Source organism: Cinclus cinclus, chromosome 11, assembly GCF_963662255.1.
Source record: "Cinclus cinclus chromosome 11, bCinCin1.1, whole genome shotgun sequence".
Lineage (NCBI taxonomy): Eukaryota > Metazoa > Chordata > Aves > Passeriformes > Cinclidae > Cinclus > Cinclus cinclus.
The window spans coordinates 9,153,177-9,214,124 of NC_085056.1; the positions used below are offsets into that span (position 1 = coordinate 9,153,177).

General features: G+C 39.1%; 1 protein-coding gene across 3 annotated transcripts; it reads left to right on the top strand.

The window, feature by feature from the left end:
• The first annotated feature begins 14,132 nt into the window (after positions 1-14,132).
• ESRP2 (epithelial splicing regulatory protein 2) lies at positions 14,133-54,972 on the top strand. Of its 3 annotated transcripts, none has more exons than XM_062499972.1 (15): positions 14,133-14,994; positions 15,925-16,053; positions 34,136-34,249; positions 35,294-35,408; positions 36,131-36,229; positions 36,348-36,402; positions 37,178-37,288; positions 38,129-38,261; positions 38,445-38,487; positions 38,954-39,255; positions 40,323-40,544; positions 41,827-42,025; positions 43,229-43,424; positions 44,429-44,606; positions 54,814-54,972. In XM_062499972.1, exons 1-15 carry the CDS (start codon positions 14,860-14,862, stop codon positions 54,970-54,972), a joined length of 2,190 nt encoding a protein of 729 aa, XP_062355956.1. In that variant the 5' UTR covers positions 14,133-14,859. The 3 variants fall into 3 exon arrangements, with proteins under 3 accessions (XP_062355956.1, XP_062355957.1, XP_062355958.1); XM_062499973.1 differs by lacking the exon at positions 54,814-54,972 and adding an exon at positions 51,904-51,993; XM_062499974.1 differs by lacking the exon at positions 54,814-54,972 and adding an exon at positions 51,904-51,993 and having other exon boundaries at positions 41,827-42,013.
• The last annotated feature ends 5,976 nt before the right edge of the window (positions 54,973-60,948 follow it).

Sequence of the window (60,948 nt, forward strand, 5' to 3'; positions counted from 1 at the left end):
CTGAAAAGGCATGTGTCAAATTTCAGATTTTTCTGAACAGAGTTTAAGTTCTGAATTCAACTCAAATTACCTGAACATGAGCTTGTTGTCTTTTAGCTATTAAAATCAACCATTACATTTTTAGACTTAGGTACTATCTCAACACTAAAGTTTTAGAAATTTCCCTTGGTTTAACAATGCAATGAAATGAAACATAAAGAGACTTAAACACCCTCAGCCAGTTTTGCAGCCATCTTATCATGCCCACTTCTTAGTGGAAAGTGGCAGAGCAGTGCATCTGTTCAGTAGGAATTTAGCAGTTTCATAAATGCTAGTCCAGCATTCTCTGAGCAGTGCTGCTGAGACCACAACATTAAATATATTGTCACATGTGACCTGTTGATCTATACTGGGTGTGGAAACGTTTTCTTTACTCTGAGGCTTAATAGGTCTTTGCCAGGCCAGCTATTCAAACCAACTTCTGTGTTAGCTAGTTGCAAGGCACACAAAATATGAAAAGTTGTAAGCTTTAGGCCACATGAGAGCTGAATTGTGTTTTCCTTATGGATATCTTGACTACATGATCTATATAATAAAAAATGTTCAAGCAGAGGATGCTCTATTACTCAGTTGTGAGGGTTAAAAGTAATGATGTAAGATACATTGAACAAATAAATAAACATTTACCATTTAACATACAAGATGTAGTGGTTTTATTAACAGATACTGCTACTACTGAATGTTCTTACGGACTGTAAATTTTCCTCTATTCTGGGTTTTTTTTGAGCTGTAATTAATGTAAAATATTAATATATTTTTCTTTTCTAACAAATTAAAATATTCTTTTGTTCCACCTGCCTCATTGAGACAAACTGTACAGTGGTGCAGGAGTATGTTTGTCCTCTTGCCTTGGGTTTATTGTGCAGTCACTGCCCATGAACATTTTCAATGGAGACCTAGTTCTGGGTGGGCTGTAAAGAAAAATGCCTGTTTACGAAGGGAGAGGGAAAGGGGAAGAATATCCAAGGGCTCTTTGAGGCTTTTCTCTACCACCTCTATATTATGAAAGTCTTGTATCAGATTCCCACATGTCATTATTATATGTATATAAACATACATATTTTATACTTAAAATTGGATGAGTTTATTATCCTGTGGTTTTCTTTGTAGTGCAAAAGAAGTGTGAGACTTATTACTGTTTGAACATGCCTACTGTAAGTTTCAGATACATCTACTTGTTTTGATATTCCTCTCCGGGGTAAAAAATACAAATTGGCCCAGAGAACACACAAATCTTGAGGGAAAGGGAAAAGTCTAATCACTGGGTAAAATTTGACTGTCATCTTCCCAGGACATTAAGGAGAATTATGAGAATTAAGTTGAAGGAAACAAAGAGAAAGAGGAGGCAAAAGATGTTGTGCAACTCTGAGCAGAGATTTCTTTATAACAATTTGTAAAACAAAAGCTAGAATCTCATCACATGAAATTCATCATATAAGATTCACTTTGCAAGTCTGAATGCTGTTAGATCAGCTCAGTGATCCAACCATAAAAATAGTTGAGGACAGCTTAATGTTACTTCTACTATTTCTTGAACAATGTACAAATTAGGATTATTTTTTGAATGAGTACAGAGGAGAAAATTCAGTATGAGATATTGATTTGGTTGATAACACTTTTTGATTTGAGGGTAAGGCAGTAACTGCAGACCACTGCTCTGGGACACAGTCTCACTCCCATCTGCTAGAGCATCTGATGTAAGAGGTTCATAGTTACATGCCTGAACAGAAATGCAGCTCTCTAGAGCATATTTGACTGCAGCCCTGAGCAGTATGCAGCCTTCCAGAGACTAAATGACAGATATATTCCTTTAACATAATTCTACCCTTTAGCAGTGGGCAAAGGACACAGTTTTGGAAAGTTCAAAATGAATATTAAGATAAATGCAACAAATGTCCTTAAAACCTGCAATCATTGCATAGCTTTCTGTGGTGGAATAAAATGCATCTAAATATTGTAAAGGAATAGGTTACATTGAATATGGCACTAGCAATGCATTCTTTATTTAAAATGGATCCAGGGTCCAGGAAGTGTAAGATGGCTAATTGATACAAAAAAGTAATGACAATAAAATTTTTGCTTTAACTTTCTACAGGAATTTACCCATGTTCTGCTCATGACTAGTAAATGAATTTTTACAAGGCTCAGGAGAGTCTTTTATTTGCTGACTTCTATTAAGTCTGGTTAACAGGAAACATCGTTGAACTTGAATGCAACAAGTTAGCTCTGTGCTGAATGCTGCCTTCACATCTGATACCTGTCATGTACCAGTGGAACTTATTGAGAAACTGTGCAAATACTAGAGAAATACCAAATCTTTTGCAGGAATGCAATTTGCATCACATTTGGAATTTTTGCATACCCTAGGAAAAATTCAGTCACGATCCAGCTTTGGACTAAAGCTTGTTGCTGAAGTTGGCTTGATATGCACAGAATTGGTTTCTGTGTTCTTTATCAATGGTAGTATATCCTCATCCCTTTCCAAAAGCCTTGTTGAGAAGATGTCTTCTGATTTATGGCTAAAATATAATTTCGTGCTCTTGTCAAGAGGGAGCAGATATCCTGAGTCCTGAATACTCTGAAAGTCTTCTGCCAGTGATGCCTTTTATTATATCAAGGATATCAAACTGAGGCACATGGACTACAACAGTGCCCATATGTTGGAAGGAGTAATGAGGAGAAAAAGACAAGAGCTCTTACACCCCTCCTGTGCAGTACTTGTTATTCATAACCAACATATGAAAAAATTGCATTGAGTCAAGCAGTTCAGAAGTAATCCTTGCTGTTCTGACATGAACTTCATTTTATTAGGTGTTTAAGGTGTAGCCTTATGCAGAGTGTATGGCAACAGCATTATCCAGATGGAAAGGAGTTATTAAGGGCTACACAATGAACAAGAGTTGCATAGCTGTAGTAACTTCAGAGAGAAGCTGCTTAAACATGAAGGCACTGCTGGGAGGGGTGGAGGAAAGGTATCATAAAGAATCACTTATGTGAAAGAAGCATGTTTCTCCTATGCAGTCATTTCTAAAAAAGGTCATATCTACTGCTGGTAGGAAAATGATAGAGTCACACTCAAATCAAATGTGAAATTAAGTATAAATGGCCTTTTAGCAGATGTAAATTTCACACTACTGAGGCAGATTTTCTTTGAACTGCTGCTTCCTTTCACTGGAGAGCAGGGGGAGACAGTAATAACTATGTTGTGAATGAAGTGTGAAATATATATTCAATTTATACCTGTAATACTATTGTGGGAAGCCTGTGATCTCTACAGACATTTGATTATTCTGCATTGCTATATACTCAGCTAATGTTCTGCATTTTCAGATACTTGAGAGAAAGATAGAAAAATATGAACTAAAAGAAGATTAAAGAAGTCAGAAATGCTAATCAAGAACAGATGATTCTTTGGCCCAAACTTGAAAAATCTGAGGGAGCAGAAAGGTGAGGAATGAAAATGAATTTGTTACAAAGGAGCTATGTATATGTGCATGTTGATATACACCCGTATTTGTCTGTAATATGGGATCATGCATTTTGATGAGCTGCTATCCAAATGTTAATGTTGCCTTGTTTGAAAGATGTTTTTTTTCTTTAGGAAATAGATTAGGAAACTGATCTCTAATATTTTGATTCTTTGAAATTTGATGTTGAAGCCATTGAAGCAGTTCAAGCAGTCTATGTCTTGATTCTCTAAAGGGCTAAAGAAACAAATAGATCCCCGAGCTCTGATTTTCCTTCATGTACAAACAATGCTCTTGAAATTACTGTCTTTTGTCTCAGTCAAGGACAGTAGATCAAATAAACTCCTCAGTGTTTCATGCCCATACTAATTTTTCTTGACACATTACAAGATCTTGATACATACATTTTCTTTTTTCATATTAAAAATAAAGGTAACAACTGTGGTTTTATGAGTTTAAGAGCATTCCAGTGCCCATCCTTTCCCTCAGTATTCCTAAACCATTGTACAAACCATCATGCCCAATGCCAGACCAAGTTCCCTGTTGAAATGTGACAAATGCTTTTTGTGTCTAGCCTTGATTGTGTCATGGAAAGGCACGTGAAGACTGAAGAGAGCCCATTTTATATTAAATAGCAGCCCTTAACAACGAATATTTGTTGCCCAAGAACCCGGAACTGTAGGCCTGGTTTGCAGAACTGTTGGCTTAATAATCCCTTTTCCCGAAAGGGACTTAACAGTTTTTGTCTACAGTTGTCATACATTGTTTTTATTCAGCTGAGACTGTGTAATCCTGCCTGTTTAATTCCCATATTACCAGTCCCTTATCCTTTATGATTTTTTCTAAGGAAGGGGTGTTTTCTCTTTTACATATGACAAAAAACAAGTCTTTCTGATGCAGCATATTGTCCACACAACAATGAAGTTGTTGCTGTATCACTCTGAAGAAGGGTATATAGTGGTTTGGTAAATCCCTTTGAGCCTTGTCTTGAGTAAGGCAACTAATCCCAGCAAGAGGGTATTGCTTCACATGAAATCCTTGCAGAGCTGTGGAATCCTTTCCTCCACACCAGCTGTCCAGGCTGTTTGCCTACTGGGGCTTTGCTTGCTACCATAGATAAACTGTGCAAATAAATGAAACTGGCAGTTACTTTACACCCACTAGTTTCATTTCATTATGTCTATGCTCATAACCTCCTTCTCTGCCCCCAGTAATACATTTGGACTGTTATGGAGACTGCTGTTCCTTTGAAGCAATGAAGCTGCATCCTCAAATGCATTGTCTAGTCTCTGTAGAGCTTTTGGGCCTGTGCAACAAGTTCTAAGTCTTCAAGTGAAAATCCTTTCCCACTGCATTTGGGTCTGCATCACTCCTATGTGCACTGCAGATTTCATTCTCAGAAAAAAAAAATAGCAATAAAGTAACTTAAATTCCAAATTTTTAATTTCCCATTGTTTTGTGTATCTTCCTCTGTATAGAAATCCTAAAGGAAACTTGCACTAAGATGCTGTTGATTTTCTGTCCTTTCTTAGAAATACTGAGAATACAAAACACTTTCATGCTCACGAACCAGAGGATTCTGATTAAGTTCCCACAGAATGCAATTACTCACACCTACTCCACCTCACTGCTCTGCCAGTAACCTTATCTTATTAATCATCCCTGCTATCCACCCAAGTCTTAGAAACTGCTATCGTTTGTAACATCAGGAAAACTGCAAGAAATATTAAGAGGGGGTCTGAAGTGCCATTTGCAGTATGCAGTGAGGATAAAACAAAGGGTAGTTTTATACTCTGCATGAGAGGGAAGAATAAAGAGGGAAATCTATCAAACTGTGGGACTAATTAATCTGTAAGAAGGTTTCTGATATGAATGTTCTGTGTGATTTAGGCATTTTTAGACAGCTTAATTTTCAGCAATGAGTCCTGTGCTTTGATTTGTTTTATACTACTGAATGTATATGTATTTAGAAGTTGTTTCTTTAAGTAAACTATGATAAAAGCCCCAAACAAACAGCAAACACAACTTCCTGAGATTGATGTAAATACTGAGCATCAACAGGACTGACAAATCCTTCTGTATAATAATTTAAATTACAGATGAAGCAGAAAAAGGAGGATGCAAGTAGTCTAGTAATTATGCCATGGTGCTGCCTGAGAACACTGAGAGGGTTGTTTACATATATTATGAGTAATGAACCCTTACCCTGTGTGCTGGAGCTACCAGTCAGCCTGCAGCATCTGTACCAGCCCAGAGGGTTTTCAGAGGAACTCACCAATTCATTTTCTTCTAGTCACAAAGCAGCCACCAATGGAAGTTCTGGATTCAAACAGATGAAAGGGTAAGAAACATATTATCACCATCCCAAACATCGAATTCTTCTGAAAAATACATCTCATGGTAAACACTTCCCCAAGAACTTGTGTGAACTATTTAACAAGAGCATAAAGTCAGGTGGCTTTGCCAGCCAGGCAAGATCTTAAGATGTACATGTTTATGTTTTTTTAACCTCCAGTTATCTCTCTGGAGTAGAGGAGACTGCTTTTAAGGCTGCACAGAGCAAGAAGAGCTAAGTATATTCATAAAGGTGTGGCTTAGCTCCCTAGCAATTCCTTGGCAACGGGGACTGCTAGCCTTAAGTAAAACAAACAGGCTTTGTGGAAATCAAAAGTTGAGAATGCAAGCTGTTCGCATCTCCTTGATTAATGCCTCCAATCTTTGATTGAAGGTGGTGGGCTCCACTTTGTTCCACCAAACCAAACAGATTCACAAGATTTGGACAGACTAGTCTTGTGCTTTTGATAACAGTGCAAAATAGAAAATGTTTTTAAAGTGAGTTTTGCAAGAGGTGTTGTGAGAAAAGGAGAAATTTACACATTAATTTATCAAAAAGCAATGTTTTATACATCCTCTGATAGGGGTTCCTGCATAGATAGAATGTAATCCTGAGTTCTGAAGACACGGGAAGATCTCACAATCTTACATCTTGTGTCTATATAAAGTAGGTGTAAAATGCTGCCATCGTGACTAATGTGTAGCAATGACAGCTGGCCTGACTGCCCTTAGTGAGACTGCAGGTGCTCAGGGTACCTGGCCCTAGGAAAGCTCCATGTGCCCTAAAGCCATGGATTAATGCAGAAGTGCCCCCTCGTTTGCCCATTCCCATGAGTCACTGTCGTTTTTGCCAGGATAACTGAACCGATTGAGGGAATGGCTCCACTTTAGAGAGCAGAGGAGCAGATGGGACTCCTCGGTCTCGCTCCTCACACGGAGCAGGGCACTGGAGTGGGGAAAGGAGAGGAGTAGCTCAGTGAGTTGTGTCCTTGCCATCTACTGCACCCAGAGCCAGAGCGTTATGGGTGCATTCCCCCAGGTCACTGCAGAGCCACTCGCAGAATGCCCAGGTAACTTCCTCTCAGGTACCCCAGGGCTCTTTCCCTTTTCCTCACCACCACGCATTTCAGTGTAGAAAAGGCAAAATCTTAATGTATGTTAACTGTGTCACCCGGTGACTGAAATAATTACTTGAGGAAAACAAGGAATGACTGAACACAAGGTGACATTTCCTGTCAAACAAGGGTGTGCCGCATTAGCAGAGGGTTGTGGAAAGGAGGTGGGGTAGAACAGGCAGTTATGAAACAGCTCTGTCAGGGTATATTATCACAACTCCAGCTTGCTGGGAAGGGAATTGCAGCTGCTTGCATGTGCTTAGTTATTATCTGTGCTTATAAAGCAATCCTATAGCTGTGAAGTGATAAAATGTACTGAATTGCATCATATGGCGCCTTAAACTTAAAATTTTTACAGCATGCCAAAAGCAATAATCTAGGTATACCTGTCTTCTCTCTGTCTGAATATATTTACTGACTGTGCAATATGTTTCCTCGAAAATATTTCTTCTCAGGAAACCATATCACTCTCCTGTATCAGCTAGCTGTATCTAGAAGGACACAATTCTATCTTACTTCCACAGGTTGTAACATCCAGCATCAGGCCAAAGATTCTTGTTTAATCATGATCAGAGGTAAAAGTGACAAGCGCATTTGTTGAATAGAACAAGGAAATTTATTTGAGTGAGGATCTGATGACTCTACTGACATGATTGTAACTATATAATACATTTCAATGTGAATTACAAACAATTGCATTGTGAGGTGCTGTAGAAAAAATCAGATTATTTTGTAAAACCTGTAGTTGTCTTATCAAGCTGCAAATGGTAGAGTAGAAAATAAACTCATTTAATCTTCCTAGAAACTGGCATTAGTCCTGATAGAGGCTAGTAGTCATGAGTCAGACAAGACTTTTTAAAGAACCTGTGCTTTCAAGACAGGACAGTGAAAACAGAAATAAAAAGAAATAATAATAAAAAAAAGCAGAGGTCTGCTTCTTCTTTGGGGAAATTATGCCATCCTTTTGTTGGATAGAATAGGACACAGGATGTGTTTGAAATCCCTTTGTCAGACCCCAGGTATGTAACAATTGCTGGTAGAAGTGAAGTGGAGCAAAATAACCATAATCAAGACGAAAGATCAGGAAATCATTGAATGATAGGTCCTATCATGTCTATTTTGGATGCACATAATTGCATTAATCAGTTTATTATACAAAATGCTCCAATGAAATGCTTTTAAAGCCCAAGTACTTCAACAGGTGGTTAAGTTTTGCTTGTGTTTTGCATTTATATTTTACTTCTGTTTATACTGTGGTGAGAAGAAGAAGTGTATTAGCATATCTCTATGTGGAATAAGGTTAGTTAAATTCTAATGGAGAAACAGGTTAAATATCAGAGCAGTTAAATGAAATGAGAATGAAATATTATGGGAACACACCTTCCTTTTTTATCAAGGTTTTTATGTCAGCTGAGAGCTTTTGGTACAGTCTGAATAAACAGACAGAGATTAGTAATTTCTGCCAAAATAATCTCATGAAAGAGACCAGTATCAACCAGTTTTCAGTAAAGCTTGAGAAGATGCAACCTGCATAAATTCATTATTAATTGTGTAAACTTTACAGCTGTTTTTCATTTAATTACTTGGAGTTCCAGTATACCATTCTTTGTATTTGATGATCAGTTCTTTCATCTGCTACACTGCAGCACTGATTATCAACTCTAAGTAAGTGAGAGCAGTGTGGAGCATGCACATCTTCTGATGTAGATAATGGCCTTTACATTTCTTATGTTGTCTATTTTTTTTTTTTGTGTGATTACATGCAAAGGTGACTGGAAATGGATGACTGGAATCCAATGTTCCAGATGGCTGTGGCCACTTCTCTGAAACACCAGTGATTTTGTAGTTTAGTGAACTTCTGAGAACTTTCTTGCTGTACAGTGTGAATACATTTATGTATGGGAATATGACGGGCTGAATATCATTGATTCAATGATGGAGTGCTACAAACATTTTCTATAAGGGCAAAGCACTACTGAATTTCCTGTCTTGATACTGCTACAACTGGAAGTCTCTGAGTTGGTCTGTTAAATACAGAGTACAAAATGGTCCAAATTGAATGTTTTATGTAGACATTAGGTCATTCTCATTCACTCGTATGAGGAGCTAAACTCTTGATCTTTTCCCAAGAGGTTGCAAGTTTATCCTGTTGAACCATAAATGTGTAATTTTATATTTGATTGTTTATAAATTCAGAAGATGATTCTATTTAATTGCATGTAAATACGAATGAATAACAGAGACCATTTTGGCTTTTAGCTATTGCAGTGGATAATGTTATCAATTTATATTTTTACTCATTTCACTATGGTAATAGTGATGGTAGCAAGAACGTTGGTAATGGAATTTCTTTCCTTTATATCTTATGTAACAAATAACTCACTAGATTAACTTTATCGTTAAAAACCATTTTTTTTTTTACTGTTGGATATTCTGCCACACTGACAGATGTGTAAACTGCTATATCCTGTCAGTGAGCAAAGAGAGAATGGTTCATATATAGAAGTGTTGTGATCTAAGACTGAACATCAGTCTTGCTTAAAAACCTGCCACAAAAAAAGGATATTTGCCTTTGAATTTTATTTCTCATATTATACTATACCTGAGACTAGTAAAAAATAAACAATTGCAAGGAAAATTTATTTAGGCTGGTTGTAAAGGCAATAAGGCTTTGCAAAAAGTCAATTTTGAGTCAGAGGTAAGGTAGATTGAAAGGGTAAGGAAGCACTTGCATCTCATTAGGTAGCAGGAATTGTATCACATGGCTTGTCTAACCTCAGCTTGAAGATCCTGCCTCAGCGAGTTGCAGTGGATTATTTAAAAATTTAGCAGTGAGATCAGACTGGCGACCAGGAGAAAGTTCCTCATCAGCAATGCAGTTTATTTGTTATAAAGTGTTAATTTTGATGTAAATCTATAATCATATTTATGAAAGACACTACTATGCCTGAACATTTGATATGTCCACAAGTTTGGTGGAAAAGTAAATGCTTAGCTTTTTAAAAGCCTGCTAAGTGTAACCTGGAGAAAGTTGGCTAAACAGCTCACACCAATACTCCAACAGGAACTGAGCACATGTAAAATATTTGTAGGATTAAACCACTGCATTGATTGTTATCCCATAAAGAAGAGAAGCTATGTAAAATAATAGGGGAAGTAATTTCATTTTTATTTATGTTGTCTAGTCACCAGTTTTATGTTTTAACTTACCTTTAAGTAATGGAAATAAATTCCAGCTGACACAGGATTCTAAGTGAATGCTTCCAGTGTGGCTTGATGGTGCTGGTATCTGCAGGGTAACAATCCATCAGAACCATAGTTCTGAAGCTCTTCTGCAGAGCTTTTGTGGATGTCTCAATGGAAACTATTTCAAGGCTTCTACAGTGCATTGTAATCATGGCACTTACCTGGCAGACCAAAAAACCAGATCTCTCCAAACATCTGGGCAGCACTCGAAGAACACTGCTAAGCACTTGTTCCCATGCCTTTTCCCACTCATTTGCTGCTTTAGAAAGGATGCTAGAAAATTCTTTACATATGGGTTTATGTTTCAGGAGTTACAGTAAGCTCCTCCTTCAGCAAATATTACTGCAGTAATAATCCAGGAGCCAAGGACTGAATGGGACTGAAATCTAAATGTCTTCTCACATTTGCTCACACATCACTTACAGGTCTTTTATTTCCAGTGCCAGTTCAGTTTGGAGATGCTGAGGCATGCAGAAAATTTACTACTATCCCTGTTGTGCAGAGAAACACCAAGGCTCCATATTTATTCAATTTAAGATCTCTGTTTCTCAAAATCATAGAAAATAAATAGCTAGAAGAGACCTCTGAACATTTTTTGGTGCACATCCTTGCCTTGCCACTGTTGCCAAATTTTAAATTAGACCCAACTTCAAAGTTAATTCACTTTTTTTCAGGATATTTCAAACTATTTTACAGGGTTAAATATCATCATCATTTTCCTCCTTTTAACAGATGAGTAAAATATTCATGAGGACAAATAATTTCTCAATATCATACTAGTTTGGAACAAAAGATCAACTTCCATGTTCCCTGAAGGGTTACTGAGATATTTCTGTAGATCTAAATCCAGCCAGGATATTACTATAGGTCTCATGTCTCAACATTTTGTCCTTCATTAGGCTTTAACAAAAGGACTTCAGTCATCAGGACATTCAGTTCATAGGAATTTTTAATAATGTAAAATAGATGTTTTCACCCTTCCCTTCCCTTCCCTTCCCTTCCCTTCCCTTCCCTTCCCTTCCCTTCCCTTCCCTTCCCTTCCCTTCCCTTCCCTTCCCTTCCCTTCCCTTCCCTTCCCTTCCCTTCCCTTCCCTTCCCTTCCCTTCCCTTCCCTTCCCTTCCCTTCCCTTCCCTTCCCTTCCCTTCCCTTCCCTTCCCTTCCCTTCCCTTCCCTTCCCTTCGAGTGAAAATGCCCTAGAGATTTACCTATTGCAAGCACAATGGTTTTAATGAATCTGTTCAGTGTTCTCATGTGTTCTAACTGTAAAACTGATCTACTTTACAGTTTTAATTACTTGATTAACAAGAAACAGAATAATCACAGTACTGAGCTAGTATAACAATGAATGTCCATCTTTAAAACTTCTTCTCCACCCTGTTACATTTATGAGATATTATGCTAGTATGGAGCCTACAAAGAAGTACCTCTATAAATATGCCTGCCAGATTAAAGCTAAAGGTGAGCAATAACTCTTTATTTCAGCAAGATCTTGGTTACAAATTAACTTTTTTTATGCTCAGTGTGCAAAGGCTTGTCCCATGTGTTTTTCAGGAACTGGATCCTGTTGCTGTTCTGTTGAGACATACCATGTCATTCCTTTAGATTTTTTAGATCAATAAATTGCCAGTATATTTCAGGGAAGAGAATGGGAGGGTTGTAGATAGAAGATCAATGAAAAGCCAGTAGCATAATCTGAAAACTTTGAAATGTGTGATATTGCAGGAAGGTCAGCATTTAAGTTTTTTTAAAGTCATTTTAGAATATGTTTTCATTTCATTTAGCTGGAATGGTTCAGAAAATTAGTAGTAAAAGTAGAATTATATGAGTCAAGATAGTCTAAAAGTAGAAACCAGATGGGCTTTCTGTGAAGAGAAGATACATTTTATGAGATGAGCTTATATAATTGTAAAAAGCACAGAAGCTTTTGAGCTCACCAGCCTTTGCTACCATGTGTGTAGATTTCAAATAAGTTCTCAAGGGCCTTTGTCATTGATTTGAGGAGGACTTCTTTAATCTGAAATGTTGCTCTAAGTGAATTACAATCCTTTTTCTACAACTACATATGTATTGACATACTCTGAGCCAGTTCACTGGAGCCTGTGAGCATACATACCAACCCGGCCAATAATTTATCACGTATATGATCTCCTATAGAAATCTGCTGATTAAAATCCCATTATGTATGAAGGAATCACATATTAGGGTTACAAAATTACATCCTCATGAAGGCAGCTAAATTGAAACAGCCTGGTATTTTTTTTTTCTGTGAACATAGCTACAGTTAAAATCTGTATTTACATTTAATCTGTGTTTACACTTATGTGTGCAAACACTGCCTTTCTCCAAACACCCCCATCCATAGATATGTGTGACTTTGGGAGCGGGGAAACAGGTTGGGAAAAGAGGAACAGTTCTCACACTTGCAGTCAATGCATTTTTATGGTCCTTATTGCAGACTTCAGGGATAAGAATCATCCCATGCTCAATAGCAGTCTGTTACACTGTTTCATTACCACTACATCCAAAGGATGTAACTGACCAAAAGGAATAGAAATGGGGTTTTATTCTACCAAAGGCTTCTAGAAATGCATTGGCAGAGGAAAATATAGCTGTGGCATAAATTCAGCAATGCTAGAAAATACAATGCTGAAAACATTTTGAATATATAAATATATACATGTTACAAATTAAAGTTTTCACCTCTGTTCAGGAATTTGCCCTTTCTGTAACAGTGTATTGTCAGGATTGCTTCTCATAAAGCTGCATGAGCTGCAGAGACAACAATTGAGAGGTGTTCGACTGCCTTGTGATGTTCAGAGAGATGCATCTGTGCAAGGTTTCCTGCATGGCCTCTGTCAGGTAAATACTTGTAACACATGAATTCTAAGATACTTCACACTGGAAAGCATCCTTGAACTGTACTTTATTTTCACTGAAATGAATGGAATTAGTCTTGCTGGTGGTGGTAGCATGGGGAATCAGTGTTTGCCAGAAGGCTATAATTAATAACTGCTATAATTAATCAATTATAAATTTGGAATGTTAAAAGAAGATGAGAAAATGTGATTTAATAATTTAAGCCATCAGATATTCACATTTAGATGCCCAGCTCTGTATTTTCACAGGATAGACATCAGTAGCTAATAGCAACACCAATTTTCATTCAGTAAAAACTTTATTTCAATACAACACTAATATTAAAGTATAAACTGAAGACTTAATTAAACAAAAGAAAAATTTTGACTAGTCTAAAGTCTAATAATTTGCATCATTTGGTCTTTAAAAATCATTAGTAACTCATCAGTGGTGACAGTAGGAAAAACAACTTTTAAGAGTTAAGAAGCCTTTTGATGTTTTTTTCTGCTTTAAAATAAAAATTGAGTTTTACAATATCTGAAAATTTTCTCAGTCCCCGATGTTACAAACACTGTTGCTGCTGCTGTTGAGGAGTGTTTTCACAGCAGCTAAACTAGGTGGTGGTTTCCCATTAGTCTCCCCAGTGAAACAGGAGATTGGAGCGGAGAAAAGCAGCACATCTGAGTGCAGTTAATGCCCAGGAGACAGCTCCTTATTCAGCAGCTGTACGGTAGAAAATGCAGGCCTTTATACCGTGTTTTTGCAAAACTTCCTAGATACATCATTCTCAAAACAACAACAACAACAAAAATTGTTTTACTAATACCCATCTTTACAAACTATATGAAGGGTAGGGCCTAAACTGCGAAGTACTGTCTGCCTGCGATATCCCTTAAAAATCCCCGTGGAATACTACACTTTCGTTACACATTAACCTCGGCGTCGGTAGCCGGGAACACCCACGGCAGCGTGCACAAAAAGCAGTTCCTTAGAAGCAGGTAAAGGCTTTTCTTTCGTGGAATTCAATGCTGAGCCATGACCTGTGTTTTAGCAGCCGTGCTCGTACCTTGCCCCGATTGCCCCAGACGGGCGCAGCTGTGAGCGCTCGGAGCCCCGCACGCCGGCCGGGGTCCCGCGGAGCTGAGAGCAGGTACAGGCACTTCCTGCAGGCAGAATTGAAGAGAGAAAGGGAGGTTGCCTCTGCTCTCCTTCAAAAACCAATCAGGCCGGATCAGCCAGGCGTTGATTCTCCCTCCGTCCCTCCTACACCTTTTCCAGAGGCCCAATGGCCTTGTCCCTTTGGGAGACTGACTAGAGTCACATGAGCTGCACCAAGGGCAGGTAACTCAGGAGAGGGGAAGAGGGGGGAAAAAAAAAAAGAAGAAGAGAGAGAGGAAAAAAAAAAAGCTCAAGCCCAGACTGAGCTTCTGCCATGATGTCAGAGGGAAAGAAACACACAGCTTGCTAATTTCAAGTCCCAATCGGCCCCGGGAAGGAGATCACCGGGAACAGGTAGAGATGGGAGCTTTCTTTCTCCATGTTGGTTTTTTGATTGTTTGTTTTTTTTTTTTTTTCTCAAACACCCAACCTCCTAAACAGCTCTTTCTCTTCTCTTTATACTGTGACTCCTCGTTCGCTCCCTTTCCCTTTGATTACTTGGAGGTAGGGGGTGAGCCTCGTGGGATTTTTTGGTTTTATTTTTTTTTTTCTTGTTTGTTACTGTGTCTTTCTTTTTGCATTTTTTCCTCTCTCTCTCTTTTTTGACCTCTGCTTTTGATTGTAGTTGTTTCCCCCTGTGGTCATGACGGCTTCGCACAGTGACTCTTTGGTGGTGTTGTTTGGGGCAACAGCTGGTGCATATGGGGCTAAACTGGGTTCGGATGAGAGGGAACTAATTCTCTTGGTGTGGCAAGTTGTGGATCTACACAGCAAGAAGGTATGGCTTCGATATCCGGGGCGAGGGCGCGTTGCCCGGCGCGGGGCGAGCGGGCTCTGCCGGGCACTCGCCGCCTGCCCGGAGCCGTCTGCTCATTTCACAAATGCACCGAGGGAAGGGAAGGGAAGGGAGAGAAGGGAAGGGAAGGGAGGGAGGGGAGAGCAGGGCAGGGGAGAGCTCGGGACCCGCGCCCGGGGGTCATTCCCTGCCCGGGGCGCTGGCTTGGGAAGCTCCTTTTTGTTCCGTCTTGAGGGAAGAAGTAACTTTTAAAGAAAGTTCGGCCGCTTCCACATCCCACTGTCCCGTCCGCTTTAAATCACATGCGGCTTCGAGGAGGTGTATGGACTTTTGAAGCTTTAAAACCAAAAGCTGCCCCGGGTGGCTCCGAGCGTGCTCGCTTCCCTGGGAGCCGGCTCTCGGTCACCCCTGGACCCTCTGGGCCTGCTTTTTGTTTGTTTAACTAATGTTTGTATAACCTTTACAATACTATTGACTTCTTTGAATTTTTAGGCCAACCTAAAAGTCGTATCTAATATTTTTCCTCTACAAAAGCCTTATCATAAATAACCTCCTAAAGATGAAGGGCTTTGATTAAAAAAAACAGGATTATCAGTTTTATTACTGGATTCGTGAAATCGCCTTAATATTAATTTGCACTTAACAACTCCCGCAAAAGTCTTAACTGCAAAAGGCCTGCCCTGAAAATGGGCTCGGATGCTCCGGAGCAGAGAGCGTGGCTCTCCGGGGTGGGAGGGAGCGAAGCCGCGGCCAAAGGTTTCGATTTGTGAAATAGACAAATGCGTTTTCTCCTGGCGTTTATCGGGAGCTAATACTGCACCTTTCTGATTTTTCTGCAGTCTCAACACATTGCTATAAAGAGCTAATTTGATTGTTCCTCACATTTGTCCATAATTTCTTAAATGTTTTTAGGTAGGGACACTACACAAATCCCTGGTGAAAGCAGACAACTTGGACTTAAGTGACCAGTGTCGCGAAGTCAGTGGCTTAACACCAGAGGGACTGGGCAAAGCTGAACCACTGGACCGGGTTCTTCAGCAGGTGAGGTGCTGTTTTTGGGAGCAGGGGCTCCTCAGGATGAAGCCTGTAAACGAGATTCAATGGATTTGAAAAAGGAAATAGACGTCAGTTTTGTCTTTCACTTTGAAATCACTAGCAAATTTTCATGCTTGTTTATAAACTAACCCAAAAGAGACCTGAACCATTTGAAATGGGAACTCCATAATTCTGAAACAGTTATGTATGATACCAGAGTATTTGGGCTGATACTACAAGTCCTTGGAAGATCTGACTTCTGATTGTGTTGATGGGTCTACTTTTATTCCAAGTTTCTCTTAAAGAATAGGCCAGTAAGAATACTACTTAATAAAACAGGGCTAATCAAACTTTCAGACTTCACATGGTAGGTCCATGGAGGTTCACTGCTCTGATCTGTATTAAAAAACCTTTCCTCATTTGTTTTTCTTATAACATTTGTTATTCTTAAAATCAGCTGAAATCTTCTAAACCTTTCATATACCATCAAATATGCTTGTTGTGTATCACCCTTCTAGATGAGCCTAATGACTGGATTATAAAGTGATTTGGCTTGATTTTTTTTCTGATTTCCATAGTTTGGCTCATTTACTATCACACTGAGATAGTGAATCTAAAATTTTTATGATACTGCTCAAGAGGACTTAAGTTACTTCAAAAAATTCAGTGGAAATAATGCAGTTCCTAAGAGTTTGCTTGCTTTGACTGTAGTTTCTACCCACAAAATGTGCTTGAATGGAAAAATACAATAGTGCATTTTTGTGTAACATATAAACCTGGCTTTCCACACCTAGTCTGAATCATTCGTAGGTGTGTTTCAGCAAGAAACTTGCTCAGGCAGTAGAGCAGGTTTATGTTGCTGTAACTTCTGGTGACACAGATAACTTGGCAGACTTGGTCCTAACCCTCTTTGATACTTGCATGGTTAACACTACACTCTGGAGTGTCTTTGAACACGTAATTCTTGTGTGGGTTAAAATCTGCATTGACTGCAGTGGCATTTGTTCTACTGGCATTTGTTTTTGGCTGGACCAAGAGGTGATTTTTCTTTCTTCTTCTTTTTTTTTTTTTTTTTTTTTTTAGCTCTATTATAACCCCTGAGAAAATGTGCAGCTGCAGGTTTGATCTTGTCCCAGATCTTGCACTAAAGACATCTGGAACAGCTTAGCCTAGTACACTCTGTTTACCTTTATAACAGACACACTTTAATTATACTCAATACTTTATGAGAGATTGTATCTTATTGCCGTAAATTGCACTGTAGGTGGGTCTGCTTTAGCAAATAAAAGGAAATACTACCTTTGTGTGTAGGTGGGTAGAGACTCTTGAAAAACAACAATTTTTTTTCCTTTTTGTTTGCATATCTATGCAACTAAATAATGAGTTTGCTGTTAATTGTTGGATTCTAGTTGTGATGTGGCCAGTTCCATCATAAGTCTTCTGGAAGACACCTTACCTAAACTCTTCTCCCTTCCCCTCTGTGTCCTGACTCCTGTGGGAATTAGGAGAGAGTTAATTTAACTTCCCACTTGCATTGGTAGCAAAGAGTAAAACTCCATTTTCTCTAATAGTAGATTCTTTTCTGCATTTTTGAAGACAAGTCCATGGGATATTTTAATTGCATTATGTATTTTAAGGATGAGTCAGGTGACAATACGTACTGGGTTTTTTTTCTTTCTCAGTTAAGCATTTTGGTTAGCAAAAACAACAGGTAGTTGAAGCAATTATTTGAAAAGGAGGAGGAAAAGGAAGTAGACTTGTACCTTGATTTGAGATAATGTTATAGAGTATGTGAAATTAGCTTTCCACACCCTGCCAGGATTGTGGTGGAAAATTGATGATGCAGCTGAAAATTGCTCACCTTAGCACGTATCTCAATCATGGAAATGAAAGTTTTGGTGCCTGCTTCTGTTTTTTTGCCTTGGGTTCCCAGTCTCTACACATAGAGGGAAGTGAGAATCACTGAGCACAAATCCATTGTAACTTTTATCCATGCTTCAGAGGCTTCTTTCAACTTCAAACATTCTGTGGTTCTGAATCAGTGATTTGTAGCTGGTAAACAGTAAATCAGTTTCTGTGAGTCTGGAGTAATTTCCCTGATCACAAAACGCCTTCCTTCAGTGTAGTTCACTTTCCAGCAAAGATGGGGTCTACCAAAGGCCTGTAATCAGTGGTCAAGTCTTTACCCTGCTTTTAACCAGGCACTTCATCAAATGATGCATCATTTCAATTTTACTTCATATTCTTAAAATGTTACATCTTGCACAACTTACTACTTGAGTATCTTAAGAAATATTCTGAAATAGGGTTCCTTATCAATAGGTTTTTGTTGTTGTAATTTTACAAGATATGGTTCTGAAGCACAGTGCCCTCAAATAACCAAGCTGTTTGCTGCAGTGTATGCTCTGTTTTGTTGCAATGTTTTAAACACTGTACTTGTCCAGGGTAACAAGCATTTGATTCCATAGGTGCTATGGAATATGGTACTATCCATAGATACTATGGGATCCATCTGTATTCTCTCATAGGTGATGTGCAGTGTTGTGATAGCTTTCCTCTGTGGGAGTGGAATAGGTACAAATGTCAGGGAAATAGTTACCTGAAGTCATAAAATGTGTGCCCTTTGGGAGCACCTTGTTTGATGCACTTAGTTCCAAATTACATTAATAACCTACCTGTGATGTGAGACCAGAAATGGTGAACTCACAGCTGCCGAGATGTTGCAGAATGCTACTGAGTAGAAAACTGTGAGGATTTTTATTTAACAATAAAGTGAGTGATCTCTTGTTCAAGTGTGTATTTGGAGCTGGCTTGAACCTGTGATCTAAGCCTCTAGACATGCATCAGGTACATTCCTTACCAAGGGGAATAGTTTTCTTCCAGCATGACTGGGGCATTCTTGCCAGGTTTCATTGTTCAGATCCTCAAATCACAGGACTGGCTTATTTAACATGTTATTTATATTTTTCTAGTTAACTGCTGTAGCATTATATCTTCCCACTTTGCAAGCTTTTAAGGGAGAGCAATTATTCTCAGGCTGCTCTCTGAAACCTTGCAGGAATGGAACTTTGCTTTTAAAGAGCAAAACCAAAATGAACTTTGCCTTTCTCTCAGCCCCATTACTCTGTCATCAAAAAGCTGACATCCTCATGTGCTTTTCTGATTGTTGCCACCGGGGTTCCAAGTTAAAGATCCCATATGAAGTTGAAAGTGTTGTGGATTACTTAATCCTTCCCTTGCAGAAAACCTGGCTGAATCAGCATGACTTGCCTTAAGACATGTTACTTTCCTTTTGCAAGGCAATATTTGCATGTCTTCCTGACAAAGGATAAGTCTAAGAAGAGCTAATAATTTTGGAGAACTGTCTGCAGTATTTAGCTGTAATTATCATCTTTCTTTGAATGATATACATAAAAAGGGAGACAGTCTCATGTGAGACCTGGCTTTGCTTTTGGACCTACTGAAAGCATTCAATTTTAATCTATGGATTGACATTTAAATATGAAAGAATTGTTTAAAAGACTCTCCTAGTCTTGCTGATTGAACATACTGAATCAAATACATCAGTGAATATTTTGATTCATATTCTTAAACAGAAAAAGAAAGCCGGGCCTTTTCCCCCTGCACACTCCCCTAAATAATTCTCAACTTGAAAATACGGAGTGGTTGCCACTTTATCAGCTGATAGCAAATTGTCACTTCCCTCAAACATATTTGGATGCCTATTGATCATCCAGCTGAGCTGCAGGTGCAATTTATTTTCAGCAAATTCAGCAAAAAACAAGCTGGTTAAATGAACATTTGGAAACAAATGGGATGGAGGGGGGAGAGGTGGAAGCACTCTTGAATTCCTCTAACCTGATAAACCGGTTACAACCCCTTTTTTAAGAGAAACTTGTTCTGCAGCTTCTTCTCAATGTGCTAGCAGAAAGTTTTCTTGGCTCCCTTGCCAGCTGTCACCTTCATTTTGGATAAATGTTTTCTTTTTATTTATTTTTTTTTTTTAAATACACCTCTCAGTCTTCAAACTGCAGAAAAAAATCTGAAAATGCCGGGTGACCTTTTTTTGGGGGGTCTTATGGTTGGTCTTCCCAACTTCAGATTATTTGGTGACTCCATCACCTCAATAAAACTTCTAACAGTGTTTGGAGTATTTGCTGGTCTGAGTTCTGATGGTTTGGAGCAGGTGTTTGGCAAACCTTTGGCAAGTGTCACTAAACAGGCTGTTCTTTCCACAACAAATACTTAGGGTGTTGTTTCACAAGATTTGGCTTCAGCAGTGAAGCCAGCTTCTCCCCTGCCCCTACGCCAGACTTTTGCCATCTTTTTGTTGTGTCAGTAAAACTCTTTGTGAAGCTGTGCTGTAAACAGGATCACTGAAATGAGCAGGTGGGGTGGGAATTTTAAACTGCTTTGCTGTCCAAGCTTACGTCCTGTGAAACTACACCCTTTGGTTGTGTTTTCATGATCCAACATGTTTGATGGTGATACAGCTAAAGCTATTTCTGCCCCTGCTCTGTGTGTTCAAGCTGCTGTTGCATGAACACTTCAGTGGCACCTTTCACTTAGGCAGGTGCTGCTACATGGCCCTCCCTCACCTGCATCCCGTCATTATAAAAGTCTTTGCAAAGTGAAATGGAGCAAGGCACTGTCCTGAGTTGAAGGCAGTTCTGGTTTGGAGTGGTTCTGTCTGATGCATGTGTGACAGATTAGGAAGTTTTCCCGAGGGCAGCTGTAGCACTAAGGTGTGGGTGAAAGTAGGGTAACACTTTAAGACAGGTAGGGGCGCTGAGCAATTTATGTGAAACTGTGTCCTTGGTTTGGCATCAGCAGTGAGTGATGGGGATTTCCTGATAGACACAAGGGCCTTCAGGTTGTCAGGGCAGGTAGGTGATAGATTCCTGCTCTTACAGGAGGGCTGAGCATCCTGTGTGCAGGTAGCCTTATGTAGCAATTTCATGTTTATTAACATTAATAGCTCCCCATTTTCACTGATAAATGTAGATGAGGATTGGTTGAATTATGTTGCATACTTATTACTGGAATACCATCAGTATTTACTGTGGGGCATTAAGGATGTACTAATGCTTTCTGTAGTTGTAGGATGTTACAGTGTGGATTTTTTTTTTTTTTTTTTTTAGTTATGCCTAGCTCTTTTTTCAGAATCTTAGTTGCAATTCTGTTGTTGTTGGCATAGATAGAAGTATTTTTCCTTTTACAAATCTTCAATGCTACCCAGCTCTGTAGCACGTTGCATTATGATTAAAATACTCAAATCTGTTCCCTCAAAAAGCCCAGAAAAGACTTAATAGCATAAAGAGTTGCTCTGTTATGTATATTAAATATATGCATATATATATATATATATACACAGAAACATACATATGTAGATCATGTGAATCCATTTGTTATTGGCAGTACTTATGTTCTGTTAAGTCATGTGGAATACCAAAGACTGCAATACTTTTATCTGAATTCCTCAAGTATTCCCTGTAGGAAATAGAAAGTTTCCCTTGTTTTGTTCCTGAATTTAGATACATTTCACTTCAGAATGAGGAGAGAATTAGATAAAGGAATTTGTCTAAAGCTGCATATTCTTTTCCTTATAGGCATAGAAGTGTGGTACCCTTGGCAAGCTGGGCCATTTTCTCTTAAAACTAGAAGTGCCAATATTCAAGACAAGCGAATAATTGGGCCCAGTGGTTTGAAGATGAGTATGAGTATAGCAGATGTTGCTACTTTTTCTGGTGAAGCTGAACACTAACAATTAATTTCTAAGTCTGGGATTAGCATATATGGACAAATAAACTTTACTATGACCTTCCAGAATAGCTTGAGGTGCCTGTTTTCACAGGGAGTGATGTGCTGTGTTTGAAAACTGTCATTAAAACATTTCAATGTTTCCATAACTATAATATTATGTCTGAATATTTGAATTTCTCTTGAAATTGTTCTTGCTGTGTTTTATTTAAAATCATTGAAAGACAGCAAAATAGAGGGTAGAAACCTTTCAATACAGAGATTGCTGGATTGCATGATCCTCAAAGACTTTGAACTTTCCTCTAACTTTCTCTAAGTAGCTACTGAAAAAAAATCATTGGAAATGTGTTAATGAATTATTGTCAGGGTTTTCAAAAGTGGCTGGGGAATAAATGAAGCATAAAGGATTTTAAAGTGTAGGTGTGGCATTTAGTGACATGGTTTAGTGGTCAACTTGGCAGTGTTAGGTTAATGGTAGGACTCAATGATTTAAGATAATTTCCAACCTAAATGATTCTATGATTTGTATTCTACTATCGTGACAGCAATTATATGTGCACTGCTTCTATCTGTTCTTGCTGTTAACATGGAAGCAGATTAGAAAACTGTATGGATACTCTGCATTTTCTACAAACCTGTGGTGTTTCTCTCTTTCTCTGGTAGAATTTTGAAAGCGTTGCACACTTCCTCAATCTGTATGTTGGTTTACTTGATTTTTTCCCCCTTTTCCATAAACCAACACTCTTAAGTTATATATGAAGTTCTTGGGTAACTGAGTACCATTAAATGAGAGTAACATATCTGTCAATCTGTTGCAGCACTTTGCTGAGCAGTTGGGTTTCAGACTGATGCACAGATGCTAGAATTGATACTGCTAGCAAAGCAAAGCTGTGACCAGAACTAATTTTAAGTTTTTAACAACATAATGTCATCCCTGTCTCATTTTATAATTTCTGTGGTTAAAAGTGCAAATTTTATGTCTCTTAGTTAGAAACATAAACAGTAATTCTCCCTTAAGTTAATATCTTTGCCATCTCCTATCTGCTCTGGAAAACCTTTTTTCTTTCCTGCAGAGATGTCATGTTGTTTTCTGCTAGCTACAACCTTATTCCAGTAAAAGGGGGGAAATATTGGTGCTCTGAAAAATACCTTGACGTTTGTTCTAAGAGTCTTGAGTCAGAAATCATGTTTGTTCTACAAACCATGTTTCAGTGCTTTGCTCTGATAATCTATGATGTTCTTCAAACTGTTTGCAGCCTGCTCCAGTGTACTTTTATACAATAACCTCTGTTCTTGCTTTGTTCACAAACAGCTGCTTTGCTTATTTGTCCCTCATTCATTAAATCCACATGCTGTGAAGGTAGATGTGAGTTATGGATAAATATTAAGCAAAATATATTGGGAAGTGAAATTCAAATGATCACCCCTTTTGCTGAACGGCAAAACAAAACAATTAAAACCAACTCTCCCATTTCCACTAAACTTCATTTTCAAAATATTTTAGTTTCTCTTTCTTCCTGCTGCCTTTTTTGTAGAGCTGCAGTGGGCAGAGTGTGGCAAAAAAGATTGAGAACTGGATATTTTGTTAACACTAAAATATTGGTTAGAAAGGTAAGGTTAAGAAACTGTTGTATTCCTTTTTGCAAAAACTCTGCTCTTGTGATGATTTTTGACACCTGTTAGCTTAAAATAAAAGATTGTGTTACTAGAGCTCTAAAACAGTCTCTCAAATCAAAACTTAATTAGTGGGGTTTCCATTCTCCGGCTTTTATTCTAGAGAAATGTAAGCATGTGCTTTAACATTACAATGAGCTGTGTCAACATTGGCAGTGTGTGAAATTAATTCTGCTGTAGCTTCTGTAAAGATGTTTGCTTTCCTGATAAGTAAATCTGTTGCAGTGAATTGCACTAAGAGGAAAGTAGAACTATAATAATGCAACTTGAAAAATAAAAGTGAAAAAAGCCCTGTGGAAGTTTTGGTGTGTAACTAGACCTTATTGTAGCTGGAAGTTGATTTAATTTAACTTTGCAGCTTATGAAACACACAAGACATTGTATTACACCAATCCTCCTGAATCAAATACCATTGGATGGAGGGGGATCGTGAGAGATAGGTAGTTGGAAATACACAGCTGTCACAAGAATATGACTGACAGAATTTTGCAGTTTGCTTGTTTGGTAACTTGAGTGTCTCAGTGTTACTCCTTACAAAAGAATTAAACTTGCACAGGGTGGATTTTGGCTTATTATAAAGCATGTGAAATAGCACCCTGTAAATATGAAGTGCAGAAGAAAACTGCTGTTCCTGTGGTTATGCTAAAAGAAACAAAAGAAAATACAAATCAACACCCTTTCTCTGTAAGTCTCAGATGCTAAGATTTGATCACAAGATGCTGTGACTTGCTTCACATTCAGACAAACTCATGTCAAGTCTTTTCAGTCACAAGGGACTTACTCTGGAAAGAGTGAGCTACCTGAAAGGCAGGATGTAGTTCTGTAAGAGGAAGCAATATCCAAATAGTGTAACCATTAATGTCCTTGTTCTGTGTTGGGCAGGTCTGAATCCCCTGGGAGGTCAAGTGTAAATTTTGATCTTACTCAGTTGTGAACTGCTAAAATGGTATCTCTAATAATTTCTTACTCTCATTTTTCTTTATGAGTCATAACTAATTATTGATGTTTCCCTAATCTGTGACTTGAAAGTTTGAAAGATTGAAGACAAAGTGATTTAGGGATCTAATTCCACTTGTCCTTTATGTATTTGTAAAAGCATATTTGTACAAGAAAGGGAACACTTCCCCATTTAAAAAACAAAGCAGCGTCAATTTAAGAAAGTTTTACTTTCTTTTGCTGATATTTGTAAGGGTTTGATCAAGAATCACTTGGATTCTTATATAAGCAAAGATACTACATAGATCTCAAAGCTATTTGAAAGATCATGCTTATGATATTCTTACAGTGTAAGTTTAATGGAGACACAGGAGTATGAGAAAATCATGCAGGAAACTGGGTTGTGGATTATCAGCGTCTCTTCATTCTTTGGTGTTGCCTCATCTTTTTACTTGCCCTGCATATTACTACAAAAGCAACTTGAGAAACAACCTACTAGAAAAAATTGCTTTAATTTTGCAGGCATTGGCTATTCTCCTACAACTAGTTAAGCTTGCACTACAAACAATGAGGTAGTGTTGAGTAAATAGAGCAGTACCAAGCATTACAGTCAATAGAGTCAGTGCTAAAGATCACATTGCTAATGAAAGTTTGTCCTTGAAACAGAGGTGAGTGGGAGTGGGGGAGGTATAGAACACTGAGGGAGCGAGCTTGGCTTATATCAAGACTTTGGGAAATGTTGCAGTCATGGCATTAATTAAAACCTGGAGTTTGGAAAGTCTGTTCAACCTTGTCTTTCAGGCAGTAATGACTTGCTCTGTGAGTTGAGCTGATAGCAGCCTGTGAGGAGTGTGAGGCACCATTGTAAACCTGCTTGAAATGTAGGTAAAAGGTTGACAAAGTAGGGATATTTGTTTATTAGTAGTATTCAGAATTTTCTTTTTGGTTAAAATCAGACTTTATTAATAATCCGTGCTAACAAATGATATTTTGCAAGATATGCCTATTTTTGCATTATTTTGTTGATTTTGCTAGCTATGGCCTCTTTCACATAGATTAATTTAAAGTGAAAATGTCGTTTATCTCAGTAAGTGTTTCTTTATTTAGCAATTTCCTGACACATAATGTAGTAGTAAAGTAAGTCCACAAACTCTGAAATTCTTACATTGCTGGACTGGGTGCTTTATCTTACACGAGGCTAACTTCAAGTAGCTTTTTTGTGGAGTACTCTGCATATTTCAACACTCTCTTATTAAAACAGGTTGTGCTTTTGAAGATGAAAGCCTGTGACCTGACTGCTGTGACATTCAGATGGCCTGAGCCATGGTCTTGCCTTTTATGTTTAATGCATTACCTGAATTAGATGCTGTAGATACCATAGCTGGAAAGCATGCAAATAATCTGGTGTTGCAAACTTCCATCTAAGAAATAATTAATCAAAAATGGTCATAAAATGCTCAAGTGGCATGGCTTGGACAGATCTTTGTCATGGCAGAAGGCTAGATGTTTGCATTCTTTCCTAAGAAGAATTAAAGCATTTAGTTAGCTAATGTTTACTTTGCACAGAGACCCATCCCCAATTAAAATGAACCACAGAAAGAAATAATGTGGAAGTTTCATCTTTAAGACAGTTTATCACAGCCCTGACTCACAATGGTCTGTTTTCTATACTCCACAGACTGTCACTGGGCAGACAAACCATGACAATTGTTGCTCTGTTTCTGCATTTCATGTTCTACCTGTTGCTGAACAACACTAAACAAACTTATTTTTATGCAGGGAATTAGCTGTAGGCTACTCTCACCAGTTTAAGTTTAAAGCTGCCAGTCCCTCTATTAATTCTGAAGGAGTATAATGAATTTTAAAGGAATTTGCGCTGTTTTATTGAGTCAGGGATGCAATAAAACTTCTATTTCCCCCCTTGCAATAATTTTAAGAAGTGTCTGTAGGCCTTTCTCTGTTGAGAGACTTGTGGTGACCTGTGAGATGACAATAAGGAGGAGAACAAGGTGGTATAATTTCCTGTAACTTCAGCTTCCCAACACTGTAAAAAAACCCCAACAAGTTAATATCATGAATACGTTTAAAAACATAATTCTGTGTTGTTCAACTACTAGTTCTTTTGAAGATTTGTGATTGTCATTTCATGGCAGAACCCCAAGCCTAGGAGAGCTGAGACCCTTTTGTCACCTTTGACTCATGGTATGAGTGGAAAAGAATTAATTTCTTTCAGTGAGAGATGCAGCAATAGGAGACTATATAAGCAGGAGGAAATGGATTTGGAACAACTAGAGAAGCAGCAGGACGTGCAGCACCTGGTCTGGACCTCTCTCTGTTGAGGAAAGAAGATGAAGTGACAGCAAGTTAAGTGGTAGCAAGAAGCAGCATCATGTACTTGAGGAGGAGGCAGTCTGCAGTGCTTGAAACTCAGTGCCACATCCTGCTTCTCCTTCAGACTTAATAGAGCAAACTTGCTCTTATGTTTAAACATTCCAAAGGTGGATCTAGACTCTAACTGGTTTTGGCTGTAGTGCTGTGTAATGTCTCTCTTGAGTACATTTATGGTGGTCTTTGTGACTAATTCCTCATTTTGATATTTAATACAGTTTCTAGGCCGTCAAGAGGCATAAGGTGATATGTGACTTGACCAGTCATACTGAGCAAAATTATTGTCTGGTAAGCTGGAAATGAACCCCATGCTTTTGTCCAAGCTAGTCTGCAGTCACTAAATAATCTCAGGCATTAGTGTTCAGTAGAGCAAATAATTGCCTTCCTCCTAATAGGAGAAATCAACTGGCAATATTATTTTTGAACATTTCTAGTGAATGGACCTGGGCTGCCTATGTCATCTCCTGCATGTTTGCCCTGCAAAGAAATAAAACCAAGGGGCAATTTCTTTTTCATGTTTATGTCTAAATGGTATCTAAATACAGGTGGGTTTTTTTCCCTGTTTAGCTAGAAGGGAAAAAGAAGGTATTTGTAGCTTGTGGCTACACTGGGGCTTACACTTTTTTTCTTTTTTTTCCATACAGCAATTTCAGTGCAAGGTCACCATGTATCCATTATCAGCCATGTGGAATATCAGTTAACAGATGAACAAAGGCAAGGGCTTACTATAGGATTCTCTGTTTAAAAAGTTACCCAGTACAATAAAGGGTTATCATACTTGTAAATAGTGCTGAAATGCAGTCTGTGCACCTCCCAGTAGTACTGACATGCTTTAAATTCCTCCATTGCATGGATAAGGCTGACATTATCACCAGGATTGGAAGAGTGAAGGAGCAGAAAACTGCCCATGGAGAGTATTGTAAATAAATGTGAAACCCTCATGAGTGTAGGAACTGAGGCACAAAGTCCAAGTGAAAATATTTGCCTAGGCTGACATGTCATGGTATGTTGTGTGTGTGCAAGCTTTGTATACCAAAGCCATGGCTTGTTACCCCTGAGTTTTCTCATGCTGTATTAGACCCTTTGAGTCTTCGGACAGACTTCGGGATTGTTGGATGTTGTTTCTCAGTGGTACTCCAATCTTGCCTATGTTTTAGTGGCAGACAGGTTCTGTTAATGAGATTTGGCTGCATCTCAACTCTTGATCTCCTTCACTTCCCCTCATCCCAGAAAATACATCCCTTCCCAAACACCCCAGCTCCTCAGTTACCCACTGTGGTGGCATTGGTGTCCTGGTCTTTGGTGGAGCTGCAGAGTGAGCAAAACAGAGTCCAAAGTGGTGGGAGTCACACAAGGGCTGAGGCTGGAAGGCACCTATAGAAGTTGTCCAGCCCAAGCCCTGACAGCAGGGTCACTTGAGCAGGCTGCCAAAGACCACGGCCACTTGTGTCTTTAGTATCTTCAACAACAAAGAATCTGCAACCTCTTTCAGCAGCCTCTTTCATTGTTCAACTGTTGGAGATCTTTCAGGAATCACACCCGCAACTGTATAATTGGGTTTGGGTGTTCTCTGGAATACATTGTAGAGGACTTAGCATAAAATCAGGCTTTGAGGCAGGAACTGCAGTACCTTTTGCCTGTTGAAACAGAACTGGGAATAGAAAATCTTCAGTGAAACCTTTTTGAAGATTATCCTTTGTTTCCCATGCTGCTGGTAGCTGAAAGTAGACTGATCATTGTTATGTGCTCAATGCTAAAAGCAAAGAATGACTCGCACCAAAGGCCTGAAAGAGAGTCTAAAGCTCTAATGTTGTGAATTGCAGTAATGTCTAATAAGTGATGATGATTTTTTTAAAATACAAGTTAGACTGGAAAGCATCCATGGTTATAAACAGTGTGGTTTTAGTCATAAGTTTGCAAAAAGGAGATGTAAGCAGTGCACATTTATGTGCCTCAGACAAAACTTTTCATCTCAGGGTACTTTACAGATCTGTGGAGTCTTATTTTCACTTACTCTAGAACAGTTTCATTTTATAATATGGGGGGGTTTTAAGCTCAAGGGAGTATATCAGAATGTAGGGCCTAAGTGAGCCAAAATAACTCATCTTCTAAGTTATTCCTGAAAGTTTTCTTTCTAATAATGACCAAAAACTATCATTCCTAAGAAAGTTTTAGTGTGGGGTATTAGTTTTATTTTTTTCCCCTTGGGATTTTTTATGGTTTTTTTTTGGTTTTTTTGGTTTTTTTTGCAAAACACTAATCTAGAATGCTAAACCTGTGTTCAAAGTCTTTAGACAGCCTTTAAGACAAAACAAATATCTCTCTCATGTCTCCAATTTTGACTGGACCTGATATGATCTGTTCACCCTCCTAAGTCTAAAGATGGTATGGATGAAAAAAAATGAGCACTTCTTGATATGCTGATCTTGCAGAAAGTAGACCATGTATTTATCTGCAATCACCAAATTGTAAACTCTGGGCGATTTAGTAACATCCTGTTGATACTACTGATTTGAAACCAGATCCCTACACTGTGAGGACCATTCTTTGTTCAAAGAATATTGGTAAATATAACATGTCTTTCTACTTGAAAATAGATTCAAATCTAGCTTAAGTGTGGACTACAAGCTAAGATATTTTCTGGATTTTTGCTATACTTTAGCATTCCAGATCAGCTTAAACTGCAAGGATAGATTTAATTCTGAAGCTCTGTGAATAATTTTGTCTTGTGTTAGCTGTGATGGGTCAGTAGGGCCAAAAGCAGCAAAACAGAGTAATTCTGTGCATGGTTAAATTAAAGGATCCCGTTTTAAAGACTCACTCGATTTTCACTGCTGGAAATCTGATGCATAAGAGGCAGCTGAATTTTCTGTTATTTCTCAGAGGTGATTTAAAGAGAGAATCCCCCAGAGTGCCATGGTGTTTTAGGAATAGTTCCATTTGACAGCATGGGTGCATTCTGTGGCTGAATTATCTTAGTATTTCATTACCATGCCAGGCACAGATACAGCACAGATGCAGTGGCCTTTCTCAAGGATGAGAGCTATTTTTAGTAAGGGAAATGAGAATATCCAAATAGACAGATGTTTATTTTAGTGTTTTGTGTATCATAACTGTAGAAAAAGCTTAATGAAGAATCTTCTTGTTTCTCTAAGATCCACATCTTAGTTCAGCTATATTTAAGGCAACATGAAGAGGGCTGTTATTTTAGTCCCTTGGGATTCATCTACAAAAAACACAGCAGCTTGTGCTGGCTTTCATCCAGCTTTGCTGCTGGCAAAACATGTCTCTTCAATCTCTTTGTACTCTCAGCTACATGACCAAAATCCTGTTTAGCCAGTTTTTCAAACTGGTGTTCAAAGTCTGTCCTTCCCTCTCACCACCTTTTCTCTAAGAACTGTTTTAGGTTTCATGGAGGAAAATATACAGAGCAGCTTGTTTGATTCTTCCTCTTCTCTCTGTTCAGTTTTTAGTCTTGGTGTGGAATTATCGAACACGTACCTTTAAATATGGAATGACTCATAAGGGCTTTGGTGGAGAGACTGATCTGGTGGAATAAGCAATAAGGGTGGAGGGTGATGCTAATAGACTGGGTCTTGCCATTGAAATGAGGGCTGGTTGGAAGATGCAAACAGGTAATTACCAGTGTAACTGCTGTGAAAGGAGCAGGGCAGACAGGGTGTGTGAGCTTGGTGGGGGCAGTGCTAAGGTGGGGCAGCTTTGCCTGCTGAAGTGGAGGCGTGCTTGGAGGGCAGCATGAAGGTGAATGACAGCAGGTAAATAGCTGAGATGGTTTTTATTAGTGGAGTGAAGGAGATGGGGATGGAATTTATGAAATGACAGAGTTGTGGGCGGGTTGTTCAACATGAGACAGAAAAACATAATGTCAATTCGGTGCTGGCCTTAACTTGTCCTTAGCTTGATACCTTTGGGTGGATGCTGGTTCAAGGCTGTCTTTTGAAATGCTGCCTGAAGTCTGTGGTGCAAGAAAGGAGCCGAAGATGGCTTTTCCTGGGCAATGCTGAATTGCTTAACTGATGTGGCTTGTGCTGAACAATGTGGCTTTACAAACACATCTGCCCCAGCTGCTTTAACACTTGACACTTGTGTTCTGTGTATCTATCACCTGAAGGACTTGAGGGTCCAGTGTAATTTATAGCAGCAAGAGCTGGTCCACAGCTAGCTTTTCACACTCAACCTTTGCAGAATTAGGAGACAGCTCCTGTGGATGAAAGAAGCTCTTTCAGGCTAATCTCAAATATCTGTTGTTCCTCTGGGGCTATTTTGCCCTGTGCTCTGATCCCAAGTGAATCTTCCCATTCACTCTGCTACCCTCTCCTCCACTCAGTTAACCCATGCCATATTAAGCTGGTTTGGATAATGAAGGATTGCTTATGTCTCCTGACTATTCTTCCCACAGTCTTTTTGTCCTCTTCCAGAGCAGTACACCCCAAAGTTTGAAACAGGCTGTTTTTAAAATAGAAGTTTCTAAATAAGTTCCCAGCAAGGCCTGCTAACCTTGTGGCAGTTTATCTGAGGCACTTTAAGCTGCTGGCATCTGGTAAGAAAAGTAGAGAATTGTTTTGACGTGTTGATTGTCCCATTGGAAAGGAGTTTGCAATGTTGAATGTTATCACTGACATTTAATAAATATGTAGCTCAAGTACTTAGACTTGGTAAAAATAAAAACAAATGCTTATCCTTGGGAGTTCTTTAAACTGTAGTACACTTGGAATTCTGGGCTTATCACTGTCCTTATGCAATATTTTACTATTCTGGCATCTTCTCAGTACCAGCTTCTGAAAATATCTGTTATCTTTTCAGCCGTATGTTGTGTGGGAAAACCACCTGGAAAAAATGTGAATATTTCAGTGCAACAGTCTTGGTTATTACTAACTTGACTTACACCATTTGACCTGAGCATTTCCTCCCTTGTACAAACATTTTTCTCCTTTTTTTCCCTAACTTGATGAAGCCTTTTTGATCTGCAGTTCTTATGTTTTATGTGTACAGCAGGAGGCTGCTTACATTTGCTACTTTCTTCAAATTGTGTGAGTTTGATTTCTTCTTGTATCTTATCAGAATAGCTCCCTAACTGCACTCTGTATTTTCTCTTGAGCATCTTCAGTAACACAGGGTACAAAGTTGAAAGTGTGGGGAGTGTTTTATTGCTGTTCATCAGTAAGACTCTGCTTCCTTTCAGGAAGAATCCCTGTGCACCCTCTGGAGGCTGATTCCTATCACCATTTCCAATCCCTTTTTATAAATATTTGGTCTTTAATGGGAGCATTTGTTTAAAAAGAAACTAATAAGTTGCTGCATTTAGTAAGAAGGCAATCCTCCCCATGTGTTATTGTGGTGAGAATGTTTGTTGTTGGTCTGTGACTCTGGCCATGCACAGAACTGCTTTTCTGAAGTGGTTCCTCTGGAGTCCACTGGAATTTTCTTAATTTTTTTTTGTGATACTCACACATCAACTGAGGTATTTTGAGTAATCTCAGAACTCAATTTTCTGACTTTAAATAATCTTTGAACAATAATTGGCTTTAGAACCTCAGGTTCTTCAAGACTTCAGCTTGTGGTAGGAACACAACCTGTACTAGCAATTGGGAGGAAATGGGCTTTGTGAATTTGCAATTTTGGCTTGGTTGATTTTTGAGTTAGTTATTTTGTCTGTGTGTTGTGTATTTGTTCTTTTTGTGTGTTTAGTAGCATGCAGAGAATTGCATTATAAAGATTTTTGTTTTGGGGGGGATATTCACCCTTATAGTTTCAAATATGTTCTCTGCTATTAAGTAACTTCACTTTATATATATGTTCATATCTGCAAATGCAGCAACTTAACACAAGGTGCTGAGCTGAGTGCCCCTCCTCGCCCAGCTCTGCCCTTCAGCTCCCTGTTTTGATGTGTAGTACCCATTACTACAGGATTCTCAACTCAAAATGGTCGTGGAACTCTGGTCAGCTCTGCCCAAGCCTAGAAAAGGGCCTGGATTGGTTTGAGCAGTTATTTTGAAATAAAGCCTGAGTGAGTAATCATGTCTCTGCTCCTTCTAAAACATGTTCAAAGCACAATTTTTCCCTTGTGGAGCTTTATCTTTGGGCTGCAGGTGCTGCAACACTTGTCCACACTGTGAGTTCTGTGTAGCTGTGGGATCAGGTCATTAGGACATCTTTCCTGAGCAGAGACTGTAATGATGTAAAGTGTCCCATGTGTTATGATAAAACAAGCCAACTCTCTTTTCTCCCCATACACAGGTTAAAAGACAGCACAAAGATATTGTCTGAGTCTCACATCAGCTTGTAATTTCCTTTTGGGGGTGGTTGTTTTGGAGTTATAAGCTATTCCTGAGAGCAGTGGGTGGCTACTGCATCGTGATTGTAATTATTGCTTTGTTTATGAGGCAATGCTTTCCTGGGAGGGAGTAGCATCAAGAGGGAAGCTTAAAATAATTATATTTGTCCTCTTGAAAGTTAGTTAACAAGTTACTGCTTACTGATATGATACATGTAGCTACTATAATATGCTAGTTGACTTATTAAGAGCTAGGAATTTAACACTAGTATAGAGTAATGAAAGGTTGGAAACAGTTATCTAAGGATGGAAAATTATGTTGAATAATGCAGCTGGAGCCCTTTCCTCTTGAGAATTAATCTGCTAGGGGTTAGGCATCCTAGAGTTGGGAATAATTTTTTTTAAATCTAGTATTTAATATTATTATGTATTATATACTATATATAATCTAAAGCAGCACTTTATCTCTACCAAAAGCTTTATTAGCTTGGATGTGATTTGATTGTAATTTCACTTTTGAAGGTATTAAATCACTATTTGTTTGGCTTTTCTTATCTCACTTTTGAAACATTAGTAAATCCTGATGTGTAGGTTTTTGGGTTTTTTTAAGTTAAAATTTAAGGACATAATCAAAGTCAAAGGTGCTATAGGTGAATAAAATGTTTTGCAAAATCAGTGTTGTGATTTATCTTCAAGGTTCTTTCAAATACTGAATAACTAAAATTATAATTAGTCCAGATTTTGTACACTACCAATATAATATGATCACTTTTCATATGAACACAGAATTCTGTCATATTTTCCTACTTAGCCTTTTTACTATATTCTGGGTGTTCTTGTTTTTTATTCCACAATTGCATACAGTTTATTTCCTTTCTTTTATCAGAAGCCCATGTCTGTTCTCTCGCATGTTTTTCAAAAGCTTTTACAAAATGTTGAATTACTTTATTTCCTTTAAAAAAAGAAGTGCTGAAGTAATGGCAAGTTCATGAAATTTTCAGTCAGTACAATGAAATGTTTCACTTTGTTTTCCAGTTTAGTCAGCTGGTATCCAGTGATTTGAAAGTACTTGGAAGGAGCTCTTACACACTCTGCAGTGATGGCCAGTTACTCATTCGACAAGTTCTCCACCCAGAAACATCCAAGAAGGTACAAGATCAGAACCGGTGCAGGGAGGCAGCACTGGGAGGGAGTGATACAATTTCACCCTGGGAACTAGAGTGTCCCAAGACTATTGAAGATGATCCCCTCCCTGCCTGAGCCCTGAGTAGCTGAGTGGTTATTTTAGGCACTTGCTCTTGAAAGTCAGCTGCACTACCCGGATGAGCATCTGGAAGAGGAAGAACAGGTTAGAGACAGAAGCAATACAAGTGCTTTGAATTCTGTGTGTGGAGTGGAAACAGAGGCACAGATCAAACCTCAGCAGAAGCGATAGAGAACTATTGCTTTGCTTAGGCTTGTGTTAAACCAGTGTCCTGTGCCCTATGGAGGGTAAGCACGCAGGTGGTGAGGTGGCCTGGCAGTGATTCCCCATCTCCATTTATTCAGCAGGAAGCAGAGCTGCAGCTTGTTTGTTACTCTCACGTACATCAGCAGTTTCTACTCCAAGTTCCTGGAGAATTTAAAGCACCCTATCATGCACAGGGATGAAAAATTTTCCTTTATGCAAGGTGGGGGCTCTTGAGTTTGCTGGCTTAGCAGGGTGTGCAGGAGCCGCGTAAGAATGAGAGAGCTGCTGACATGGAAGGAGCTGGCCAAGTTGTAGGGTTCTTTTCTGAAAGTTGCTGGAAGAGATTTTTGTATGCTGTATCAGTATTTGTTTAAAATTTGTCATCATGGTTTAGTACAAATCTGCTTTTCAGTGTAGCCACAATAGATAAAATAGTGTCCAAAATGGGAATTAAACAGCAAAATCTAGATATTTTAAAATATGTTTTCCCCAGCCATCTTCTCTACCTGTTTTGCGTGGGTCTGACTCCCAGTGGAATTTGACTTTGTTCATGTAGAGTTCCAGTACTGTAGAGTTATGGAATTTGAATTGTGTTACAAAGGAACCAAGCTGCTCCACCACCAACAAGTTGGTAACGTGGAGCTATGTGATTTTTTGAGAGTGCCTCATTCAGTTCAAATGTACTAATTGAAATTTAAAGGGATAGTATGTGTACAAAACAAACATTTTTGCCTTCCTTGTAGAACTTCCAGTTGTCAGACTGCTTCTATTCCTTTTATGATCTGCGCAAAGAATTCCACACTTGCTACCCTAGTTCAGCCGCCGTGAAAGATCAGACTATCAAGACCATGGCAGAATGTATCCTTTTGCTGCAGCTTATATACCACAATCATTTAAACTTCGTTGAGTTTTATCTCTGTAATTGTAACAGAGTTTAGAAGAATAAAACCAGACGTGGGTTTTAAAAATTCACAGGTAAAGTGGAAGGAATGTCTATTGAAGTGTGTCAGGGGAATGGCTCTGCTTGTAATTTTTTTTCCCAAACCGAATCTAATTGATTTCCAAGCCATATTTAGTGAATCTGCGAAAGAAAATCATCACTTGCACTGGTACTTGATCTTAAAGGAAAAGCTGAGCTGTCAGTGGGCTTTTTCAGCATCAGCTGACCTGTAGGTTTCCACTGTTTGCAGATAATAGTTATCTTGCATGATCCTGACTGAACTGAGTTTAAAATGAAGCAAAAACAAAGCACAAAAAATACATCTAAATTCGGATTAAGAGGATTGTTGCAGCCCATCTGAATGGGACTAAAATTCAGTTCTGTTTAAAGTGATAGGAACTTATTCAGCTTTTTCAGATTGTTAACACTGAACTTATTTAAGCTCTCAATAGTTTTCAAACTGTTGTCAGTTAAAGTGATTATAAACCAATTTATGAGCAGTGTAACATGTCTAATAGCCACATGCCCCTGCTAAGACCAGTACATTTGATTACTAGTTCTGTGTTAATATCAGGAAAGCCTTATGACTTGTTTACAAATGATTATGCAATTCTGTTATTTTCTATAAGCACCTGCTTAGATCTAGGCTTAGGGACAGATGAAGCAGAGGAGGACTTCGGTGTGTGGCAAGTGAAGACCATGGTGGCTATCATTTTCAGCATGCTCTCAGAAGGTTGTAGTAAGTTAACTATTTATACTGAATGCTGAAATCCTTTTCTGAAAGAATTGGCAGTGGTGCTGTCATTCTTAAGTAATCTCTGACCCTGGTTATAGCTAAACTTCCTGTTTTGTCACAGATCATGTATTTACTGAACCTGAAACTGTGAAATACAAGTATGAAACAGGTCCTTGGTAAGTACCCTTGTCACGGTTGTTTACAAGCAAAGATGAGTCTTGTGTACAGCAAGGAAAGCCTGTGACTCTTTCCCCATGGTCATGTGAAAGCAGCTTGGCTCCTGAGAACAGCCCAGCGTACCCTGCAGTCACTCCAGTGCAGACAGACTGTGGCTGGCGTGCTGAATGCTGTACTTTAGTCCATCTCTTTAAAGTCACTGCAAGCTAAATGCTCTTTGTTCTCTTGCTTCTGTTTTGCATGGCAGCGAGGCTGGCTTATCTTACCCAGGGTGAAGAAATATCTGTGAACTTTCCCTAAGTCAACAGGGCTGATGGCCAGTGCACCCTGCTTGTGGTGTTCCCAAAGTGGTTTTACATGCTGAATTGGATGCTGGATTTAGGGACAAGGGAACAGGATGGGTTCATCTTTCCAAATGCATTTCAGTGACCAGACTTAAATATCTTAGGCATAAGTAATTTGTGTTCTTGGATTGTTAGATCTTTCAAATAACATTAGTTCAGTTCCTCATTACTTTACATTGAGGTGGTTTTCCTATACTTTTATTTAAGGAACTGCAATGTGGTGACAACATTGTGCATCTTCAGTGTTGTAGATACAAAGGAATTTATCCAGGTTATCTTCCCTTTCTTTATTGAAAAGAATAATGGAGATGGGAGTGTCTCGACAGAAAATATGCTCCCAATTTACAATTCAATTAGTTGCAATCTGAAGTTTGGTAAAATACTGGAAAACCTGGATTAAAGCTTTGTCTTCTTTTTCCTTCCTGTGCAGTAGTAAATCTGAAACTGTGGACAGTGAGACAGTAATACGTGCCAGAGGCTTGCCATGGCAGTCTTCAGACCAGGATATTGCTCGATTTTTCAAAGGACTCAACATTGCCAAGTAAGATAAGGAGAATTTGCCTTGCTTTATCACTTTGCTTTAATAGAAAGTTCCTTTAATATTTGTTTAACACACATCCCCACTCTCCCCACTGGAGTCCTTCACTCTTTCCCCACTTGACCCCTTCCCACGCTGTGGCCATGGCAGCTGAACAGGTTTACCAGCCTTAGGTGTGCAAGAAAAAGTTTTGAAATGCGTGAAGAAGAAAAGAGATTTATCAGTTGAAAACCAATATACATTCATTTATTGCTAGTATCCAAAGGGAGAAACTCCCATTGCATTAATCAAAGCAGAGTCAAGACATAAAAAACCCTTTAATTTTGTGCCAACTTATTATTCTTCTCTACCTCCTAAACAGACCACATTCAAAAACTTTCAAGTACTGTTTGGAACAAATTTTCATACGACCCATATATATATACCTGTGTATAAATACCTGTGTGTAGATTTATGTGTGTACATATATATATATGAAGAGAGTGAGTTTATTTACCAGTCACTTAATATATACTCCAGATCTCCAACACTGAGAAATTTTTTTTTTTTATTTAGAGTGATGAGGAAGTTCAAATGTGCATCTCTGAGATAGTAGGAAGGACAAATTTGCATCTTTGTGGGAGCTGAGAAAGTGGAGAACAACATGAGAGCCATGATCTCAATGAAGCAGATTTTAAAGTATAATTACGTTACAACAAAATTTAAATTGTGGATAGGAGCAAATTCTTTTTCAGTCTGTAATCTTCATATTAAAGTCTGATTCCTTTGCTATTCTTACACAATTATTTATTAAATGTATTAAAGACTCAGACTAAGCTTATATTTGTTTGCTTAACCTTCCAGAGGTGGTGTGGCTCTTTGTCTGAATTCTCAAGGAAGAAGAAATGGGGAGGCTTTGGTTCGGTTTGTCAATTCTGAACAGAGAGACCTTGCCCTGGAAAGGCACAAGCATCACATGGGTAGCAGATACATTGAGGTAAAAAGTTGTGACTTGAAACAAACCTTTGGAGAGAAATCTATTTTAGGCTATGTTCTCATTTAAAACCAAACCACTTCTGTTTTGCTCAAAATATACAATTTTCTTGATTGTGAAAGAGTGTGTTCTGTTTAAAGCTGAACATTGTGTTTTTCATCTGAGTTTTTGGTTCTTTCTTTCAAGGTTTACAAAGCAACTGGGGAAGAATTCTTAAAAATTGCAGGAGGTAAGTGATGCTGGAGTTCAGTGTGATTACTTAAGTTCATAGGAATGTTGTTCTAGTTCTTTTTTTTTTTTCCTTTACTGAGGATGCAAATGGATAATGAAGTAACTTTTCCTGTTTTGCCTTACAATAATATTTGACCCTGTCAAGTTCTGATTTCACGTGGTTGTAACTAGGCTGTGATGTTCACAGACCAGCATTTGCAGTGGAAGCATTGTATCTTGTACTCACACTAATCTCATCTTTGTTCCAATTTCTTTAAAATATGGAACACTTGCAGATTAAGAGGTTTTCCCCTCCAAATAGATTGCTGACAGTTAGTAGTGTCTTGGGTCTTGGCTGGGTTTGTTGCTGGCTATTCACCTCCTGTATTCTTCCTTAATGCTTCTCTGCTGCTGCATCCTGTGGAATTGAGTACCCAGCACTGACCACATATTCTTGGCTGACCACGTGCTGTTCTCTCTGGCAGGCACCTCCAATGAAGTTGCCCAGTTCTTATCCAAGGAGAATCAAGTTATCATCCGGATGAGAGGCCTTCCGTTCACTGCTACTCAGGAAGATGTCTTGGGGTTCCTGGGGCCGGAGTGCCCAGTCACAGGAGGGAAAGAGGGACTGCTCTTTGTCAAGTACCCAGATGGCAGGCCCACAGGAGATGCATTTGTGTTATTTTCCTGTGAAGAATATGCACAGAACGCACTTAAAAAGCACAAAGAAATACTTGGAAAACGTTACATTGAACTCTTCAGGAGCACAGCAGCAGAGGTCCAACAGGTTGTAATTATTGGTTGTGAGACTCAAAACTGAACAGCTGAAACATTTCTTCTAGCACTTGCACACATATATGTTGTAGACAACCATGAATGTTTATTATATGAAAAATGTCAAGAAAGGCCAATATATGTTTCCTAATGGGCATGGAAAATTGTGCAGCACTGGTTTTTCTTTGTTTGTTTATTTGGGGAGGGGATGTTTGCTTTGGGGCTATTTGAGCTGAACAGGCTACTTGTTTGAATAATTACAAGAAGTGAAGCCAGCTCTCATCTGCTTAGTACAGAGTAGTTGCAATAATCTCCACACAACTGAGAGAGATTTCTGGCTTGAAATGCATCTACAAGGAGATTCTTGAAACAAGCTCCCTAGGCAAAGTCACTTTTAACAAAACTAAGCTTTGCAACCTGCTTTTTGGTACCTCTTTCAGTAGAATGTGTTTATTTCTGATAATCATCACTAAAAAGTATTTTTCAGCAGTAAGCCCCAACATGTGTCATATGTTCCCTTTGTCATCTGGAAATTAGTAAAAAGAAAATGTTGAGATCAAAGTCTCCTATATTCTTATCTTTAATTTTTCCTCAGAAACTCTGTACTTGGAGATGAGCACTGGGGTTAAACAAATAAGTACCCTCACTAGCCAATCAGGTTTCAGAATAAATTAGAATTAGTGCTTTTACTTACTAGCTATTTCAGGTCTCAGTTCTTTTAAAATAGGTGTTTTTCATTTACCCTGATTTAACTAAGAACTGTATGTGGCAATACTGGCAATATTTTATTAGCACAGACGTGGTTTTAGATGTTCCTTTTTGACATGCTATAAGTATTTGGCTTTTAATTTTTTTATACTGATATAAGAAAGGTCCGTTATTGGGGTCTAGCAAATTGAATTTGTTAGACTTTCCTTTTCTGAGTTTGAAACTTTCAAATGCCCAACAGGAAACTTAACTGCAATAATTTGGTGTAAGAAGGGGTTTTTTTCTATGATGTTGGAAATAGTACTGTGAGAACTGCTCTGTGCTGAGACAGATGATTGTAAATCTGCATTGCTGTGGGTTTTTTGCCAACAGGTACTTAATCGATACATGTCAACACCTCTTATCCCAACTCTTCCAACTCCCATCATTCCAGTCATCCCCCCACCATACACCATTGCCACGGGCAGCATCCGTGACTGCGTCCGGCTCAGAGGTCTTCCTTACACTGCTGGCATTGATGACATCTTGGAATTTATGGGAGATGCCACAGGGGATATCAAGCCCCATGGAGTTCACATGGTCCTTAATCAGCAGGTAACAGCATTTTGCATGGGAGGAGTGACTTTGCAGTGATTGAACAGGTTAGAAGTCAGGGCAGCTTACCTGATCCTGGCTTTAGTCTTCTCCACCCTTGGAAAAATGCAACGTTCTCTTTGCCTCTCTGCCTCATTTCTCTTCCCCTTTTACAAACATCCTTGATTTTCTCTCTTGGTATGCATATATGTATCAGCCTAGGGAAGATGAAGTTTGTTCTTTGAATGATATCCTTATCCTGGAGGCTCTTTTCAGCCTGGAGGCTGGAGATACAGGCCAGAAATCTCTCCTTTAGATGGCATAGCTGCTCTGTCAACTTCAGGGTTTCTGCTGTGTTGTTTGAATGGTCTTTGTGTCAAAATGACGTTTTTCTAGCTTGATTAGCAGTTGCTCAGGCTTTAAAGAAACTTGATAATTAAAAATTGTGGTTTGTGTATATTATAACGATGTGATCATGGAGATATATTTTCCCTCTTGTCTTGTGTTAAAAATAAGTTCTTAATGACAGAAATACTGAGGTATTAAAGAAAACAAATGAGAGCTCTACTGTATTTTTTTAGGGGGGATTTATTGTATGTGTATTTTTTTTGGTTAAGGAAGTTTTTTGTGTTTTATGCAGACAGATGTATCTGCCAGACTGCAGAAAATCAGACCTGGAAATCAACTTCTGACATAGCTATGGACTTTACTAAAGGATCTGGAACTTTATGCTGTTGTACTATTGTCTCAAAAGTAGTTGTAAGGAAGGCAAAGCTAGGCTCTTCTGAGAGCTTCACAGCAAAAGAATAAGAGATGGTGTGAATAAACTACACCCAAAAAAAAATAATTCCGGATGGGTGAAAAGGGGAAAAATAAAATCACAATAGAAATTAGCTAAGCACCTGAACAGGTTCCCAGAGGTGATACAGAATCTCCATCCCTGGAGATGCTCAGATTTCAAGTGGAGAAGGCCATAACTGGCTTGATGTAAACTGAAAGCTAGTCCTGCTTTGAACAGGTTTTGGATGAGAGACCTCCAAATTTTTTTCCATGCTACTGTTTCCATGATTCTGTTTCTTTCTGCAGAGGACTGAAGTAGCATTGTGTTAACTGGGCACCTGTTGCATGAATCTTGATTTTTCTGCTCCTAAACAGAATTGTTGGGTTATGAGTCATGCATGCCAGAGAAGGAATAACAATACAGGTTTTCAGTAGATGTTTGATTCTAGTCCTTTCTGCATTTCTTGTGATCTGGGTGATTTAATAACAGATTGACCTACAATTATTTCCCTGCCTTCTCTAGGGCCGACCGTCAGGTGATGCTTTTATCCAAATGAAATCCGCTGACAAAGCCTTTATGGTGGCTCAAAAATGTCACAAAAAAATGATGAAGGATCGTTATGTGGAAGTATTCCAGTGTTCTGGAGAGGAGATGAACTTTGTTTTAATGGGTGGCACTTTAAATCGTAGTGGCTTATCCCCACCGCCATGTAAGTTACCATGTAAGTCTCCAATTCTTCTGCTCTCTGCTGCTAAAGGCTGATATGTGGTAGGTGCTGAAGCTTTGTGGCCTTTCACCTTTTGACTTGGGTTTTGCCATGATCAATAATCATCCATCTGTGTACATGCTAAGATTGGAATTGTTCCCTTTGGGCAATAATGGGACTGATCAGAGGCATTTTTATTGTATTTTCGGTGGTGAGTAGAGGGCAGCAAGGCCTTGCCAGTGAAATTATTGCACACTTTGCTTTTTATGGGTGTACTGTTCTTCTCAGCTCTGCAATAGACTTGCCTGTAGTGAAACCTACTTGGAATGGAGGGGTTTTTAAAATGGGGAGAAGTTCTATATTCCAGCTGCCAATGAGTGCTCTTGCTATCTTGCCTCAGAGCATTGAGAAGGTACTCTTTGGGCTTATTTTTGATGGAAAACACCCACTGGGATGATATACTAACCAATCATAGAGCGGCGAAGTTGGATGGATTTTATTTTTTTTAAGGTTACAGTAAACCTTATTGAGGAACTATAATGGAATTTTACTGTACTGTTCTAATTAGTTTCACTACCAAATCACAAAGCAGATACTGATGTGTATTTGCAAAATAGTAAAAAGCTGCCAAATATAGTATATAAAACAAATTTGACTGCACACAAAGCAAGTTTATTGTTCCTGTACAAATTAGGTATTTGTTCATCAAAATACATCAGACTTGTGTTCTAGTGGGGTATCCTCTCTTCCATTTGCTATGTCCTGAAAATACTTTTTGAAATCGCAGGAAGCTTATACATGGAGTTTCATGGTCAGCAGTTATGGATGCCCATGTGTAGCAACTATTATGGTGCATTTGTCCCACAGAGTACAACTTCTGTTAGAAAACACAAGGGTGTGTTGGTGTGCACGCCTGCTTTCTCTATGCACATGGCTTTATGCTTTCTTTTAATACCTACTTTCCACTTATGTATAGACCAGGCTTCTCAGCTCTAGGAGTTGAGAACTGTTAGGAATTACTCATTCCAAATGCACTGGTTGTTAATCGAGGGGATGTAGCAAAGGTTTCCAGGGGAGAGGCTAGAGAGCAGTCTTTGCTCAAGTGTTCATCAGTCATGCCCAGATGGTTTTAATGACATTGCTGTAGGAGAGGAGTTACTTATCAGAGAGCTCTCCATTCTGATTGCTTTTTGTTGCTGTGACCTGGTTTGGTTTTAGGTCTTTCTCCACCAGCTTATGCTGCTTTCCAAACAGCAGCTGTGATCCCTGCCGAGGCAGCAGCCCTTTACCAGCCACAAGCCCTCCTGCCAGCCACCAGGACGCCCCAGGCCTCCGCAGCCGCTCCTCCAGCTGTTACCTACTACCCAGCCCAGGCTGCTCAGCTTTACATGAACTACACAGCTTACTATCCCAGGTAACCCTGAGATTTCACTGCTTCTCTTGACCTTTCATCCCAGTGCAGCAGGCAACTCTGTGGACACCTGCGAACAGCTCTGACATTCGTACTTCTGGTGTAGGTAATCCTGGGAACTTCATGTTCAGCAACAGAGGTGGAAACCATTTTATCTGCTTCTCTCTGACCTTGTAAGGGGGTTCATCTCTTCTGTAGCTTCTGCTTGAATCTTATGATAATGTTGTGCTGTTATTTCAAAGGGGCTTTTTTTGTCACGGGGCAATGTCATAAAGGGAGTTCAATTTCTTGGCCAAAAGAGAAGCTGTGTCAATAAATACTTCTACCCTCACCTCTTAGTTTGTTCTTTTACTTACAATACTGTTTTCTGTGCTGAAAGACTCATCATAGGTATGTACTAGGTTTGATTTTGTATATCAGTGAGACCAAAGAACATTTTTACATGTGAAAGCAAAGCAGATCTCCACCTTTTCCCTTCCCACAGATGGTATCAACAGGAGTCTCTGCAGTCTGGTGGGGAAATAGCTTGTTCATGATAGCTCCTAGGCGTGTGACACTTGCTAACTTGAGTATCTGGTAATTTGCTAGATGGGCCCTGACCAGAGATGAAGATTCTAGCTACTCACTATTTTGTGAGGTTTGGGTGTTTTCCTCCTTTTCATACTATGGCACACCCCTCCCCTTTACTTTGTGTTTTTATTAATGATTTTAAAACAAATAATTTGCAGCTACCTTTTCCTACTCCCCTGTGAAATAATGTGTGATGCCACCCCTTGTGTCTTTAACTACAAATATTAACTCTTTTCCCTTCCCTCCATTCTCTAAAAATAGATTGAGATGCTGAAGAGAAATTAAGAAAGCCTGCAAAACAATCCACGTCAGAAGTGCTTGTTTTTCTGTGGTGTTTGGATTATTTTCAAATCTATATTTTCAGTTTCATCTTTACCTGTTTTGAGTAGTGGAACCAATTATTGGTTTTTGTAACAATTTTGCTCCCTCTCTTTCAGTCCTCCAGTATCTCCTACCACGGTGGGATACATTGCAGCTCCTCCAGGAGCTGTGGCAGCTGCTGCCACTGCCACCCACACTCCGATCCTGCCCCAGCCTGGAGCCTTAGTCCGGATGCAGGGCTTGCCATATAACACAGGAATGAAGGAGATACTCAGTTTCTTCCAGGGGTACCAGGTTAGTATGCAGCCCTCTCCTTGAGACTGTATTTGAGTATTGATCAGTGGAGGTCAAACTGAGCAAGCGAGTGCTTTTGGAAGCTGCCAAACAAGTGGGCAAGATGCATGCTGTATATTTAACTGGCAGACTGAAGCATAACACGTGATTTGCCTTACTACTTATTGAATAAACAAATCCTGATTTGGAAGCAGTGGTTGGTGTCTGGGTTTGGGGTTTGAGTTTGAAGACCTCAGAGCCCCAGTGTGAGTGGAACTGCAAAGAGGCTGCCAGAAGTTTTCAGTCCTGGCCTTTTGATGGTGGGAGCCTTTTGGTAGGGTCAATGTTTGACCTCCAATACTTAAAGTTTGCAGATTTCTAATACAGAGAGATGTGGTCTTGTGATGACTTGCAAAAGGAGACATGGATGTCTTTGTCAAATACTGTTTCTAGTGCTATTTATTTTGGTTATTGACAGGAACATCTTTCATTTAAGCTGTATTACATTGCAAACTAAAGGAAATCTGTACTATGCATGCTGTCCATATTGACAGCAAATAGGTAATGTCAGTCTGTATGGACTGATGGAATGCTCTCAGGTGAGCAAACAGAAACTTATCTTCTTGATAAGTTAAAAAAAAACAAAGCACCAGCTACAAACCCTGTTTCCCAGCAGCCCTTACTCGAATTCATGGAATGGCTCTTTCCATGTCTTCTGCCTTTTATCTCAGAGGATACTGTATCTATATCCATGATTTGTCATGACATATTTGCTAAAAGGAAAGGTAAGTGAATATGGTATGTTGTGATGAGTATTTAACTCCTGTGGGTAACAGCACTTAACAGCTACCAACTCTGCCTTTTTGGGTACTGCTTGGAAGCCCTGACCTAAAATCTTTTTTGTGGCTTTCAAACCACTGCAAGTGAGCAAGTGATTTGTGTCAAAAGGCAACGATTTTTGCACATTTGTCCTTCAACATTCTGAGATAACAGTGATACTGCTAGAGTTAATAGGAAAGATTCAGGCATGGCATGTTTTCTATTTATTTATTTATTTATTTTTAAACCTTAAGGTTCTCACAAGACAATGAGCTTTAGTTTGTTGAGCCAGATGTCTGATATACAAATGAATATAGACTGAGAACAGATGCTTAAATGTGTATGTTCCAAATTTTGAGTATTTGGAAGATGCAGTGCTCTACCTGTTGTGTCTTCTTTTTGAACATTACATTTATGTTTTGAAAGCAGTTTTGCATACTCAGTTTTTCAGCAGAAGAAGATAGTCACATAAAAACTGTGGTGAATTTTGACAAATAGTAAAAAAACCCAGAATATTGTTGTGTTTTAGAGTTTTTCTTCCACAGATATTTCCAGAGTTCAAAGCAGGTTCACTTATTTATGGCTTTCATGATGCTCAGACAAGCAATAATCATTCATCCTATTGTTTAGCCATCGATATTATGCCTTTTATTTGTTTTCTGCTGACTGGGGGTTTTAATGGATAGATGCTGGATGTATTAAAACCTTAAGTGTGGAAGCTTATTTGCTAAATTGAAATTCAGCTAGAAGTGTAACTCCACCTTTGAAAAATGTGGCCTGAACCTGTCAATCCATGGAACAGGTCAGTGACCACCTCTAACATTTCTACCTTTCATTAGATTTCCAGTTTAGTGAATCTGGACTTTGTGTCTCATGCTCAGTTTGCCCTTTTCCTCATTTCTGCATTTGGAGAGCAGTCCCTGGTGTTTGTATTGCACAATTAAATGGTTAGATGAACAGAAATTTTGCCACAAGTTGAAACCTATATTGTGCTGCTGCAACCACCTGTGATTATCAGTTACTGTTATTAATTTGGTCACCTCTTTGATTTCTTTAGAAGATGTTGTCTAAATGAGGTCAGATTCCAAATCCTATAAAGGAACCAGGAATTCTTTCGAATTGTTCTTGGAACCCTGCATGTGGTAATGCTAGTTTTATACTCACTCATTCCTTCAGGGCAAAAAGAGATGGTGACTTACTGTAATGGGACAATATTACATCTCTGGAGCAATAACTAATCTTTATTTTTTTTCTTTTTCCCTCCCCTTTCTTCACATTGTTTTCACATTTTCTGCTGCCACCCAAGGATTTATTGCACGATGCTTCTGCTCGTTCATAAAGTGAGCCCTTAATAATCATCAGTGGTTTGGGCATGGTTTTAATCTCTGTACCACTAACTGATGTTGGTGTTCAATGGACTTCAGTGTTGGTATACTGGGAACCAGATCTGAGGTGCTGAGATTGAAGGGTGATTTTTGTCTTTGTGTGTCCTTGTCGGAAAGGAACAGGGTTTAAGTTTTAGTTCTTGCTTTATTCTCCTCTGGATTTTTCCTGCAGGCTTCATGGGCTCTATATATTGCATGTGTGCACATGTTGCTATTTAAGTGAAAGCACTTTCGTACCAGACCTGCCTCTTAAGAGATAGACTTTGCCTATTATGGGCTTCAACAAGCTGGTCTCAACATCAGTACATGCTTCTAAAAACAAATAATTTAAAAGTCTGCAGATCAGCATTTTAATTTAAATTTAATTTTATTAGCATTAGCCTCTTGTTTAGTGTTTCAGCTGCTTAATTTCTTATTGTAATTCTGTTTTCCTGTTTTTATTGGTGGAAATTCCTTCCAGATTGCATGTATTTCTTGTAACTTGGATTAAGCAATTGAAAAACTTGGGAAGAATTTTAATAGTAAGTCAGGGAAATGGAAGTTTTCCCCATCACCTTTCTGAATAATATTGTAGTATATGTAATCCTCAAAAGAGCTAATATTAGTACTCTCTAATTCACTAAATCACATTAAACTGCTTTTTAGTCGTACTGTAAAGCAATATGGCCATTGATTTGAGTCCAATTATATGCTGGATACATAGCAAAAGGATAGCTCAAAAAACAACCCCAAAACCCAAGCCAGCTAAAACCACATTGGAAAAACAACAAACCCCAAAATAACCAAAGCAACAACAAAACCCTCACCATGCCATTCACCAGCTGCTTAGCAGATCCTGGTCTCTGGGCATTATGTTGAAGTAGGGGATCCGTGGATGGGTTTGTGAGGAGACTCTTCTGGAATTCAGAAAAATAACTCATATTTCATACCGTGGGGTAAAGTTTGAGGAAGAAGTGGAGCAAAACTCCTCAGTGTTAATTCAGGCTATCACTCTGTACAGCTCTGTAGAAACAGTGACAGAACTCTAGTAAATAATGAATGAACAGGGGTAGTATTTGTGATGGATTTATGTGAAGTTGGTGCACAGCAGAACAACGTTTTTCACAAAATATTTTTATTTTTCTTTATTTATATTTAGTGCCTAAATACTGAATTGTTTTTACTATTAAGAGACTAAATGCAAAATATTTTAATCTTCACATACTGACTCTTTTGGGATTGGGGTTTTCTTTCAGTTTTCTTTTTTTGTTGTTTGGATTGGTTTGTGGGGGTGTTGTTGTGTTTATGTTTTTTAAAGAAATTTCTATATCAGAATGCAAACAGAGACAGGGTTAATATCAAGACAAGAACTGTTAGGTTAATGTAAAAGCAGATGCATTTTAGCTGTGCCCGTGATCTTAGCTGACCAAAAACTAATTCACAGCTGTTGTCTTGGCTAGGATTCAGCCTCCTTTTAGAAGTACTTGCCCAGTTTCTTGGAGGTTGACATGAATACGAACTCACACTTGCCTGAAAAAGACCCTGTGGATTAGTTCTTAGAAAGCAGGCTTGCTATTTAGGTAGCTTGTGTGTAAGTATAGTAGTAAAAAAAAAAAAAAAAACAAACTAGAAGATGACTAAGATTTAGGGGCCATGGACACCATCTGAAGTTTTATTTAAAGCCCCCTGAATTAGCTGAAAAAGGCTGGGATGAAAATGTAAGGACTTCTTTGTGTGCATGTTTCTACATGTAAGAGAAGCTTAAAATAAATACTGTTCTCTAAACCTGTAGTGGGCTTAAGTGTCTCTTGTAACTATAAAGAGCTTTTGCAGTATATTAATCCTCCAAGACTTCAGGGGTGCAGAATTTAAGGCTTGCTGGTAGAGGGGAGGAGGGTGAGTTGTGTTTGAAACAGTAATAAGGAAGTGAAGGAGACTAGATGGATGGCTAAATTCCAAGGGCACTAACAACATTTCAATGTTGCATCAGGACAACAGACTTCATTGTTACTGACTTGTTAGGGATTAGGAGGGGTTTTTTCTGAAATGTGTGCTTAAACTAAGACATATTCTCTTATTTCCTTTGGGTTGCTTTTGAAATCTGATTCTCTGTAGCCTGAGGGGGGGATACCACATTGTCTGTGTGCCAGTCCTAGGCATGGCACCCTCTGTCTAGGGAAGGGAAAGGGGAAGTGGTAGAGGAAGAATTCCCTATTACTGAGATTAGAAGTTGTCTGGCAATACTGACACTGTTCCACGCTCACCCCCAGACACTCAGAATAGAGCACACTGCTTATTTTGCTTTATTCCTAAATTTATCTCCCACCTGGAAATGTTGCCTGTGTTGAGAGAGTATCTGTGAGACTGGTTCAAGTAAATTAGTGGTTACAGTTTCTGTCTATTGCCTCCCACACTCCAGGCAAGAGACTAAAGTGGCAACCTCTGTATTTCTGGAACAGGCATTACCTGTTTTAGTCTCTGATAGAATGTGCAGGTGGTATCACTTCCACAGAGCACTCAGATATTTGTGGGTGTTTGTATAGGCAGTCTTATGGTACAACTGATGTACTGCTAAGGGCAAAGTCAGTTCAGGGTATTTCTCCTGACTCTTGTGCTAAAAGTTGCAGTTACCTACCCTTACATTTGATTTTATATTCCAGGCCTAGTCTAACTAGGCTTTTTTTCCCCAGAGTCTGAGAGCTCCCTTTGGGAACTGTTCATGGGTAGTTTGGGGGAGAATTGCAGCTGAGGTGGCCATTTTGCCTATGATGATTTCCTTTTCTATTATTTGCTCCTGTTTTTCCCAGGTGGAGTGTGTCTAAATATACTTGCCAGTTTCAATGCTGGGGGGTTTTTTGTTTGTTTTGTTTAGTTTTCTTTTTGTTTTTCTTTTTTTTTTTTAGTGGGTTATTTTTTTCTAGATTGCTTTGCATGTGCTGTTTTTAGACTGAGCTTTGAATATTCACTGTAGGAACTGCAAAAATGAAATGGAAATCAATGACTTACTGGTTGGTGACCTGGTTAAATCTGTGCACAGTCTGTGAGGGGAAGACAGTCCCATATTTCTCTCAGCGAGAGAAGAACAAAGCAATCAAATAGGTTGAAAAAAAAGATAATTCAAGGAAAAAGTACAGTGTATTATGTCTTTATTAATTAATTTACCTTTGGTTTTGTCCTGTGTGTTTTGTTGTGGTTTTTGTCCTTGTTTTGTTCTTATCGGTTCTGAAGTGCAGACAGAATCAGAAAGAGTCACAATCCTGTGCTTACTCAGGCAAGTTAGGAGGGAAATTTTCATTTTATTTGAAGAATTTACTGTTCTACAGTTTCTGTTTTAATTGACTGCAGTCTCTTTCATATCCTTGTGATTAAGAAGCTACTTCTGTTTCTAAGTCTTTCGATGAATTTATTTTTCTTCTTTCTTTTTCACTTTCTTTAGGTCTTTGCCTAAGCTCTGACAACTCTGACATTTCTGTACAGGATATTTTTCCAACTTTCATATTTTCCACATTGTTTATTCCTTTTCAAGTGTAACTTATGAAATACTGTCCCTTGCAAGAGTAAGACTGTAGAACTTTGTCTACTGTACATCTACTGATAATCTAAAGTATGTACTATCTTGAGACATTCCTTCCAAAGAGTAAACTTACATTTTGTAGATTTGTTTCAAGGGCAGGTCTGGGAACTGGTAAATCTAATATTTGCATGGTCTGGTTGCCCTGGCAGAGACTATCTAGAAAATACTTCTTATATTTGTCTTTTACTTAATGGCTTGGGTTTAGATGTAAAGTTGGCTAGAATCCTGTAGTAAAATTCTGGGGGGTTCTTTTCTTTTATGTTCTCTGGGCTCTTGGTTATTGTTTTCTGTGAAAGGTGTGTACTGAGATGGTTGGTGTTTTTCTTCTCAACTTCCCTTTGGATAGATATGTGTCCTGTATGCCCAAATATAATACCCTTTTCTCCCTAAGCTGGCAGGAGACTTTTTGTATTATAGAAATATCAAAGGAAAGGTAGCATAGTGCATCTACATTGAGTGCATTTGGCAATCATCTAAAGTGTTAGTGCAAAACCATTAGCTTTATTCTGTCTGGGGCCAGGCAGGAAACTCTTCTTGCCACTGAAAAGATATTCTGCAACTCAGGTTATGCTAATCACTCTTCTGGATTATAGGAGCCACTCAAGTAGTCTTTGCAGCATGTGTAAGAATGCTCAGTCCCCTTCAAGGATATGGGATTTGGAAAGATTATATGCTAAGAACAATTTCATATTCTCCAAGATGTATTTTCTGACTACATATATCATATTTGTAATAGGCCAATAATATAAGTGATTATTGTTCAGATTCTGGATTCCAAATAATTCTTAGATCTGATTCACATATGTGATTTTTGTTCTAATTTGTTGGTGTGACTGTAGTGTACAGTCACTATCTTTATTTTGTATTTTTATTTTTTATTACTTCTACAAATCTATCGTGATGCAGTTACACTGTGTAGTTTATTTCATTTTCCAGTGCAGAAATACACTACACTAGGATAAATGCTCTTTTACCTTTGAATGCATTCGTGCTGAGGCACTGATTTTCTTTCATTACGTTGTTGTAGTCTATGGAGTACAAGTACTATCTGCAGCTCAAGTGTTGGTCACTCTACCCTAGAGAAGCTGCACTTCATTTCCATGAGTGCATAAAAGATCTGAATGAGTTCCATACAATTATTCTGATCCCCCACTTCAGTGTGCAGGCTGGAAGATGCTCATCTGTCTCAGTGAGAGCCAGTACTGGGTTCATGATTGTGCTTGTGAAAATGTGAGAATTTGGTTACCTAGTGCTGCCCTCTCATGAGTAGAAGGAAAAAAGGAGCACTTCATGGTCTGAGCTATTTCCCTTCCTTGATGAGAAGTAGTTCAAATACATAGTTTAGAATATTCCCCACAAGCATCTACTTTATTTCTACAGTCAGTGATACAATTACTGTATTTTTATTTTGCATAAAAGTGCTTTCTGTCCAAATCAGTGTCTCCTGCCAGTTGTTATAGCTGATGCTCTTAATTGTGGTTGCAAATGATGGTCTGTGTGGCTTGCTGTGCCAGACTGTTCCTTCTCTTGCTGATTGTCCCATGTCACACTTGTACTGTAGTATGCACCTGATGACTACAATGGCCTAATTCAGCTGAGCGATCAAGCCAGGAGTGTGTTACAAGCACCGAAAGAGTGGGTCTGTTTGTAACTCTTTGTAACTTCTGAAGAAGGTAAGATGTGGCTGGCAGAGCCTGGGTCTCCAGGTGAATGGGAAGGGAAAGAAGGGCTTGGTGCTACAGAGATCTTTGCTTGTGGCTTTTCCCCCTTAGTGGCTTGCGTTGGGATCCTGGTGTTAGTCTTTCTGCTTCAAAAATCAACTAACCCAAGGAAATGGGCCGACTGTGGTCCATAGCTGATGAGCAGCAGTGGTGGAGGTAGTGTGGTTCCCTGGTTCTGCTCAGATGGTGTGTCCGACTTCCAGAAGGCTTTGTTAATGCTTGTATCTCATGTGAACCTTTCAGTCCAATATTTTCCTCTTAGTAGTGGTAGAAGATGATTTTTTCCCCCAGGTATTGTTAGAAAGCACACACAGCTGTGTGTGCAAAACCCCCCCCAGACCTCTGGCTTTGTCTTTTCTGTACCATATAACTGGCTAGAGACTAATATCTCTTTCTTGATCTCCTTAATGCAAGGTGAACTATTAGATTATTTTTTTCAGAAGAGGGTTTTTTTTAGTATAGTGACTTTCTAATGCAACTATCTAGATTTGCTAGCAGTAAACTTGCATGCATTTTTGCTGCATACACATAATTCTCAGAGAAATTTTGTTGTGGCCGATGTGGCGTACAGGTTGCCACAGTACTACTGTATTCCATTCAAAATGCTGCTGGTCAGTTAGTACATTTTCTTTTTCCTTAAGAAAAAAACCCAGAACAACCTTTCAGCTTACAAATGTCAATCACATACTGTGCCTACTTTCACAGACAAATGTACTTTCACTAGCAACCATCAATTCAGTTGTTTCCAAATTAGTTGTTTTCTTGTGTTGGATCTGTAGGGAGCAGATGGACTGCATGGTCTGGTGATTAACTGGAAAACCAGACCAGCAATTGGTTTCTAAATATGACATGGAAACAGTCTTTGACTAATTCAGCTCAGTCTGAGTTCTAAGTGGTACAAGGTAATACCCAGCAAAAAGACTTGTGTGGATCTGAATCTACTTTTAAAACACACATGTACATAGAGAAAATCTATTTCTCTAGGAAATACTTATAAATAATAACTTAAACCCAGTATGTCTTAAAATTAAACTGAAGGGGTTCATTTAACTCTTTTAATTGTGTTGCTTGCAGAATGTGTAGACTTCTCTGCTAAGTTTCTATGCAACTGTTATAACATGAATTTCCAGATCCCTACCTTGGTATTACACCAATACTGCTATTTAAACTATGTTTTTAAAGGTCTCCTCTGTGCTCAGAGGTCTAACTGTGCTCCATGTGTGTTTTCAGCTGACTCTGAGCTGGAATATTAAAGTTCTATTCTAGACTGATAGTAAATGAGTTGATCCCATATGGATTAACAGCAAAGAACTAGTTTAGGGCAGAGCATCTTTTAGCTCAGATTTGCAGCTCAACCCCAGTTGTGTACAGCTTCCTCTTTGAGAGAGGGTTACTCTGAAATAAATCAAGATTGTTTCCAAACTAGAAGCAGGCTTTAGACATGACTTTTTATCTGTTTTTTGATTTCTTATTGCATGCTATTTTTTGACTGACTTTAGTTCTCTGAGAAGAAATGATAGAAAGTCTGTACTAACTGTCTTATGCATGCTTTGGGTTTCTAAAGTGTACTGTTGCTTATATTTAAGAATATTTTTGCTGCCTGCTTAGTGTTTGAGTGAGTGAAACTCTGGCATGCACTTGCTTTATTTTCATATGTTTGAATGTAAAGCTGATATATTATATGATTGAAATGCTATTGGTAATAACTGAGAAGTCTGCTATTTCTTGTAGTATACCAGACACACATAAATTCTACAGAAATGAAACAAATAATTTGACCTTTTATGAACTCAAGAGGATGTATGTCACGTGAACTTGAATTAACATTCATAAAACTGGTTGGTTTTCCAGCGTAGCTTTGTCTAACACTGTTTTTCAAAAAAAAACGAACCTCATAGCTGAGCTTTTGATCCGTAAGTCTCTGGTTTTGAAACTTCACTGAGATTAATTTCTATCCAACAGCCAGGAGTTCCAAACTTAGCTTGGAAGAATTTCCTGCATCTTATGGAAAATGGATGGGGTACTGTAGGGCTGACAGTGATGTCTGCTTTGAACTCAGCAATTTGGAACAGCCTTTTAAAACTTCATGGGGGCAAACGCCCTCCAAAGTAAATCAACTCCAATGTCTAAATCTCATCTACTAACCTGTTTTTTCTTAGCCTTGTTAAAATTACAATAAATATTTCGGTTGAACTGCACCAAATTTTATTTAACTTTTCTGAAAAACCTTCCTTGCACTGTGTACTTGTGTTGAGTTCAGCTCATTCTCTCAGTACAGAACTCCTACATCTTTTTTATTTTTTGCACGTGTGTTGAGGTTTTTTTTTAACTTTGTGTGACTATTGACATGTCTAAATAGCCTTTGTCAGCTGGCCAGTAGTCCACATGGTACAATAATCATGCCTGGATTTCTTGCTCCATTCACCTCCTATTAACATCTGACTCTCTCTTTTTATCAACCTTTAATCTCAATTGCTTCTCTAGCAAAATTTTTGCACAGAATTGTGTCTACATCACTGTATTCAGCAGAATAAGAGCTGCTTCTGTTTGTCAAGCTAAAAGCTGAATTTCCTTTAATCTTTGATTTCTTCTCTTTCCCATCCTTAACATCCACAGTTTTTTCACCATGGACACAGGAGCTGAGTGAGCCAGATACACAAAAAAAATGCACCAGCATTAAAAACTGCCTTTCCAGGTATTGTCTCTGGTCTTAACAGTTTTTCTTCTTTTGTCTTCTTGTACTATTGCAGCTCCAAGCAGATTCCATCCTCATGCTTTACAACTTTAGTGGCCAGCCCAGTGGTGAGGCTTTGGTGACTTTTCCAAGCCTGGATCTAGCTAAGAAAGCAGTGGCTGAGAGAAACGGGCAGCTCCTGGGAAGCCACTGTGTACAATTGTACCTGGTCTAGCTGAACACTCTCTGGAGGATGAGGAAAGGATGTTGCACTCAACACCGTGCCTTTTGCAAAATGAGAAGTCTTCCCTTGCTACCCAGCCATCAACAAATGTGCCTTTTCAGCATAACATGATGGAATGCAGCATGGTTCATGTCCTTTTTAATTTGGAAAATGGCGCCTCCTATGCCAAAGATAAAGTGAAACCAAAAATTATGCAGTTAATTTACTTAATTTCTAATGTACCTATGTAAAAAGAAGCAAAGCCACTCCTGGCACCTAGTTAATTCTGAAGACAGTCCAATAGCACTTCAGCTACTGCAGCCATGGGCAAAACTTACTCAGTAGCATTTGAAGTGGAAAGTGATGCTTGAGTCATTCAGATTCTTCTGTGTTTAGTTTTTAAGAGTTTACACTTGACAGAGTGTTTTGTTCTTGTAGAGTTTAAATGTCTTTAGAAAGGTCTTTTGGAATGCATGGCTTACCCAGTTCCAAGCGTAGATCCTATTGATTTTTGTTTTGTTTTGTTCTTGACTGGAAAAATATCAGGATGCTGGATCCCAAAAACAAATGTGCTTTTTCATGTTTTCATTAGACATTGTTTTGCAAAAGCCATATTTGACCTTCTTACCAGTGTACTGCTGCCAATGCCTAAAGCAAAAAGATAAAACCAACAGCAAAACCAGAAAAATCCTCTATTCCCACCCATAACTCCCTGCCCCCAACCCAAATTTTTAATCTCTACAGGACAGAAATGGCACATAAACCTGAGTACTAATAAGTTATATTTTTTTATTTAAGCGTAATAGCTTTCAGATACTGTATTAAAGATTTTGCTCTAGTTTATGTGCATGCAATTTGTTTACATCTTTGAACTACTTTATTTGTATATTATGAAACAGCAAGATATTCACAATCTGAATTCTCTAGTGCATGCTTTTTTCTTTTTCCCTCTGTGTGTATATACATAAGCTAGAAGTACTTTTATGTCGTGTAGCATGTGTTTAAAAAAAAAGACATCTGCTGTAGTAGCACTAAATGACTTTGTTTTTACTGTGCCTTACTTCTAAACCATTCCAAGTGCAATACCAGCAGAGCAAAATGTAATGAATTCTGTTGTTGACATGTTCATGGATGTCTGAATTGATCTTTTTTTGTTAGTGTACAATTTGAGTTGTACTTTAAAGAACTGAATGATGTATGCTTCTTTATATGACAATAAATAAAAGAGATGCTTACGATGCACATTGTCTTTTGAAAGTAATTTATGCTTTGGTTTAATGTATTTTCACAGAGCATCAGTCTTTGATAAATAGCCTTAAACACTTTTCTCCTAGATTTAGATCAGCATTTGTACTTTGTGCCAGCAGTGTGACATCTCTGGTTTTTGGGTTGTGTTGGTGATTTTTCTGTTGTTTTTGCTCTTTTTGGGTTTGTTTTGTTTATTTTTTTAATTTTGGTTTTTTGTCTTTTTGCATGTTCTAGTATGCCAGAAGTCTGTATGATCCATGTTTCTCTCCTAGTGCAACGCATTTTAGGCAACATGATGTGACTGTTTACATGCTTAGTGTTCTCTTTCTATTGCCAGAGGAAACAAAGTATTGAACTTGAAATTGTGTTCACATTTAATTGACCTAATGGGTCACTCGCTTTTCTGGGCAACTCAAAATGCTATCTTTAAGTCAAGATAGGGCCAGTCAGCCTTTTTGTAGTGAAAATGGAGAAAGGGGAGAAAATTGTATCGAGATGAGAAGGTTTGTTTCTCTCTAGTCAGACACATCTCATGCCAGATACCATTTCATCATGAGAACTTCCCAAATTAAGTTTCAGCACAATCAGGTGGGACTGGAGGGAAAGAGTTTTTGGTTATTTTTGAGTGGGAGTATTTGCACTAAACTGTTTCCAATATTTGTCTTGGTAAAGTCTACCAATAATCTTTCTTTTAAAGTAATTTGAATAGTATAAAGCATTGCACAATGGTAATTAACATTCTTATTGTGCCTTGGAGGAAAATTTGGTAGCTGTGTAGTCCATTTATTACACACTTACAGTCTGCCACAGTCCAGCTGGTCACGGCTTTGCAGGCTGTTGAAACAGTCTCGTTTTTCCTCTTATAAAACCCATATGGAACTTGTGGTTTTCTGCTTCCTTGGCAAGGAATGGAGAACCTCAGCTGAGATTTAGATGTAAAGACTCCCCCTACTCGTTTAACACCTTTATGGCTTAGTTGGCAATGATCACAGCTGTGCTTTGGAGAGCAGTCCCACACCACAGACTGCAACCAGGCTCTGCCAGGAGCACAATCTGTACCTGCCTATCAGCCGCTGCTGCTTTAATCTCTGCTTGGCCATGAGATGGAGCAAACCAGTTCTAGAAAGTGAACTTGGGCATGTTTCAGGCTCTGTGGTTTTGTGTGTGAAACCTGGCATGTGGGACATGGGACCAGCGGATAGTTTTTAGCAGTTGTCTGTGTGAAATGACTGCAAGGGCAGTGGCAGCAATTTGGGTAGAGCAGAGCCCTCCGGCTGGGGTCTGACCTGACAAGAGACCAGACCATGGCATTCTTCCTCTGAACTTTTTCTTGCTCATATTGACAACTCCGTGGTCTTGTCCTAAAAAAGAATAAAAGAGAAAAAACCATAAGGGGAACGTTAAAACCCGGATCGCTGAAGGCATAGGGCGGTGGCTGGGGCAGGAATCCATCAGGACCACAGAACATTCCGGGTCGGGAAGGACTCCCAGGGCCCATCATCAACTCCAGCTGAGGGGAACGGCCGGGCCGGGCTCGAACCCGCGGCCTTGGCGCTGTGGGCACTGTGCTCTGCCCGCGGGGCCGATCCCGTGAGGGCCGGGCCGGGGCCCGCGGCCAGCGGGGATCAAACTCCTCCGGCCGCCTCCTGTTCTGCCCTCGCCTCGTTCCAGGCGGCACCGAGCCGGAGCGATCGGGTTCTCCGGGGATGGGCTCCGGGGCCGGGGGGGCTCGGCCGGGGCTGCCGCGGGGTCTGCGCCGGGCCCGCAGCTGAGGCAGGGCATGGTGAGAGCTCCGCGGGGCCCTCGGACCCCTCCGCTTCACCTGTGCGGCGGCAGGAGCGGCGAGCAGCGTCCCTTTGGCTCTGCTCACCTGGAATCTTGCTGCAGACGCTTTGTAGGTGATGGGCTGGCTTAAGTACAAGAGCTGTCCTCCACAACTGGCAGATAAATACTTGCATCGCACGTGTTTGGACGATAGCTTCCTTCTCTGGAGAAAGCTGGGAGCTTGGGGTAAGGCCTGGTTTTTATTCTTTGATGAATGCACTTACTCCTTGTGATTGACTATGGTGTGTGAGAAAGCCTTATCAAAGGTGAATCACTGTCTTTGCATGTGTCTTAACAGAAAATTTAAAAAGCGCTAAGCTTTCGCTGTTTCACCAAAGAAGAGCTGAAGTTTGGTAAAGAACTCTGATTTGACTTTTACTGTTGCTAAAGAATGGGTCCTCACACTCAGCCACAAAACTCCACTCTCAAAAAGAAGCCTCTTCTGTGCCCGCAATCAGCAAACTCCTTCACCTGCATTTGTGTTGCCATGTTGTGTACCTGAGGAACAGAATTACTGCTGGTTGTGTTTCTTCTCCTGGTTTCACGCTTCTGGTAGTGCCGGTTTGGAGATGATTCATTTAATCATTTCTGCTCCCATTATCTTGAGACTTATAATTTTACCTAGAGATTATTTCTATATATGCCTATCCCATGGGATGTTCCTGCCCAGTTTAGAGAGAAGATAGCTTATTCTTATTATTTGTGTTGGAGATGAGACTGAGGAGCTTGAAACAGCCATTTTCTGTTTCAATAGTCACAGCTGTGCATCCAGATCAGGCGTTTCTTCTTGTGATTTCTTCATTTGCAGAGCAGACTTGTCCAAGACAGGCTATAAGTTTTGCTTGTTTATGTGAGCTGAGATATTTTCAACAAGTATTTTATTAGTGCAATTTGATTCCTCATTCTTTTAAAGAACAAAAGTTTTTCAGCACCTTCATTTTTGAAATAGTATTTGTTGTTTCAGTCAGTTTAAACGAAGTGCTGATGAAGGCTGATAGTTTAACCTCCCGGCTCCTGTCTTATATGGAACTGTATTTGACAAAGTCTGTAATAATATATTTTGAGTCTACCTCTAGCAGTGTCTTCTGAAAGCTGATTGCGTGTAAGGAAAACTAGAAATATTCTAAAACAGAAAATTCCCAATGTGCCAAGGTTTGCCTGCAGTCAATTTAAAATTTTGCCTTAGACCTACTTGTTGAAATGCTTCTTAAAAAGAAAATAAAAACCGAACTAGAGACCTGATTTTTTCCCCCTCCTTTTTTTTTTAGTTTTTATATAATCAGGTGAGGACTACTGTATTATTTATCTGGATATGCAGCTGAAATGCAAATAGTCTAATTTAGATGACAGAATGTTAATTTAGAGTTGCTAAATGCCATTTCTTTTATTGCTGTGTTATAATAGTTTTACTTTAAATACACTATTTTTAAAAAGGTAGCTATTGTTTGTTGCTTTCTGTGTGCTTGCTGATAATATAAAATTGAGTTTAAATGAAATGCCTTCCCTTCTGTAAACATTACTAAGGTGCTGCTCTAGTTTTGCCGACTTCATGTTAGCTGTGTCTTTGGGAGAATGCCTTTAGCTGCCAGTAGATGTCCCCTTTCCATCGGGATTCGCGAGGAAGGGACTGGAGAGAGCAGCTTTGGAGCTGGGAGTTCGCTGTTAACAACTGCAGCAGGAGCTTCGGTGCCTGGGAAGACTCTGGTGTCTGTTAACCCTAAAATCGGAGGTCATCTTGCTGTTCGTAAAATTGTTCACTTAAGTTGGTTGTGCTGTTTTTCTGGTTTTTTTTTTTTTTTTTTTATTCTAAATGTTTTCTACAAGTCCATTGGTTTTCAATACAGTTGTGCTTTGAAATGTACAAACTGATTTCAAATTGTGAAAATCACAGATGTATCTGACTGCGTTTAGTGGGGGGGGGGGGAAATTAATTTTTAAAACTGCTCTACAAAAAAAAAAATCCGTAAAATGTTTGCTAGAAATCCAGTGCCAATGACTGGACTAAAGGAGTGCTTTAAGCGTCACCGCAATGTAAAAACAGTGTGTTACACCTTAAATGAAAGGAAAATGTCTCTTTAGTAGCCTGGCTGCTGGTGCCCGAGGGCTTGGTACAACAGCCTCGGTGCTGGCAGGGCTCCTCTCTGAGAGGTGCTGACTTTCTCAGGCTGTTTGTTCGGCTCCTCGCTGCTGGGGGTGATAAATAATCTGCTGTTGGCAGACAGCGAGTTTGTTGTTCTTGTTGGTTTTAATCCTCGTCTCCCGGGGCATTTCCTCTGGTCGCGTTAACGCCATAAACTGAGAGTCTTTGGGAATTCTCCCTGTGGAGGATCCCGTGAGATACTCACTCACACTCTAGTGTGCAGATCATATAGAAAGAAGTGTAAAAATGGAGAGAGGTTTTTAATGTTCAGTGTTAGAGCTTGAATTGCTCCAGCACTTGCCACATTTCAGGACTGCTTAATTTTTTCAAGAGAAATTGTAAAGTGGGGGAGTGGGGTGGGTTGCATATCAATAGTTCCACTATTTAGAAAAAGGAACAAACTCTCTCACCCGCAACCCTTAACCCTCAAACACGAGAGTTGTCTTTGCAAATTTCTGTTGCTTTGAACACTGGGAACTTTAAACAGGGCCTTCTACTGCTCCCAGACCTTCTAGGACATTGTTCTCTTGTTGAGCAATAAGTGAAAATAAGAAGAACATGTTGTATTTCATTTGGGAAAACAGCTTTTACAGTAGACCTTATGAAGGTGCAGTTGTTCGGGTTTATACCAATGTCCTGTACTCCTCCCTACCTTCCAGCTTGGCTGTTACAACACTGTAACTTCTGAAAAGTTTTTTTTTCTTGTTGCTATTTGGTTTTAATCATTCCTTGCTATCAGCACTTTATCTTCTGCTTGCTGGAAGTAGAGGAAAAGT

Bases quoted from the DNA above. Each gene is read 5' to 3' on its own strand.
- ESRP2 (XM_062499972.1), top strand. From the start codon at position 14,860: ATGACGGCTTCGCACAGTGACTCTTTGGTGGTGTTGTTTGGGGCAACA. The intron at 36,230-36,347 runs GTAAGTTAACTA...GTTTTGTCACAG, and splicing joins CATGCTCTCAGAAGGTTGTA to ATCATGTATTTACTGAACCT. The intron at 36,403-37,177 runs GTAAGTACCCTT...CTTCCTGTGCAG, and splicing joins AAGTATGAAACAGGTCCTTG to TAGTAAATCTGAAACTGTGG.